The sequence below is a fragment of the Pseudonaja textilis genome, chromosome 2 (assembly GCF_049901715.1).
Source record: "Pseudonaja textilis isolate UNSWEBS1 chromosome 2, rPseTex1.2, whole genome shotgun sequence".
Taxonomy (NCBI): Eukaryota; Metazoa; Chordata; class Lepidosauria; order Squamata; family Elapidae; genus Pseudonaja; species Pseudonaja textilis.
This window is the reverse complement of record NC_141991.1, coordinates 77,084,148-77,156,236: the sequence shown is the minus strand read 5'-3', so window position 1 is coordinate 77,156,236 and position 72,089 is coordinate 77,084,148. Positions and strand designations below refer to the sequence as shown.

Here is a 72,089-nt window from a genome sequence, read left to right as displayed (position 1 = left end):
GAGCAAGCAGGGTGTGGCCCGCTCATATAATCAGAGGCCTGTGCTGTACTCCTAGACACCAGTTTCAAGTAGGGAAAGAGAAAAGGATAAGAAAAACAGGGATCAGAACTAGGGCAGTATGCATTAAATCCTTCCATTGGAGAATTTTATTTAATTACCTTTACATCTCCCAGTGTTTCAGGGCACCGTGCCATAGCAGGGAATATTAAAAACTAAAGATAATGAACCAGCTTGAGATTAAGTAACTCAGCATTTGAAGTGCGTTCACATTTTAAATATGCTCCATGAGTCCACATGGAATGTGACATATAACTAATTTTTATTTTATTTATTTATGAAGGAAATGTATATGGCCATCCAACTCAGTCATGGTGATTCCAGGCAGCTTACAGAAATAAAAACCTCTAAACATAAATCCCTATAAACCTCTAGCCCTCTGGTGACATCAATCCAACCGAACCCCTTGATGGGTTCCTTGTCACCATGAGGGTCTCCAAGCCTCTTGGCTATTTGAAAGAGGGTCAAACGCAAAGAAAGACGCGAGATTCAAAAAGATCCTCAACAACATGAAACCTGGTAATGTCTGTTATTCAGTTCCAAAAACCAAAGACCTAAGAAGACAACAAAGAAACTAGGTTTGGGAACAGATTTTTTTTTTTTATTCATTTATTATATTTCTACACCGCCCAGTCTGGAGAGGCTGTAGGTGCTAAATAATCTCATAAAATAAAACACCAATAAAAAGGAAAAACAAATAAACAAACACAAGAATATATAACAATTAGTCAAAAGTTAAAAACCTAAAATTAAAAATGTGACAAAAGTGTAATGTCTACATATATTACAAGATGAAGATGAACAGGAAGCAGTCAATAGTTACTTACAGTATGAATGCATTTAGGCTGCATTCACTGACATAAGTAAGTAAAGCAGTCACAGGACACCTGTCTATTTACACTCAACCAGTGGTGGAATTCAATTTTTTTTACTACCGGTTCTGTGGGCGTGGCTTATTTGGTGGGCGTAGCTTGTTGTCATGTGACTGGGTGGGTGTGGCTTAGTGGTTATGTGACTGGGTGGGCGTGGCCAACTCAATGCCACTCACATCAAGGGGTGCTTCGCTTGGCCCCTCCTCTCCCAGCCATTCCTTGTCACCCAGCCTCAACTTATCCACAGTTCTGTTTAAATGTTGTTCACCTTTTTTGACTTTATTATCTGCATACTATAGATGTACTTTCATGGACCACTGAAAGGAGGAAATGGCTCACATGTTTAATTCAAGAGTGTGATAGGCAACAGGCTTTTAAGGGGCTGCCACAAAGAAAGGGGGACAAAGAAGAAGCAGAATGCAAACAAGAAGCAATGGATGGAAACTGAACAGAGAGAAGCAACCTAAAACTAAGGAGAAACTCCCTGACAGTGAGAACAATTAACCAGTGGACCTGCTTGTCTCCAGAAGTTCTGGGTGCTCAAACTCACAAGGGGAAAGCGATACTTGCAGCGTCCATGGGGAATCCTCAGAGAAATTTTTAAAACACCTGCTTCCAAAATGCATTTCTTTTATGTTACAAAAGTGCTCCAAGGCTCAATTCACCCCCACCCCCTCTGTCAGACCGCACTCTTTCTCACTCCTGACACTTTAACTCACATGGGGAAAGTGATACTTGTAGTGTCCATGCCTTTCTTCCTTTTCCCCGGGGAGAAAGAGGATGTGGGGAACGGAAAGCTAGGAGAGCGATCGCAAGTGAGCGACCAGGCGACAGGGTTGGGGGCGTGGCCAGCCAGGGATTGCCACCGGTTCGGCGACCCATGCCAAATAACCGGGTTTGCCCGAATAGGTGCGAACTGGTTCAATAGCACCTCTGCACTCAACACTAGTGGTCTGTACTAAAGTATTGTTTTCAGTTGTGGGCAGCACATTTTAAGAGAGACACTGCAAAACTGAAGCATGATTAAAGAGCAATTTGCAGAACAGGACAGAAATTAAGGACTCTTTTCCACAGTAACTATGGGAGGGATTTACAGTAGGTGTCCTAGTGGACCACTATTTAAGTATGAGCCAGCTGTGTGCTGCAGTTGCCAAAAAAGCCAATGCAATCCTAGGCTGCAACAACAGAGGGATCATTAAGATCATGTGAAGTGGGAGATTGGGAGAGAAAGTTACTTTCAGATTTGCAAAATTCTGTTAATGTAACTTTACAATAAAGTAGAACTCGTACTTCTGGGTGTACTTCTTGGCTGGATTACCTCACAAGACTGACATCAGTCTTGTAAGACTGCAAGTATATTTCTCTGCCATCATCATTACAGCCCAGGAAATGAGGAAGGTCCCTTCTGAGACATTTGCTACACCCCTATTCCTTCTCTGGGCTAAGTTGCCATTTTATCTGACTGTTGCCCTAGCTGTGGCTCTTCCTCCTATCTCCCAAAGTCATTCCCACATATTATTATACACACACACACACACACAACAAATATCATACAAATAGTCCTCAATTTACAACAATTCATTTAGTGACCATTCAAAGTTACAAAAGACACTAAAAAAGTAACTTAAGACTATTTTTCATACTTATGATCATTGCAACATCCCCATGGTCATGTGATCAAAATTCAGATGCTTGGCAACTGACTCATATTTATGACAGTCTCAAGGTCTTGTGATCATATTTTGTGAACTTCTTATACGCAGTCAAAGGGGAAGCCAGATTTACTTAACAACCATGTTACTAACTTAACAACTGCAGTGATTCCTTTAACAACTATGGCAAGAAAGGTCATGTAATACTGCAAAATTCACTTAAATGTTTCACTTAACAACAGAAATTTTGGACTCAGTTGTGGTCATAAGTTGAGGACTACTGGAACTGTGCTGATAAGATCATACTTGAAATACTGAGTCCAGTTTTAGTTACCATGATACAACAAAAGATGTTGAGATTCTAGAAAGAGTGCAGAGAAGAGCAATAAAAATGATTAGGGGACTGGAAGCTAAGCCATATGATGAATGTTTGCAGAAACTGGAAATATCTTGTCCAATGAAAAGAAGTGACATGATAGCAATCTTCCTATATTTGAGGGCTGTCACAGAGAGAAAGAGGTCAACCTATTCTCCAAATCACCTGATAGCAAAACAAGAAGTAACAGATGAAAGCTTAACAGATAGAGATCCAATTTAAATTAAGGAGAAATTTCCTATCAATGTGAACAATTAATCAGTAGACTGGTTTAGGGATGCTACAACACTGGAAAATTTCAAGAAGAGATTGAATAGCCATTTGTCTGGAAAGGTATAGTGTCTCCTGCTTGAACAGGGGGTTAGACTAGAAGACCTCCAAGGTTATTCTGTTACGCTGTATTCCTCCTGTCCCTGAGTTGGCTGAAAAGCACATTGATATAAATTGTGCTGTCACTGAGGCCTCTGCTTTAACGGGCCTCAGCAATAAGGCTGATAAGTGGTGTTAGCTGTACAGATTTAATAGTGTGACGGTTCCAGGCCCGTGATGGCAATGTAAACCAAACCTTGGGAATGGAAAAGGGATGAGTAAATTATTAAGGGGGAGGAGGTTCAGAGAAAAAAAATATTACTCAGGCCTGAGAAAAAAATTATAGCACTAGAAAGAAACTCAAAGAAACTTGACTTTGTTTGGGTTCAGTTGGAAGGGAGAGAAGCTGTCAGCTGCTTCGAAACTGACAGGTTTCCAAGGTTCTATTATTATTGTCATGGCAAGCTCAGACTCAGATGAGGAGATTGACAATGGAGCAGCCTGCTCTAGAGTTACCAGATGAACCGCCGCCTGAGGGCCTGGAGGCAGTTGAAGGTGGGGCCATCCAGTAATCAATAGGAGTAGCTACTTTCAGTCTTTCAGATGAGGAGTCTGAGCTGCAGCCTCCACCCAGCAAAAGGGCTCACCAGGCAGAGAAGAGAGAAGATCAAAGGTGCTCTGCAAGGTTCCTCACAAGGAGCCATGCCCTCCTGTAATAAGCAACACCAGCATTGGCTCTAATAGAGCAACAAAAATGTGGAGGAGGAGCTCAACTGTAGCATCAAAGACATTCAGAGCCAGGCACTGCCTGCAGAACAGACCATGAGCTAAAGCTCCAAATTAACCTAGAGAAGAAAGGGACCCCGTTTCCATGCTATGACTCTGAACATCATCTCCTATTTTCAAGGAGTTCATCAGAAATTGCTTTAAATCCTGAATATCATTGGTAGAGAATCAGTGGAATTATGGAATGAATTTAAAGAAATCATTAAGGATGAATCAATGTGAAAAGAGACTTGTCAAAAAAAGAGAGAGACTTTTCTATGGGATTTCTCAATGGTCAATATTCTTCCAGCTCCTGTTTAACATTTAGTAACATCAGTGTGCTGATGATACCCAGATACTTTGGTCTGTGCTGACCCAATGAGTCCTCCAAAGGCTATGGAAGTCTGGATGGAGAATAGGCTTCAACCTAACGAGACTGAGTCATTATGTGTGGGTGGGTGGGGCGAACTTCCTAATACTGGGAATTTTCCATCCTTAGTTGTGGATGGGGTTGCACTGCTATGATGAGAAAATCATTGCACAGCCATATTAATTAATTAATTTTATTGATTTGTTAATTTTACAAGTAACTCAGGGCAGCAGCAGACCTTCTTCCTCCTATTTTCCCTACAACACAAACCCTGTGAGGTGAATTGGACTCAGAGAGCATGGCTGGCCCAAAATCACCCAGTTGGCTTTCATGGCTAAGGTGGGACTTGTACTCATGATCTCCCTCTTGTCTTATGCTGTTGCCCATTGTACCCGCTCCTGACCAAATGGCACTGGTCATTCATGCTTTGGTCTTGTCTTGTCTTGTCCTAATGCAATTCATTCTACATGATTTATCTTTGAAGGACATCTGGAAGCTGCAATTGGTTCAGAATGAAGTAGCATAAGCAATCATGTTTATATCTAACTATGCTCATATTATATCCTATCAAATTCTGTACTTGTCAACAGTGGTATCCCCCAAGGCAGTGTTCTAGGACCAACTCTCTTCATACTCTACATAAATGACCTCTGTGATCATCTTAAGAGCAATTGCATTCTCTTCGCTGATAATGTAAAGCTATTCAACACCACAGAAAATACTGCTAAACTTCAAAAAGACCTCGACTATGTATCAGAATGGTCAAACAAATGGCAACTTCAAATCTCAACAAATAAATGCTCTGTCTTACATATTGGCAAAAAAAATAATCAGAAAATAAAATACAAGCTGAATAGTCAAGACCTTGTTGATGATCCAAACTCTGTCAAGGACCTTGGAGTACTCATCTCTAATGATCTAAGTGCTAGAGCCCACTGTAACTACATAGCCAAAAAGGCATTAAGAGTTGTTAACCTAATCCTACGTAGCTTTTTCTCTGGTAATATCACATTATTAACTAGAGCATACAAAACATTTGCTAGACCAATACTTGAATACAGCTCATCAGTCTGGAACCCGCATTATGTATCTGATATTAAAACTGTTGAGAAAGTCCAGAAATATTTCACAAGAAGAGTTCTCCACTCCTCTACTCATTGCAGAATACCTTATGCCACCAGACTTGAAATTCTAGACCTAGAAAACTTAGAACTACACCGCCTTCAGTCTGATCTAAGTATAGTATATAAAATCATACAATGCAATGTCCTACCTGTCAATGAATACTTCAGCTTCAACCATAACAATACTAGAGCACACAATAGATACAAACTCAAGGTTAACTGCACCAAACTTGATTGCAGGAAATACGACTTCAGCAACAGAGTGGTCAATGTCTCGAATACTCTACCTGACTCTGTGGTTTCTTCCCCAAACCCCAAAAACTTTAACCTTAGACTGTCTATTATTGACCTCATCCCTTTCCTAAGAGGTCTGTAGGGGGCGTGCATAAGCTCATTGACATGCCTACCATCCCTGTCCTATTGTTTCTTTTTATTTTTCTTATATGTATCCATTTCATGTATTCATAACTATGTTTATACTTATACCTATTATCTTGTAAGCGATTGACAAATCAAATCAAATCAAATCAATAAACATTACACCTTTGTTTCACATGCTGCACTGACACCTAGTATGCTTCAAGTAGTTAAGTAGTTAAGTGTCACCCATAAAGCCATTCAGAGCATGGGTCTGGATTATTTGAGGGACCACCTGTTTACAATTGTCTCTGCCCATCCTCCTCCCAGATCTGGCAGGAAAAGGTCAGATCCCATTGTTTCAAGTCCCATCCTTTAGAGAGTGCCATCTTGTGGGATTATTGTGGCCTTTTCTGCTACAGTGCCTGCTTCCTGATATACCGAGCCATTGATATTAGATTACCTCTATCACTGTTAGCCTTTAAGAATGGTTATTCAGGCCTGGCTTATTTTCCCAGCTATGAAAAGACAGTTACATTTAAGTGGTTGTTTGCTAATTTCCTTGATTGCTACAGTATGTGGTTGTTTTTCTTTTTATGTCACTGTCCGTATAGCTTTTACATTTTGTTAGCTACCCAGAATTGTGTTCGTGAGATGGCCATTTTAGAAATCAATTTAAAACCAGACACCCAGAGTCACCTTGCAGGGGAGATGGGTGGTATTTAATCAATAAAATAAATTGAAATAAATACCTGATTGTATGTGACTGTACCAAATTTTCTCAAGAAACAGGTTCCCAAAGATATCTGATGGTTATTCTTATTTTTTTTAAATAGGAACTGGATACAAAAACAAATCTAATTGTGAAGTACAAGTAATTTCTCTTGTTGTTTTCTGTAAATGGGTATTTTAGTATGGATTGGGGCTACTCTGGGAACCATTTTGCCTAGGCCATAATTGGGCTTCACACTAGAGCTTGGTAGTAAATCACTGCTCTCCAGACATTTAATCCAGCTGGGCTTGACTTGGCAGAAAATTCAGACATGACCAACCAGACTAGAATCTTTATTGGAAACAAAACTAAAGCCCTACATGCAACAGTTGATTGCCTACTACGAAGTACAAAGACTGAGACAGCATTACATAATGGTTCTTCCTAGCCCTGGAACCTCTGGGTGCCAGTTTCAATTTTTAGAGCAATCCCCCACCCGTTCCAATGCTATTGTAGCAAATTTGTAAGAATTCCCACTACATGTTTCCGTAACTTAAAATACAATCACTTGCCCAAACTGCTTGCCGATTCTAGCTTAACTTATGTTCTGTGACATTTGTTTTGATTTTTTTTTTACCATCTTTCCCTACATTGTACTTCTGGAGGTTGTAATTTTGAAGTGGAAAATGAGTACAAGGATTAGCTTCTTAAATCTTCTCTTTTATAAAGTTTTTCATGAAAAGCTTTCCCCTCTTTTCTGCTTCTTTTTATCATTCCTAGAGGTATTGCATGCAAGCGATAGTTTAATGCTTTTCATCTCCCTTCTGATTTGACTCTAAAGAGGCTATCCAGACTAAGCTGGATAACTGTTAATTGTAAATTAAGAGGTGGAGATATAGGGATGCTGTTTATACTTATTGTGATAAGGGTGGGAATTTGCTTTCATAGGTTTTTTTTCCTGTTTTTCTTTCTTTTTTGCTTTCTTGAGCTTTTTATTTCATTTTTCTTATTTTTACTTTGCACTTTCTTTTATTTCACTTAAGGCTGTTCATAAACATTTACCGGTATTTTAAAAAGAGCAGAGAATGAAATAAGCCGGGGAATTGGGTTAATAAGCTAGATTCTTCAAGTGAGGCAGACTTGCTTATCAGAGAAATATAAAAAATCTGGAGTTTGGCACTAAAACTACAATGTAGTTCATAATTAGATGGTATTGGCACCCAACCAAAGTCGGGCACATTACATTTGATCATGAAACAAGAGCTATTCAGCTCTTTACCACGCCCTGCACTGATCTCCATGAACATAAACATTAGAAACATTCTTCTGAGGGATTTATGCTTTCTGGAAAATGGAATAGTTATTTCTTACTTCCCTTCTTCTGGAAAGAAGGAATACTTACTTCTAGCTCTCTATTCTGAATTTTCAACATCACCCCCACAATTCAGCTATCTGACCACCCTTTGTGTCTGTGTCTTCCATGTGCAATCAATATCTCTGCTGAACTATTGAAGGTTTTTTTGAACCTTGATCAATTTTCTCAGGCTCTCGTTAAGTAATAAACCTTGAAAGTCTGAGGAACTGTTGTTCCAGAGAAAGTTAATTTCTTGAGTGGACACATAGCCAACCTTTGGCAGGTTTGATGGATTTGCCTGCAGGTCTGTGGTTGCAGGTCTATGGCCACCTTAGTGTAGTTGAATACTACCCCGAGATGTCTTCTATGGTTATTCGGCAGCTGCTGATCCTGGAACTGGACCAGCAGATTTTAGAGCGGGTTGGCTGTCATTCCATTAATGCCTGGGTGTGCATGCTGGCAAAGCTTCACCAGAAGGTGTGTATCTGCTTCACCCTAGCTCCATTCCAAAACTGCATGTCTGGCAAACTGCAGTGTGTAGGAAGACGGGTCTGGAGAAGGAAAGAAACGTTTTGGTTTCAAAATATCTCACAAGAATAATAATTTTTAAAAAAGAAAATGGCAATTCTAATAATCAAATTGCTCATCTTTTTCAAGTGTGGTCATTCTTCCTGATTCTTTATGCCCCATCTTTGAGGAAAGCACAGGCTAGAGGACACTACTCAAAGGAATTCAGAAAATTTAGCTGTTGTTCAGGTCAAAGCTAATGAGGATTGCATAGCAAGATGTATCAATAAAAAGAATCAAATATCACGTTTGTCTGCAAGTATGAACAGCCAAACCCTTACCTGCATTCATTCCAATTTAGAATTGCTGAAGTGGCATGTAGAGTGCTGCTACAATAATTATAGTTTATAACTCTTCTGAATATTAATTTGCTTCTTGGATTTCACCACTTGAAGTTTTGAAAGCTCTATTTTCCACAAGGTGTTTGAAAACAACACAGTTCTCCTAAATGCACTATAGCTTTCTCTTTATTCTTTGGGGGAGGAGCTTTGGAAAAGAGATTGGATAGCCACCTTTCATGGATGGTTTAATTACAGGGAGTTAGGCTGGGTGATCCATGTTCCCTCAACTCTGCACTTCTGTGATTTTTATGATTCTTTCTTGGAATGTTGTACTTATCATTTATTAATTTATTATTTATTTATTTTAATATGTCAGCTTCCCAACTTCTGCATGACATGCCAAATTAGAGGGGAAAAAACTCATGAAAACAGCTAAAACATTAAATCAGATGGACAGCTACACTAAAACAATTTAATTTAAAAATATACCCAAAACTAACAGAATAAAGCAGGGACTTTAAAGAGATAATAAACATCACCCCTCAGAGGTCAGGGTTTTCAAAGCTTTCCAGAAAGAGGATGTCATCCTTATCTTGGTGTGTGTGTTTGTGTGTGGGGTGTGTGTGTGTGTGTGTTGCTGTAATTGCTGAGGTGTAAATTAGTTGTTTTTCTCATTCAACTGCAATCAGCAAATACAGTCAGTCCTTGCTTAACAACCATTTGTTCAATGACCATTCAAAGTTACCACAGTATTGAGCAACTAGTATTTATGACTAGTCCTGGAAGTTAGTCATTGCAGTGCCTGCACAGCCACATGATCAAAATGAAATGTTTGGCAGCCTACTCACATTTATGACCTTGGGAAGTGCTTCAACTCCTTCTCCCACTTATTTCCCCTCTATCTCTGTCATTTTGATTGCTTTGTTTTTTGCCATCCCTGTTGCCTGCCCTGTACTGGGCCTGCCACCCTGCTGCTATGTGGCTCCTTGGAGCCCTCAACTGACCTTTGTTATTTTCTTCCTTTTGGGATTTATTTATGTATGACTTGATTGGATTGGATTTCTATAGCTGCCCATCACAGGTGGCTCACAGTTCAAAACGTATGTTCCAAAGGTGTTTTTTCAAACGGCAACTAGACTTTCTTTGTTTTTGCATGAAGACTTTTCGCTTCTCAGCCAGGAAGCTTCCCCAGTTCTGAATGAACTGCCTTTTGAAAAAGCACCCTTGGGACAACCACGACCTGGGTGACTGAGAATCTCCATAGACATTCAAAATATATATTACAATTAAAATTTAATTTTTTTTTTAAAACAACAAAAAACATTAAAACAGTAAAAAAACATTACAATGTCTAATTTGAGTGCATATAAAAGCAAGATAACTGGCCTATTAATGATAGTGCCAGGAGTCAGAGCCCTTGGTGCATGTAGTGCCCCAGGCTTGGGAGCATAGCCATGTTTTTAGAGCTTCACAAAAGGCTAACAGGTTGGGGCCTGGTCAGCTAAGAACGGTGGGAAGTAGCAGGGGCAGCAAAGTGCAGGCCAGCAGGGTTCAAGGCAGAGTCTTGGTTCGAGTAAAGGGTAGTGGGGGATATTTTGAGGAATACTATATTTCATTCCAAAGAGCAATTGTGGCAAATTTAACAAAGTTACCATGTAATAAAACACCCAGAAAGAGAATTAAATTAAAGATGTTACTGAATCATAAAGCTCATTGGATGATTTTGGCCAGCCATTTTATCTTTCACTTCAAACATTGAACACCATCTGTGTGCCACCTGGAGTTACATTGTTTGAGTTAGGCAACTATATATTTAAATAACAAACACACACAAACAAACAAACCATTTTACAGCTTGCTGTTGGGGAGAAATAAAATGACTTCAGAGGAGTCCTTTACACACACTGCCTGAATTTCTGAACAACAGACATAAAGGTGCTGTAAATATATAAGGAGGCTTCTATTTGCAAAACTTATGATGAACAAAAAAATTGTAGGGCCACCGAAACATATACAATTATACAAATTTGAAGCAGGATCAGCCCAGTACCTCAAAATCCTATTTTTTTTTAAAAAAATGCAAGTATTTTTGCATTCCAAATTTTCTTGCACAAATTGTAAGTGGACTGAATAATTTTAGACACTCATTTTTTTTCAATTTTTCATTTCATAAGAAAATTTCATCTTTTACGTGTATTAAACTCCTGCAATCACACTAAGCAGTATCTTGCTTATTATTTTATTTTGCATGCAAACATATGCACATGGGTAGAATCAGAGCAACCATTTCTCTTGCCCTGTTTCTAGAGAACTGACTTGCAAAATGTGATCAACATCTAAGAATACTGCAGCCTTGTTTCACAAAATGTAGAATTAAATAAATTCTCACTATGAACCAGACTGTTTTTAAAAGTCATGACAAGCTTCCTCTTGGCACAGATTGAGTTGAAGAGAGATGCTTGCTGAAAATTCAAATGCAGAAAGCAGCCTTAAAAAGCCTCTGGACCATAAATCACAAAGCAAATATAAATAAGGCTACTTATTCTCTGGCAAGATAATATAGTACCAGAAGGAAAGGAAGGGAATGGAAATACTTCTTCAGGAGGGGAATAATTCTTTGAGAAGATAAAGGAGCACCTGGAGTCCTCCCATTAAAATAATAGAGGGCTTATGGCTGCCAATACTTGCCTGATTATAAATCAATACAGAATTAATTAGATTGATTTCTAGCAAAGAGAAATACTCCAAAGTTAGCCAATATTTTGAATTGTGTTAGGCTAAAACATGTTAACTCTGCGCAATATTCTTTGTTAATTTTCTGTTTTTAACTATACAGCAGGAGGGATTTTTACGTATACCTACTTAACTACTTACTTGTTTGTCTGAGTTGCAATTTATCAGTTATAGTAGTCTTTCCCTTGAGGGATGATTTGATTTTAAAATTTTATTGCAGCTTTGAAATTTTACATACTGCATTTTATTCTTGTTGATCATTCCAGCAAACTATTCTTAGCCTATGCACATTTTATTTATAAATTTGATATTTCAAAATTTTTCATAAGTATTTTTTCTTTTTATATTTTTTTCTTCTTTTTTCTATATTTAACAATATTTTAAATTTTTTAATTCTAATGTTTTAATCTTTATTTTAAAACGAAAGGCTTTCATGTTACAACCTATTAAAAAATAAAAGAATTATGATGACAGAGAAAGTTAACTAGTGCCAACAAAGAAAAATAGGACACAAGAAATCTAAGCCTTTTAATTTCTCACCCAAAAAAGCATCAGGTTCTATTAAGCAATTAACATATTTACCTTTAATGGGGCTGAATATTTCTGATTCAGATAATAACTAGAGCCTAAAAGGATGTGTGCCTACAGTCTGGAGGGCAGCCATCAATCCCCATCTTGACTGCAGATGTCCCTGAATGGAACAAAATCAGGCATTTTGCTCTGGAGGATTCCAAACAAAATGCAGATGGAATGAAATTCAACTAGCATCCATTGCTTCCTAGCCAAACATTCTTGGTGGGAATAATAAGGGAATTGACTCACATTAGCTGTGATCCACAAGCCCTTTTTAAAATACCAGACTCCCCCCTACATTTTCTGGAAACCTATTGGGACAGGTTTCTTACACTAAATCAGGGATGGGAACTATGGCCCTTTTATGACTTGGCAACTTAACTTCCAGAATTTCATGCTGGCTCAGGAATTCTGGGAGTTGAAGTCTGCAAGTCATAAAAGGGCCATAGTTCCCCAGCCCTCATTAAATGCAAGTCTGATTTTCCCAGGTTGCTCTGGGACAGTTTATTCAACATAAAGATTTATGATTTGCAGTCTTTGGTCCTGATGTCTTTGTTGCCGCTGAAATTTTATATTATTTACTCCAGAGGACATAATGGGGATCGTAAGACAAGTTTAATTTTAGAAGGTGAAGAAAATAAATGAAATTGGCACTGCCAATTTCCTTTAGAATGAAGAATTTGAATGCAAATTTCTACAAACCAGTTATTGTTTTAATAAGTATGAACCTAGTCTTTCTCCCCACCTTTTATAATCACTTAATCCTAAAAAAAATAAATCTTAGAACATCTGAAGCCCAATTTCTATTGCAATGGATATTCTCACAAAATAGTTTGGGGGAGAAGAAGTATGCAGAAGTTAGTGGGGGTGAGGTTTTCCTCATTCTCATGGACAAACCACATCTTGTAGAGTTGAGCTGGCTAGGTACTGGTATTATGGGCTTGATTAATGAGTCAAGACTTTAAATCAAAGAACCAGGATGCAACAGGTTCTGACCATGCAACTCAGGAATCAGGAGGCTCTCAGCTAGGTGCTGATAAGAATTAGAAGGAGCAGCATCTATTGGGAAGATGAGCTTACAGTTCTGGAGCAGTCAGGTGATCAGTCACCTGTTACAGAAGCTGATTCAGAGCCAAAGCTGGAAAGATCCTCAGCCCTTGCATCTGTATAAAGATTAAATGAGTAGAACAAAGTGTTCAATGAGGTCCCTCAGAAGAGGCATGGCTTTGGAAAATAGGCATGCCTGAACCAGTGCTATAAAAGATCTTATGAGTCAGACTTCTGTTGGCAAACAACTTTTCAACCTTGCATCTACTTGAATGTATGAGGGGGGGCTTTTCATACCTGGGTGACCCCTGAATTGGTAAAATTACTCTTAACCACCATTCTTGGATTTGTCTACAAAGAACCTTACCTTTTGAAATAAGCTCGTTTGTTTTCTTTGAACATTTGAACAATGCTTGCATTGTTGTAAGAACCAAGATATTTTACTGAAGTCTAACCTTAATTGTTGGCATTAGGTCAAATTGGTTGCTAGCTACCATGAAATAAGTCCCACCTTACATCAGTAGGGAGTACTGTAGTTGCTAGCTGAAATTGAACAACAAAAAGAACATCTAGTCCAGGGGTGTCATTGTGGGCCGCATCAGGGTTGTGTTTGACCTCGGGGGAAGGGGGCAGCTTGACGTCACTCAAGTCAGGGGCACCTGTGCTGGCCAAATTCCCTCAGACCTGCCCACCCTCCTTCTCTTTATAATCTTCCTTCTGCCCTTCCTTCCCTTTTCATTTTTCTTTCTTCCCCTTTCCTTTTTTCTTCCTTGTTCTCTTCCCAACTTTCCTTCTTTGTCTTTCCTTTGTCTTTCCTTGTCTTTCCTGTCCCTTCTTGGATGCTGGGTGGATCCAAGGTGGCCCAATGGGACAAGTCTAAGCACCCTGTGGGTCGGATTTGGCCCATGAGCCTTGTGTTTGACATGCCTGATCTAGCCAAACTGACAATATAGGCTATGATACCATGTCCTAAATGTCCTGCCTCAATACTGTACTTCAGAAATTTGATTATACTTTTGGCCAGAGTCCTGCTATTTTTTTAAAAAAATAATCAGTGCAATCTATCTATGAGTCTTAACCTTGCAGTCTTCACAGTATGTCCCTGACTTCTCATCAAGAATAGAACTAGCACAGATGGGCTAGTTTCAGGAGGCATGTAGATGGAACTTACTTCTTTCTCTAGTTTCCACATTTTTGAACTGCCCATCTCCCTCAAAAGAGGGACTCTGGTTGGTTGTACAATAAAACATTAAAATATAAAAACAGTATATAAAAGTTAAGGTTTTAAAATTAAAATTTTACAAGGAGGCAAGGATATAATTAAATGTTGTTTAAATTAGTTAAAAGTTGAAGGGAGGCCTCTCAGCGCATCAGCCAGCCCCAAGGTTGTGTGTTTCTCTGCGTTCCACAAGCAAGGCCACAGAGCCATGTTTTAATGCTTTTTCAGAAGTCCAGGGGCGTGGGGGCCTGCCTCAGCTCACGGGGGGGGAGGGGGGGGAGGACAATGGTTCTCTTCCTAGACCCCACACCATTGCTAACCAAGATGGTTGTTAAGTGAGTTGCCCCAGATTTTATGTTCTTTTCTGTCATGGTTACTGCAATTATTAAGTGCATCATGCAGTCTTTCAGTGAATCTGGCTTCTGCCTTGTCTTTGCTTGTCGGAAGCTGGCTAAGAAAGTCACAAAGGGCTATATAATACATGAAGCTCAACTGGGACATCCGTGTAGTATAGGTTTGAAGCTGCTCCCATCATAGAGTCACAATGCTGTTCAGAATCTCGCCCCTTCCCATCTTCTTCTTCTTTCTTGACTGAGGACTGGGGCTTTATGGATGCAGTGGTCGATCCTTCCCCATCACCATCACTGCTGTGCAGTGAGAAGACACTTGAGTCCCTGGACATGCGGTGTTGTGTGGATGAGATGACCTCTGTATTCAATGTTGACTCCAGAGTTTTGCTCTACAGGAGCTGGAATGACATCCTCAGGCTGCAATGATTGTCTGAACAGACATATACATGATTACATAATCTTTAAACACACCAACAAAACTAACATGAAGACCATACAGCACTGTTCACACTAGTTTAAGAAAACTTTGGTTTGAGTTTGCCTATGCATGTCTGGGGCAGAACAGCGGTGATTACTGTTGATTCCAAAGCTCCACACGTGGAAGGAGTATGTTGTGGGTCAAACCGACGTGCCCAGGTTTTTTACATATATAACAATGGTCTGAAATACAGGTAGTCCTTGACTTTCAAGGGTTCACTTAGTGACTGTTCAAAGTTACAACAGCACTGAAAAAAGTGACTTATGAGTGACCATTTTTCACACTTATGACTGCTGTAGCATCCCCATGGATACCTGATTGAAATTCTGATGCTTAGTGACTCACATTTACAATGGTGGCCCTGTCTTGTGATCCGCTTTTGCGACCTTCTGACAAGCAGAAGTCAATGGGAAAACTTGATTCACTTTACAACCATTCTACTAATTTAACTACAGTGATTTACTTAAGAAATATGGCAAGAAAATGTAAATGTAAAATGAGGCAAAACTCACTTAACAAATGTCTCACTTAGCAACATAAATATTGGGTTCAATTGTGGTTGTTGAGGATACCTGTATAGTTTTCTTACCTCAAGTGCAGCACCGTTGAAGTTGGTTTGGGTTCCCCAATGTTTTATAAATCCTTCCAGCCTGACAGCATTACATACTGGGCAGGAATTGTCTGTCCTTCTGAACCCAGGGTCCCTGCTCTTTGATTTCATGTTTGTTTTGTTTTGTTTTGTTTTGTTTTGAAGCTTGACAAACTTGTCTGGTGGTGGCTTCCACTTTTCTTTACGGCTGTCTGGATCTTCCTCCGAAGCTCTTCTAATTTCTCTCCCCGAATTGGCTTTTACGTCCGAGTTTTCGTAGGTTTTTTTTAAGCTCTTACATTGTGAAATTTTGGTATATACCTCCTCACTTCGTTGGCAAGTTTCTTCTCTAGGGAGCAGAAGTATCTGAACCCGAAACACTCCGAGCCGCTAAGCCGCAATGAAATCACGAGGAGGAAGCCGGATAGCCTCCTCGCCGGGCTAGCAGCAAAACGCAAGTTACGCGGCGAACGCAACGCTACACCGGAGCGACCAATACACTCAAGGCCTGCACTCCTCTCCTCTCCTCTCTCCCCCGCCTCCCATCTCTCAGAAGCCTGGAGAGCACGCTCCCGCCTTCCTTCCTTCTTTCTGCAAATCACAGGCTTCGGACGCTTGATTGACGCATAGGCTCAACCAGCCGCGTTTCGCCCGATGGCCTTGTCACGTGAGCCCTGGGTTAGACTCGGGAGCTCTTGTCGGTTCTCCTGGCCGGGGATTGCCGCTTCCCTCTTCGGCCGCCAGCCGCGCGTCGGGCGGTAGGTAAACCAGTTGGAAAAGCTGGAGAGGGGGGCGCCCTTTTCGTGGCTTGCTGGGTGAGGAAGTGGTGGCGGGAATCCTTCTCTGCCCGGCCCGCCCGCCTGCCTTTTGCAAGCTGGGGGTGGGTATAGAAGAAGCGTCCGCATCTCGAGCCAGGCGCTTCTTCGCTTTGCAAGCCAGGGTGGAGGCGGCGGGGGGAGGGGACTCTTCGTAGCAACTTCCCCCCGCCTCACCACCAAACGGCGGCGGGGCAGAGTGGCCGGCGAGACTGGAGCCCGAGGTGCCCCGGTTTGGGCCTGGCCCACGCTTGCGGGCGATCTGATACGGATCGATATTGCATTTAATGCCTTTAAAGTATTAGCATTGCCGGGCCGCGCAACTCGCCTGATTGAGGCCGTCCTCAATTAGCAGCTGATGGGAGGATGTGTGTTTGTGGGATCCTATCCTCCAACTCCAAGCTTGCTCAGCCTCCCGTTCTGGCTGATTTGCCATTAAGCGGAGCGCTTTTAATTCGTTGTTCAGGCATGTTAAGTGTCTGTTTGTATATATACTGTTGTACGTTTCGGACAGAGTATTAACCTGCCTTTTGGAGGAGAACAGCCCTAAATCCTTTATTGCCTCTTGGGCAGAACTAAACTTCTGAATGAGGAAATGCGCTTTGTCAGCTTAACCCTATTATGATAATACAGAGAGTGTACCAAGTCAGCACCTGTGGCATCCTGATAAGTTTCCTAGCAAGAGGACGTAGGGAACATTTGTGATGGCTGTTGTTGGATTGTTCTTTATGTGTTTTTTGTTTTGTTTTGTTTAGCTGTGCAGCCTTTCTTTGCGCCCATCCAGAGAGATGCCGAATGCAGATGGTAAAAAACTGTTGCCTGTCTTTGCTCATGAGGCCTGCCGCTGTCTTCTCTCCATTGAAAAAACAGGTAGCTGGGATTGCCAGGCACATTTTCCTATAAAGTTGTTGAGAAACAGCGTCTTTTGAGAATTAGCAAGGCGAGCAGGCAGCTTTCTGGCCCTTAATGCCTCATGTTTGATGGGCTGAACATACAGCAGGGTGGGCTAGCTGTTTTGACTTGCTGTAGTTTATCAGAAACCCCATAGACAATATTTGGCAGTTTCTGTAGCAGAAACGGAACTGACTTGTTATTGACATCCTTTCTCTTTGTTTAGTGCTGCTTTTTGCCAGCTGCCTATTGTCTATGTCTGTACTTGTTGAGTATTCTTGGGGGATTTTATGAGGTCTTATCAACATGTTGCCACAGCACATTAGTTCCGTTTGTCATCCTTACTCCTTTTTATTTTTTAAAGAGAGTTGCAGATGGACCTTGTTAGTAACAAAAAAAAGGGGCTGTGTGTAACTCAGCATTATATTTTTCTGTTCTTCAGCAAGCCAGATTGACTCTCTTGGGGCCTGAGCAGTGTTCCCCAACAAGGGGCTTCACTGGTTCCTTTGCCAGAGAATGCTCATTTTTGTACTGCTGATTACACCATTGATCATTCACTGCTTCTATTCCTTTAAATGAAATCCACACAGTGGTCTCTTCAAAAGGCATAGATTTTCTTTTATGACCCTGATCACAACACCAAGTTCAGGATAAGTTAAAAGAAAGGAACGGTAGGAGTAAAACCTCAGAAACTATGGTGGCTTCTCAGAACTGCAACTTTATTACAGAATCTCTTGTGTACAGTGTGCCTAATTGCTGTCAGTATCTAGTCACCAGAGGATTTCCAGTGCCTAATTGCTATCATTTAAACAGTTCAGAAATCACCAGAGTATTTCCACAGCTGTCTTAATAGATGCCCATCTTCTCGTAAGATATACTATGCATTTCAGTAACAGTTCAGTTTCAAATTGATTGATGTTTTAAAAAACATTTTCATTTATCTTTTTTAAAAAAATCCAAGCTTTTTTTCCTGTTTAATGAAATGATTGGCCCTTGTGAACGAAAGAAAGAGTTTGGCTCAAAGGACTTCCTTTGTTAATGCCACTGACTGTTTTGTCTTTTAAGTGTTATCCCCATGGCATGAAAATTGGTTCAAATTAAAAGGCTGTTAATAATATGCATCATATGGGATTTAAATATAATGAGGTTTAAAATTATCAAATTATTCTCTGTGTTTGCCTTCATTTCTCTGATAAGCTGGCATCAACTGATGTTCTATAATTTTTCTTATAGGTCTAAGAAAAGTCACTTCCTTGGATTAAAAAGAATTTAACCATTGCTGCAGTTGCGGAGTTATTTTTTTGTCAGAGAATCAGCAGTTTTGTTCTAAAAATTGCTTTAAAACTTGTCAAATGACCTCAATGGCCAGTCTGTTCTCTTTTACTAGCCCAGCTGTAAAGCGCTTGTTGGGCTGGAAACAAGGCGATGAAGAAGAAAAATGGGCAGAAAAAGCAGTTGATGCTTTGGTAAAAAAACTAAAGAAGAAAAAAGGAGCCATGGAGGAACTGGAAAAGGCACTAAGTACTCCTGGACAACCCAGCAAATGTGTTACAATTCCTCGTTCATTAGATGGGCGACTTCAAGTGTCACACCGCAAAGGCCTTCCCCATGTGATTTACTGCCGTGTGTGGCGTTGGCCTGATTTGCAAAGTCATCATGAGTTGAAGCCATTGGACATTTGTGAATTTCCTTTTGGATCTAAACAGAAAGAAGTTTGCATCAATCCATACCATTACAAAAGGGTGGAGAGCCCAGGTGTGTTTCAATGCCTTTACCCACCCAAAATAGTTGACTTGCTGCAAAACAGCAAATTGAAAATGGGAGGGACAAATTGGTACATGGGAATTGCATCTGGGAACATTGATACTTTGTAGAGCAGAATCACACATTATTACATCAACCCTTGGTTTGCTTTTACCATAAATTGTTGAGCGTCCTCTTAATAGCCAGGTCCATAGATGATACATAGTCTACAAACCATGCTGATACAGCCATTGCTTTAAACCAAAACAGAACTCCATAATGGCATAGTGAAGTATATGAACCTTGCTTTTGACTGTTTCCTCCCTGAATTTTATGCTATTTGAAATGATTGGTGATAAACAATATCAATTGATTTGATGATTGTATTGTTAAATAAGGTAAATTTTCATAGCAATCTTTTCATCTTTTTTCAATTATAATTGAAAATCTGGAAAATGTTTCCTGAAATATTTTTTTTCACACTTTCTGTTATTTAACGTCACAGTTGTTCAATCATCTTGTGCAGTTGTCTTAGTTAATGCAGAAAAGCTGTACAATTTTAAATTGCAAATGGATTGGTCACTCATAATCTTCATAGGGTTTGCACTTTTTCAAATTCAAGGCCTTTAGTGGGGAACTTGGATAGAATTTAAGAAAAATGGGGAGAGCCCAGGGCAAAACCTCTTGATTCGATTTAAATATTAGTAGTCATAATTCTCATGCTTTTAATGATTTTTACTCTTGTTACATTAAAAGTTATAATTGAGCAACAATTTCAGGAGGAAATTTGGGGGCCTCAAGACTCTGGAGCAACACCTGGCCTTGTCACTCAAGTTGTACATTTCGGTAGTAACTCTTCCAAGTAGAGAAACAATAAGTTTCTGGCATATGCTTCTTTCTTTGTACTTTTACTCCTCAAGAGTTAATTATGACCTGTGTAAATCTTGAACCCTATTTTAATATGTTTTCTTTTCTTTTGCAGTTTTACCTCCAGTCTTGGTGCCAAGGCACAGTGAATTTAACCCACAGCATAGCCTTTTGGTTCAGTTTAGAAACTTAACTCACAATGAACCACATATGCCACACAATGCTACCTTTCCAGATTCATTCCAACAACCCAATAGCACTCCGTTTCCCATGTCTCCAAATAGTCCATACCCACCATCTCCAGGTGGCAGTACCTATCCAAGTTCTCCAGCTAGTTCTGGACCATCTAGCCCATTTCAACTACCAGGTAAGGGCTATTTGTATGACTAATGTTGAAAAGTAGAACTTGTATTATAAAACCAGAGGAAATTAGAATTACATTTAGTTTATGCTATATTTTTACTCAAGTTGATTAAGTAGACATTGATTGAGGGAGAGTAGCAACCAGAAAGAAGAGGAAGAAAAGGTTGTAGAGCTTCAGAGACTAAATCGAAAGCAGATAATAGTGGCAGCAATAACTATGTAGTAAAATAAGTTTCAAAATGAGAAACCTTTTATAATTAATCCTAAAATCCACTTTGATAAAACTCATTAATATCAAGGAAACAGCTTTTAAGTTAATATATCAGATGGAGAATCTGCTGGTGGTTTCTAATCCCAAGAAAATGAAATAGATGAAGCAAGATAGATTGTGACATAAATGACTGGCAAAGGAAGCGAATGAGGCCCATAGAAACCTCAACTGAGAATAAAAACATTTTCATGATAGAAAATTGTTAGATTCCAACAAAAATAGAAAGAGATAGAAAATGACAGAAAATACAAGTTGTGATTATAGTTGAAAAAAACTGGATAGTTCAAGGTAAATGTACTAATACTGCTCAAGTATTCTTTCTTTTTTTCATTTGTAGCCGATACACCACCGCCTGCATATATGCCTCCTGAAGACCAAATGGGTCAAGATACTTCACAGTCTATGGATACAAGCAATAGTATAATTCCTCAGATCATGCCCAATATTTCGAGCAGAGGTGAGTTAAACTTGTGATTTTATAAACTTGTTAACATTTTGAAACTTTTTGATAATTTGCCACTTATAATATGAAGAAAGAAGATAAATTATTATCACAGCTTTTATTTAGTTTGTGAAGTGCAGCATCTCACACTGTCTTGTCTACATGGGGTGAGATTGTTACATTTAAGAATTTGGTCATTAGAGATACAGAGAATTTGTTGACTAGAAAGAGGAACATAATGTCATCTGATCAGCATTTTATCCTTTCATCTGAATCATGGGTTCAAAAAGAGTGAGGGAAATACAGACCTGAGAGTATTTTGTTTTAAAAGCAAGTTGCAGTTAAATAGAATTTAAGGGATAATTTTGAGGGTTTCACACTGTTAATTCCCATATATAAGAAGTTGAAACTGCATTCCAGGCCATTTGTTTCTGTGTTGCAAACTGCTGATAAGAGAAGGTTCAAGGCTATGCCAAGGAGAATAACTACTTGGAATTTGGAAAAGGATAACATAAAATATCGTTCATTTGCTGTAATAGTAGTAGCATTGGAACTTTCTTTTAATGGATATCATTTATAGGCCTGTTCTTCAAAAGAGTAGCTAACTTCTGTTGAATGTTTCAACATATATTAAGCATGCCAGCTATGCAAAGTAGCATTAATTCTTTATTATTGTTATTTGTAAGTGAAAATCTTTAGAAAAAATATTTCTTTCACAATTTGAATTTTAGCTAAAGAAATAAGTTCTCTTAAAATGTTTCAGAAGATTTGCTGCTGTTCTTTCAATTAATATATTTATACCTCACTAATTAATTCAGGATCCTGGAGTCTAGTCATAGTATATAGTCTATACTGTCTATAGCCTGCTGTTAATGGTGCGACCTGTTAGGAAGATTTCTGCAGGAATATAACTGAAGTTCTTTAACAATAAGAAAAATGCATAAATGCTTAATACTGTAGGCAAGAGACTGTAAATGCTGGAATTATTACAGGTATTTCATGTTTGTTCATAGATGTTCATCCTGTGGCCTATGAAGAACCCAAACACTGGTGTTCCATAGTGTATTACGAACTAAACAATCGTGTTGGGGAGGCTTTTCATGCATCTTCTACCAGTATCTTAGTGGATGGATTTACAGATCCTTCTAACAACAAAAACAGGTTCTGCTTAGGTTTGCTGTCCAATGTTAATCGTAACTCAACAATTGAGAACACTCGGAGACACATTGGAAAAGGTAATCCTGAAGTATGCTTATATAATTGTAAATAGACTGTGTTTGCAGTTTGGATAAATTAAATGCAATTATACAGTTTTGATAATACGACACATGAAAAAATACTGTAAATCTGAACAATTCAGCTTGAAAACAAACAAACTTTGTAAATGAAACATTGAATCAAAACATTTCTATTAAGACTTTTATCACTAAAGATTTAATGGTAAACAAATAGTTAATTATTTTGTAATCTCTTGTACTATTTGTACAGATCTCCTGACTCTCATAACAAGTCATACTGAAAATAAAACAAAAGTTAAGAGCTGAAGGGGACAGTGATAGCTAAACATGACAGGTTATTTTTCTGGTTTGAAAGACATTGCATAGTTCCTAAAATATCCTTGAATATACTTGTGATACAGAGGGTGATTTGGCAGAATGCAGCCCAAATCAAGGTATAGCATCTTCTGAAAAAAATCAGTTTGTAGTCTTTAGATGCTTCTGGATTTAGCTTTGCACATAGAATTTTAGGAGACAGCATCGTTTAATGTCAGTTGGCTTGTTACCTGTATCCGTTCCTGATAAGAGCAGATACACAATATGGATTAATTTTAGATTGGATTTTATTACTACGTATTTTCCTTGGGACTATCTTGGAAAAGCTTTTCAAAACAGCATTGGGTAGCGGTGAGCAATAATGGATGTTAACTGTCCGTTCCTTATAAAGACTTGTTCTACAAGTCATGCAAGTTCTTTCCAGATACAATTCAAAGTGTTGGTGATGACTTAAAATCCTAAAATCCATCTCCCATACCAGCATGCCTGCACACTAAGCCCAATTGATGAGACAAGAAAAAAATACTTTATCATTTATTGAATAATTCTATCATGTATTGAGTGAAGGGAGATGAGGACATCTAGTGGTTAAGATATTTGGTGTTTGAAATGATATACTTGACATATTTAAACAACTGGAAACAATTGGAATCCTTTCAAATAGAAATTTGGCTAGGGTTCCTAACAGCTGAAAGGAAGAGGCTATAATCATTTTTTTCAAGTTAACTCTGTTAAATATTTGGGATTTTTTTCCTTCCCCTAGGCGTTCATCTGTATTATGTTGGTGGGGAAGTCTATGCAGAATGCCTGAGTGACAGCAGCATATTCGTACAAAGTAGGAATTGTAATTATCATCATGGATTTCACCCTACAACTGTATGCAAGATTCCCAGTGGCTGTAGTCTTAAAATTTTTAACAATCAGGAATTTGCTCAGCTTCTAGCTCAATCAGTCAATCATGGATTTGAGGCAGTATATGAGCTCACCAAAATGTGCACAATTCGAATGAGTTTTGTAAAGGTAAGACATGGTATATTCGTTATTTACAATATTGTATCTGCTTGAAATATATCTGGAATATATTACATAGGACTGCAATTTTAACATATAACAGATTTTGGCAATTTTGCTATGTTTAATTAGCAAATCCTCAGAGTTAATTCAGCATTTCATATTTATTATTCTTTGTTGTTGTGAATAAGTTAGAAGGATGTATAGATAGTAGGATAGATGCCTAAATATATACATAACAATGAATGGATAGTTGGCTAGATGTCTTTCCATTTATTCATTTGCAGGATGAAATAAGGATGAAGATTACCCACTTCTTTCTATTGACCTTATAAATAGTATTATTTCCTCCCTCACAGAAAAATGGGGTGGGAATATACCTACTTAGGGGATAATTAATCACAATTCCAGTACAATTTATGAGTGGTCAGTGATGATTGCAGTTTCTGCCAAGTTGTAGTTTTGCATCATATCATCATGTGCCCATCATAAGTAAAAATATTATAAATTGTGTTCCATCAAAACTAGGAGACATTAGGGATTGATGGTTTAAATGACATGTTTTGGTTGAATGGGATGGAGATAAGCATTACATTTTTCAAACCAAATCATTTTTTAAAAATGGAAATTGTTGTATTAATCAGTTGTTCCAGTGTCTAATTCTAATCCAGTTAAATTCATATCATTCTTTATAGGGATGGGGAGCAGAATACCACCGACAAGATGTTACAAGCACCCCGTGTTGGATAGAAATCCATCTTCATGGGCCTCTTCAGTGGCTGGATAAAGTACTTACCCAAATGGGCTCCCCACTTAATCCTATTTCTTCTGTTTCATAGTGCCAAAGTATTTCTTCAGCAACCACAATTTTAGTGACCATTTTCTAATTTTCCAGAAGCTTCCAGTGTGGATTCTGTAGGAATACGTCATAAGTTAGCTTTCTTCTTCTACAAATGACCAATTCCATTGTTTTAACATCGTTTTCCCTTTCATTTCATATTAAGACTGTTCAATTTGCAGGAAAACTGAAAAATGCAGAAACTGTTTTACCTGAGCTATACATATTTGAACAACTTTTGATTCCACTGGAAGTATTTTAACATGTTTTCTGAGGACACATTCTTGAATGACTTTACACAATGAATAACAAACACTATCTCATTTGCTAAATCTATATAGCTCCAATTTACCATCAGTTTTTAATATTACTATATGGTTTTATGGGTGATCTAAACCTACAGAGAGCTAGCTTTAATTTACGTAAGATTGCCTTTAGCTTAAATATGACCTCAATGTGTACATGTTGACAAGCATCTGTTACAGATAGTGATAACAAAATACATTAGAGCAGGCTCTCCTTTAGTTACTTTCATCACAGTTCAGTGTTGCTTTCATAATTTAGTCCTGTACTCAGATCAAAGTCCAGGGAAATTCAGATGAATGTGTGTAGGATTGGTGCTTAACAGATGTTTTATCCAGGGTATGCACTGTTTGAGGCAGTTAACATTTATTTGAATACAAAATACTAAAGTGCTGTATATTACATTGCAAGAATGTGCATTGTGCTTTATATTTTATTTTGCATTTTGGTAGAAAATAGTCTGGAAGCTTCCTAAAAATTTACATTTGCTAATTTTCAATATTTTTTTCTTTAAATATTACTTCTGTTTTGGGGAGATTTAAATTTTATCTAGTAAGTGTTGTAAAACACTTGCTTTTTTTTTTTTTGCTGAGGAAGCTCATTTTCATAATGATTTATGAGAATATTGTCATGTGGGTGACTGGAAGTTGTATGATGTACAATAAACCTTTTTTTTATTGGCAAGGGCTACATTCTTTCAGGAGTAATCTCATGGAGGCTATGCACACTGATTGGTGGTTGACATAGCAAATTGTCTCTTGCTATCAACGCCCCTTTTAACATCTTTATCTTTCTTGTCTTTTCTACCTTCCCTTTACAAATAGGCTAATGATTCCTGCTAAAGGCATATATTGAAAACATGAAGCACATTTTTAAACTTAGGATGTACAGTATACCTTTGTTATGTTGTTCATGAACCTTAATCATTCATACACAATTTCTTGTATAATGTAATGAGCTGGAAATCTTAACATCTGGATCATATTTAGAATTGTTTTGACTAAGCCAATGGAAAGATGATGAATGGTTTGTCAGAGGGATACAGGTGTGTATTATGCATTATTTGTCTCCATTCAGGAATATTTTGATTCTTTGGACTAAAGAAACAATATATTAGAGTCAACAGCCATTACAAGTTAAAGTAAGGTTTAATTTAAATTGAAACGGAGATGAAATTTCCCTAAATTTGTTTGTCTGATGCTCATCTATGCAATCAGTAATTGGTTGAAACTTTGCCTTTAAATATATACTCTTTCCTTGAAATTTCAGTTTTCAATGGTAAATTGTTTAAGGCTTTCCCCCTCTAAAAATACTTACAGTTTTAATTTCTTTCCTTGGACATGGAAGGCAATATGTGTCAGAAGTAGCTCTTGGATATTTTTTTAAAAGTTTTTATTTTGCCCCTTCAATGCTAGGAATTAAAAGGGAACTTCTTACAACAAAGTATGAAATTTTGCATGGATTCCATCGAAGCTATCTGAGCTCAAAAAGAGAATTTTAGTCAGTGTGAGTGTGAGGAGAACCTTCTACACTCTTTATAAGTGGTTGTATCCTTCATTCTTGTGTTAGAATAATCAAGAACATATGCAGATCCATAATAGTATATGTTGGCACAAGGCAGGTATCTTACCCAATTTTGACTGAGAGTTCTTGCCTTACAGCAAGCTTATCTTAATATGATGTTTGGTTAAATTTGGTAATCCTAAAATTCTATATGGAGGAGAATGTCTTACAGAAATAACTTTGTATAAAATGAGGGAGAAGAAGTTAGATTGGGAAGACCCATGCTGGGTCAAATTAAAGGCCTCTTCTGTTTGTGTTTAAAACAACTCAATATTAAAAGGCAAGTTGTCCTTTTGTTTTGTTTTAACTTAAGATATCTAGTCACCACAATTAGTGCCATTGGTGTCCTTTTAGAATTTGTCTAAACTCTAGCTATTTATAGTTGTGAATCTCATAATTTTATCTGCCTTCTTTGTTATACTTGATCTTTTCTGATTCAACTTCAGTTCATGACCTCATATTCTACTAAGAAAAGGTTTGGTACAGTGATCAGAAGTGCTAGACAAAGTGTGGCAATATTAACATGTTGGCAATTTAATTCTGTTCATTTAATAATATACCCAGCATGGAATTTGCTTTTTCAAGGTAATTGTCCTTTTTTGTTTGACATATCCATTGCAATCCCAAGAAACTAATTATTCCCAACTCACATGATACGCTAATTATTTCAAGGCACTTCTTAAGTTGAATGAATGTGTGTTTGGAGTCCCTGAATTGAATACAAGTTCTTCAGTTTTTGAGAAATTAATAGTTAATATGGGAAAATAGAAGATATGAGACTAAAGTTGGCTTGTTTGCAATGTAAATAAACATTCAGCCATGTGGCAAGGAGATTAGTGTACTGTTGCCATTTAAATACTTGTAATCTTGGTTGATAATTTTTGTGGTATTTGAAATATCACATCCTTGTATATTCTGTGCCGATGCCCTTGAAGACTAGCTCTAAATTCTAGGAAAATGTTTTAATAATTTTACCGTTAAAGTTAACAGTTTTAAACTTGAGATTCCTGAACAGAGAAGGTGCAATTTCTAATGCATGGTATTATCTTAAGAATGTAAGAATAGAGCACTGTAAAGTTAAGGCCTATCTTGACCATCATTCTATAGGAATGAACTAGATGATTGCATTAGTCTGTAAGCAGGATAGAGCAATTGCCCTTTGCCATAATTCTCTATTGTCTTATCATTTAGAGCTGTGCTATATAATTAACATGGATAGTAACTGTTAATCTTGTATGTGATCATTTTGTCCGATCCTTTTTAAAGCCATTTAAATTGCTGGATAAAAGGATGTCAATAGATCATGATAGTGTGTTCTATGATAACTCGGGGTGAAAAAATGTACCCTTCATATTTGGCCTTTGATTCAGATATGTTGAGAGAGAAGTAGATGGCAAAGTTTCTCCAAGGATAAAGAATAAAATTGTGTACATGTTGTGAGAAAAGATGTTTTGAAAACAAGTTAAAATTTGAAAATTCACCTTATAAAACTTATGATATAAGTGTTGCTAGTTTCTCCTGAAGGTCTAAAAAGTAACAGCTTACTCCAGAGTTACTTACTTTGAACAGGAGAAGTAGAGATACTATTTTGCTGGCTCTTATTTTAAGAAGCTGTTTTTATTGAATATTCAGTTAGTTAAGGTCAGAATTCCCTAGGTGTTCTGAGCAGTTTCTTCCTAGTTAAATGAATGGGGACTATAAAGAGTGCTAGATAGATTATGCCAGTTGCTCAATCTTTCCCAACCCCACAATGAATTTGTAGAAACCCATGCTGGCTGGGAGTTCTGTAATTTTTTTTTTTTTAAAGGCAGAAGGTTACAACAGTATATGATTGAGAGACAACAATAGAGACATCCTAAATCAGGGCTGTCAAACTCCCGGCCTGTGGGCTGGATGCATCATGTGCTGGCTATGCTCATGCCCGGTTTAGCGAAGGGGGGGAAATTCCTGGTATGCCGTGATGTCGCCGCGACCACGTGGGTTTGACACCCCATCCTAATTTTTTTGGATTGCAATTGATTTTACTATAAATCTAATCCAGGTAATAATATCTAATAACATCTTCTATAGAGTGATAACTCATTTGCAGTTTTTCTAAAATGTTTAGAATCTGGGTAGGAAGCCCTTTTTTAACTGCTCAAGCCATTTATAAATAGTTTATAACACTATAACATTTATAATATTAGGTACCAGGGATAAAAAATGGACTTTTTGATGTATTTTGAATTACGGGCAGCAGAAATTATTATATAATTTTGCATGCAATTTCAACAAATTATTGCCATCAGAATATATGTAGTATTCTTGTAGCAAATGTATATTTTCGGACTGTATTACAGCAATAAGTTAATATCTGATTTTTCCTTATTTCTCTGCTGAGACAAATGTATTAAACACTATTTCAGCTCTCTTGTCTTTTCTGTTATATCTTACAGTTCCCTTCTGGCAATTTGGGGCTTTGTATACACATACGATTTTTTTTCATTTTTTATTTTTTTGTTGGTAGCTTTTGTTTAAACTTTGTGTAGCTATAGTCGGAAGATAATCAGTGCTAAATTTATGCTATAACCAGTAAAAGTAAGTTGCTTTACAATAAACCAGTAATTATTGTCTTTCCATGATAGAATAGAATAGAATAGAATAGAATAGAATAGAATAGAATAGAATAGAATAGAATAGAATACTTTGGCTAAGTGTGATTAGATACACAAGGCATTTGTCTCCGGTGCAGAAGCTCTCAGTGTACATGCAAAGCAACAGAGAAATAATAACCATAATAATAATACAAATAAGAGGGTGTAGTAAAGAAGATAAGAGGATAATGTTAATACTATTAGACACATATAAGGATAAAACTGAATGTATGTTCAGATTTAATCCAAATCACAGTCTTAACTGTTTAAGTTAGTATTTGTTTTGAATAAATGGATATTTTCATTTCTTACTGTGCATTATAGGAATCTCTCTTAGCCATCTTTATAAGAGACTAGCTGATAACCCGGCGCTGCCTGGGTATTAATTTATGCCAATCTTGTATTAGACAGGAAAATTCTGTAGTTGGGACTCACGGTATTGTACTGTCTGTGAGGCTACTGTCTCTCTTATTCTTTAGTCAGGCCTAGTAGCTCACTCTCCCAGCATCATGTCAGTGGGAACCCCCTTGTGGAGTACTTTGAACCCGTTACCATGGCAACTCCATTGTTTTTAAGGCACCAACCCCCACCCCCCACCCCTAAGGGGTGTTAGGAGTGTCTTACCCCCACAGTATTTGTTTCCAAGAGGGTAAGTCATCTGTGTACCAAATTTTGTTGAAGTTGCTCGAGGCGTTCCAGAATTCTGCTGGAACATTACACACACATCTGTTTTTATATAGAGAGGAAGATGAGGAAATTCTCCATTCGCAATTATTTGTGAATTGCACCTGTGCTAAAGAGCTTTTATTTCATGGTTATCAAAAGTGTACTAGGCACTTCCTCTCTAGATATTAGTTTAGTTTCCTGCGAAATTGAATTAACTAAATCGTAGATCAGTCTGGTTATTTCAATCAGAGGCAGCAATATTGAATTACAGGCCTGCTTAAAAGATCATAAATAGTTTTATTTCATTTTCCTAACACATTGTAAGTACCACAATAAGTAAGGCTGAATCAGGAATTGTAATTTAATTACTTTTGTCTCAGAATACTTTTTTTTACTCAATTTACTTTTTTTTAAAGCTCAGTCTAACAATCTGCATAGAATAATACTGGGCAAAACTATGTAACAAGAATTGTTGCTTGGTTTATTTAACTATGGATATGTTCCATAGTGTTAGTGATGATTACTTCTTGTAGGCCTGTTGTAGGCTTTATAACTGGAAAAATATTTTTTCAAAGTCTTGCTTGCTTAAACTATGTTATGGAATAAGAAAAACTATTTGTTGCCTGAATTGTTGCCTGGTAACAATATATTTAATAAAACATTTCAAACTATTGCATGAATAACTAATGTGACTTATTCCTGTGATTTTTGTTAATACTTTTGAGAAAGTGTAGTCTGGATTCATAAAGTAGTTTATATTCTTTAAATTTCCCTTCCTCTGCTATTTAATTCATATATTGTTGCCTGGTAACAATATATTTAATAAAACATTTCAAACTATTGCATGAATAACTAATGTGACTTATTCCTGTGATTTTTGTTAATACTTTTGAGAAAGTGTAGTCTGGATTCATAGAGTAGTTTATATTCTTTAAATTTCCCTTCCTCTGCTATTTAATTCATATTATTCTAATGTATATCAGTGTATATCATGGATGCAACTTCTGTACTGTTTACTTTGTAAGATATGTTATTCCAACAATACATTTTACCTTCATTCTTTGAGCATTTCTGCATTTGATCTTGACTGTGTTAATATGGTTATTATAAATGAAGCAATGTCCTTTCAAAAGGTATTCCCAGTTTTGTGTAGAGTTTTGGAGCTGTCTCAGGTATAGGCTTAAAAAGTATCTTTCTGAAAGTTATTCTTCATCTTAATGGGTTTTTTTTAATTTCTGTTTCTTCTACGCTACAAAGAATTCAACTCTTTATTAATATTTGGGTATATTTGAGAGCATATATTAAAGTGCTTGTGCTGAGACTATGAGACAGATAGCAGAAAACAGGCAAAGATAGGAATTAAGAATCAATTGGTGCTCCAAAGGCTTTAAAGGATTGGTTTTAGTAATAAGCATTAATAGACAGGGAAGAACAAAACATGATCACTGCTGGACCTCTTGGCAAACATGTACATAACTTAGGTGTCATATAACCAGATAGAATGAATGCTATTGCCATTATTTCCTGAGCCAAGCTGTTTCAATTTCCCTGGGAAGAATTGTGGGGGAAGAAAAAATTCAAAAGTTTGGGAGGAACCTAAACCTTTCTTGCTTTACTCTTAGAAATCCTTTTGGCTGGAGCCTGGGTTAAATGCTTTACTGAGCGAGTTTCTGGCAGTCTCTACTTGGAGATCCCATTCTGTCATGCTTGTCGAATGTTGCAGCCAGCCTATTTTCCTCTTTCCATACCTGTGGGAAGCTTAGCTTGTCATGGAGGTAGTTATGATAATGTTCTGCTCTATTCCCTAAGCTGTTCTAGAAAGAACTGAAAATTTTCTGTCAATCTGTCTCATCAAGGGTGCCTAAAGTAAAAAAGCTTATCACTTAATCCTTTTGAGTTCATTTCAAGAAAAGAATTCTCAATTATTTCAACTAACAGCCATAAAATACTAGGGCCGCTATACCTTGTTGCAAGGTTGGTCAGATCACTTCAGTTTGACAGACCAATTGTTTTAAATAAAAGTAGGACAATTGGATACAAAATTGGGTTTCTCTGTACTTAGAACTGAGAATCAGGATACCTGAGACTGTATGGCAATAATATTTTCCCATGTCTGAACTAAATCTACATTCCTTTCACCCTAGGATTCAAATCTCTTTTTTTCTGTGTAGGAGAGGATGGGGTCAGCATTTTGCAACCACTCAGAAGAGTTTAATGTACTACAAATATACTACAAACCCTGAAATTACTTATCGGCAAATCTGTCATCTACACATAGGTTTATGAGTCTTATCGCTTAGGAAGTAAATATCTTGGCATGTCTCAGCCAGTACTCAGGGGGTCAATCTAACTGTAATCTAACTACGTTGACTTCAATGGAGAAATAATGATTACAGCTTTACCTCTTTTCCTTTAAAATTTGGGAAATCACCAGGAGTTTCTGATAGTCTGTATGATTGGATGGATTGGTTGCTTCCATGTTGATCATACATTTGTGTATCGTAAATAACTCAATGCCATGGTTTATATGGATATGTAGCTTAAGGTCAACTCTGCATTATACCCAGAATTGTACCTAATGCATGTTATGGGACTACAACAATTTATAGGCTACTGCATTTTGGACCCCATGCAGTCTGTGAGTTGTTTAGCTCTGAAAAGATCTCTAGCCTTCAAAGAGCAACATCTGCCAGAAAGGGAAATTTTAACTTCTGTTTTGCAAAGGATGGAGGGTGTTAGGGATCTAAAGCTCTCTATGCCTCTGTAGATTACAGTCTCAAAGAGCAGTGCATCAAAGTTGACTCTATCAATATTTACACAAGAGTCTTCTTGCTCTTGTGAGATTCTGAACAAATGATTGGGGGCAATATGTTGACTATGTAAACTGCAAAGCACTGTGAAGTAGTATATAAGTCTAAATGCGATTGCTATTTAAAATCTTATAGGGATACAGGTACAGAGCTAGTGATTTGGCCTGAACATCAATCAGCATTGTGCCCCTTCAGCATACAAAGGGAAAGTAAAATTCAATGCAACTGCTTTCTCCTGTCTCATATATCTTTCAAGTAATATTGTTGATTCTTCTATCACTTCATTTCTTAACACATTGTGCTACATTTGACAACCAAATCATTTTATAAATGAAGACAGGTCTCTTGAAGGAAATATGTTAATATGATCCTATTTTATGTTAGAACAACTAAAAATTAGTTCAAGAATTTAGAAGAGATTCCAGAAACGAGTTCTGTGTTTAAGAAACAACAACAAAAAAAATCCTATTTCGATGTGCCAGCTTTAAAGAAGACTTTAAAAGGGAAGGGAAAGAAAAATAAAAGGTTAGACATTTCACACTTTTACTTGTAAATTAATTCCTACATGTCAGTCATTGTTTCCCATTGCGTTCATCATCATTTTATTTCAAGAAAATATGCTGGTTTCATTTTAGTTCTTGGGAAGATTCCTTAGCTAATCAGCTTGCTTGAAAATCAGAATATTTTTAGTTTTAAAAATAGCATACTTATCTGTAGAACAAAATGTTGGCATATGCTCTTCAGAAACTGCTTGAATGAGTAATGATCAAGCAGTGCTCTACTTATAGCACTGTATTGCTTAAATAAGAAATAAAAAATAATTCAGTCTCCTATTTTGTTCAATGCTAAATAAGGTGCGGTATTTGTTCATTAGCAAAAATAGAATCTTAAAAATCTTCAAACTGTTTAAACTGGAATTTCAGTGCTAATATGAGTGAATGTTATATATTATGTAAGTGCATATTTTGAAATTCACCTACAAAATGAGTAATCAGTCAGATAAAAAACAAAGATTTACAATATAATGTGTCATTCCCTTCAGAGCAGATTTTCTTGGGGGTAGAAAAGTTAATTAAACCTTGTCCTTCCCTTTTTAAGAACTCTGGATCCATTGAGGACTGACAGTTGGAGTTCTGAAATGCACATGATTTATGTAATCTAAAGGAGAATTGCCTTGTTTTGAGCAAGTTAGATAAACAGGTGGGCCTCAACTTATGACCCTTTGCTTAATGACCGTTCAGATGCATGCGCCTCTTCTCGGAGGCTTGGATTTTGGCAGGGACAATTTTAAATTCTTTAGCAGGAAGAAACATTCATGCAATCTGCGCTTTGCCGCCCTCACCCTCTGAGGCACCCTTGTGCTCCACTTAACATTGCTTGATAATCACCACTGGGAGTGCTGGGTTTGTGGTCACTGAACAAATCAGTAATGTGGGTATCTTGTTTAATGACCATTTTGCTCAGTGACCGAGATTTCAGTCCAATTGACATAAATCAAGAACTGCCTGTATTGGTTATGGTATCATGCTTGAAACTGGGAGACCATGATTTCTAGTCCTGCCTTTGGCACAAAGCCACTTGGGTGATCTTAGGCCAGTCATTTTATCTCAGCTTTAGGAAGGAGCCAACAGCCTACTGTTTCTGAAAAATCTTGCAAGAAAACTGCAGGAACATGTCCAGGCAATCTCTAAAAATTGGACACAATTGAACAAAAGATGAAAAAAGCCTCATTCAATTTTTATTCAGTAATTTTCTTCACAGATTGTGGGTATATTGAAAACATATATTGATTCTGATGAAATGCTATATTGCTCTGATAAGCAATCTGATTAGGTGTGGGTAGAATGGCATGATATAAATGGGTGCCTGGCTGGGCTGAAAAATTATACTCAAAGAATGTTCAACAGTGGATCCCCATCAAACCCACAAGATTCGATCTTTTTTTTTAAGAGGTGGAAAGAATGATTATCACATTTGCAAATCATACAAAATCGGGATGTTTTTTAACCACAAGAGAATTTGACTCTAGAATACATTACTTATAGAAATGATGATGCTAAGACCCTTCCCACAGATGTACTGGTATTTAAGCAGAAGCTGGATAGAAATTTATTGTTGATTCCTTAATCTGGGGTTCTGCACTGAGTAGGCATTTAGGTTTGATTACTCACAGGCTCTTTCCAACTCTCATTCCATGCTGAGGAATGTAGGATTGTAATTAAACTTAGGGCTACCGTAGCTGAATGTCAGGGAAATGATGCATTCTGTATATCTTGTATATCTTGACGTTTGGAGCCCGAATATGACATCCCTAATTAAAAGCAGAAAATATGTTTTAGTTTGAAGTATTTTAAGGTTTGCATTCAAAGAAATATATTAATGTGATGTTGAGAAATCAATGAGATAAAGAATGAGGTAACATGCTTTATCACTAATACTTTTCCTGTGCTGTAACAAGAAAGAGACTATTTTAAGAAAGACTTAAAAAAAAAATTGCATAAAAAATGAATCGAGGGGTGGTCTGGAGGAGTTTTATAGCCTGTATCTGGTAGTCCTATTTAATTAAATCCAAAAAATTAATTTAAAAGGTTTCTGATAGTGTATTAATGATGAATAGGAGTAAGATAATAAAATTAGATTATTCAAAAAAAAACGTTTTCGTTCTATAGCAGTAAGAAAGGCTTGGTCAGCAAATAAATTTAATGATCAAGAAGAATTTATATAACCGCAAGTTCACAATGAAAATCAGTTTGGTGTAGTGGTTAAAATATCAGGCTACAAACCAGGAATTCTAGTTCTAGCCGTAGCACAAAGGCAGCTAGGTGATTTGGGCCAGTCATTCTGTTTCAATGTGGGAAGTAGGCAATAGCAAGCCACTTCTGAAATCATGCCTAGAAAACTGAAGAGACATGTCCAGGTAGTCAACAGGAATCAACACTGAATTCCTATTATGATAAGAATAATAATATGCCGATACATTATGACATTCTAGCTTCTTGGGAAGAACTTGATGCATGTGAAAACCCACATCAACTAAGGAACTGGGGTCTGTGATTTCACAATGTTGTGAACATAACAATAATTTCATAATGTAACAAACAACAGCAAATGTTACCTTTGTGCAGAGCAAAGGGTGAAAAAAAATCAACCATTGGATCGGTGGCTACAGTAAAATTTCACAAACTGATTGCAGGAAGTTTTTGACTCAGCTACCATTCAAAATGGCAACATTGCTGAATGAAGGGACTTAGGACCCATGCCCAAAATTAGGAGTTGAACATTCTAATTTTACAAGATGAAATTTTATAAAATCCACCTTGCTTTAGAATGTTTTGTTTTGTTTTGTTTATTTATTTACAGTATTTATTTATTTATGAGCCGTGGTGGTGCAGTGCAACCATTCAAAATGGCAACATTGCTGAATGAAGGGACTTAGGACCCATGCCCAAAATTAGGAGTTGAACATTCTAATTTTACAAGATGGAATTTTATAAAATCCACCTTGCTTTGGAATGTTTTGTTTATTTATTTACAGTATTTATTTATTTATGAGCCATGGTGGTGCAGTGGCTAGAATGCAGTATTGCAGACAGCCAGGGGTTCGATCCTCACTGGCTCAAGGTTGAGTCAATCTTGTATCCTTCCGAGGTTGGTAAAATGAGGACCCAGATTGTTGGGGTCCATAATATACTGACTCTGTAAACCACTTAGAGAGGGCTGCAAAGCACTGTGAAGAGGTATGTAAGTCTAAGTGCTACTGTTAAGTGCTGTTCAATTTCTATGGCCGTCCAACTCAACTGAGCTAAGTGACTCTGAATTGCCTGCATACTTGGGCATTATTTTTATAACTCTTAGGTCCTTAGGACTGAATTACATTTTTACCAGTCTTAGACTGTGAATCTAATTACAAATTATTAATCATAATCATAAATTTGAAATTTACAGAAGTAATTGAGAATTGTAATTGTATTGAAAGTGTAATTTAGCTTATTAAGAATTATTAATTGAATACATTGTAACTGACCGGATAAATAGCTATTAAATAATACTAACTAGTATTATAGACTCCACTGGAAAGATTGCTTTTTATATTTACATGGATTATACTTGCAGTGGTCCTTAAAAACATAAAGCCCTATGCTGCCTAAGCAGAATTGCTTCTTTTTTTTCAGATAACTGTTGTGACAAGACAGCAAAATTATTCCTGTCTGTGAGAGATAAAAATGATACTAAAGAACTTGGTGTAACTAATCAAACGAATTTTATTTCTCCTAAATATATTTCCTAACCTTCTGATGATCAGATATGTTGGATCTTCACTTTCTTGATTCCCAACCAATGTAGCTAAAGTCTCACCTGCTCATTCATGGCTTAAAATACCAAGTGAACAGAAAAATAAACATCCAAAATAATAGAGAGCATAAGAAAAATAAGACAGGTATGAACAATAGTTTTAAGTGGGAATGGGAGGAAATTCAAACAGTATGAAGATCTCATGCCCCAATCAGATATGGCTGAAGAACACAAAGTTCAGAGAGATAATGGAAAAAGCAATCAGGATTTATTTTCACTCCCCAAACCCTTGAAAACAGTTCGAAGGTGATTTGTGATTGCCTCCACTAATGCCAAGAGCAAGAACCAGAGGTGGTTATTTCAAATTTCTGCAGATATTGCAGCAATAAAAATCCCTCACCCACACACTACTCTGAAGAATAAAGAAAGTATAATGGGATGGCATTTTGTACACTGGCAGAAGGGACAACCTATTTGTCAATTTACTCCTTTGTGATATATCTAGGCTATTGTAGGATCTAGCATCTGAAGCTCCAGAGCTGGAAACTTATGAGGCAAGTTTTTCTCCGCATGGGGACAAGAAGTCCTAGTTGCTTTTCAACTGTGGTATCCTTGTGTGAAAATGCTTCACTCAAGAACCCAGTCTAAAACCATATCCAGATCAGGGTTTTTAGGGAACAGGAGACTTGAAACTTCAGTTTCCTTAGTGCTTATAAGACTTATTTCCAGTCTTGCTATGTTTATTTTAAGCATGCAGAAGCAGTTATCTCTAACAGCAGAAAACTCTTCCTAACCTTGGAGAGGATAATCAAATGGCCCATGGGATGCTGCTTTATAGGCAACAATTAGTTGAGGATAACCAGATAATTATGAGTTCAGTATGTAAAGAAGATAAAGGAGGATGTTCCTTTTCAGTGTTCAGCTCCCATTATTAGCTTTTGACAATCATGCTTCTGAATTAACAGGACACACCTTAGTAAATCAGAACTTGCATAGTTTTAACAGATAATCCGAGTTGGAAAGGGCCTTGTAGGTCATCTAGTCCAACCCCCCATCCAGGCAGGAGACCCTACACTATTTCTGACAAATGGCAGTCCAGTCTCTTCTTGAAAGTCTCAAGTGATGGCGCTTCCACAACTTCCGAAGGCAAGCTGTTCCATTGGTTGATTGTTCTCACTGTCAGAAAGTTTCTCCTTATTTCCAGGTTAAATCTCTCCTTGTTCAGTTTCCTTCCTTGTCTGGCCTACAGATGCTTTAGAAAATAGCTTGACCCCTTCCTGTCTGTGACAGCTCCTCAAATATTGGAAGACCGCTATCATGTCTCCCCTGGTTCTTCTCTTCACTAGACTAGCCATGCCCAGTTCCTGTAACCGCTCTTCGTATGTTTTAGTCCTCAGTCCCTTAATCATCCTGGTTGGTCTTCTCTGCACTTTTTCTAGAGTCTCAACATCTTTTTTATAGTGTGGATAGTCATGACGATGGTTATAAATTGTCCAATTCAGTGTTTTGGCAATAGTGAAAATGTTTCAGTTGTGTACGATTTTCACATTGATAGAGACTTCAAACTGAAGTTTCTTGTGATATTTTGTGCTTTGGCTTACTGGTAGCTGCTTATCTTTTTATAGTATGGCTTTTGTGTTTTTTAGTTCAGCCCCAATTCAGACCAGAAAAGAGGACTTTCCTGGAGGTTTTCTTTCATTTATAAAAATCACTGATTCACTGTTCTGTTGTTTTGCTTCTTCCCAAGCATAATGTGAATCAATTGGACTATGAAGTTCTGAAATAGGTATCTGAATCAGTTTTGACTGGATTCTGAATTCAAAACTGAACAGATTTGGAAAGGTTAGAGAAAAGTCCAATTCAAAGTGGGCTCCTTTGAAGTGTACCTCAGTCTAACTTTCTGGCGCTTTGCTACTGCTCTGTTGTTTCAAAGGAGCATATTTATCCACAGAAGTAGATGTATTTCTCTAGAAGTTTCCACAGAAGGAAAATCTCAAGGAAATCAGAGAAAAGGCATTGGGGTGAGTACTTTTCTTTGACTAGTAGGTCCTAGTCTGTTTAAAGCATTGTACTGGACATTTACTAGTAGTTCTTTCTCTGAGAAGCAAAAATCTTCATAAGAGATTTTTATAGAGGCTTTGCAGCTTTGAGTATGTAGCCTTGGCTCATTGTTTGTAAAATGTTTATGCAATTACCTGCCTCTGTCGCAGCACACTTCACTGTCCTTACTTGTCCATTTCCTATTGTATTTTCTGTGTCCTCGGTGCCAGTGGATTATCTTTCAGTATTTTTCATTTAATCTTAACTGCCTAATTCTTGCACATAATCTTCTGAATTTTTGAAGGTTTCTTGCCTAAGGACATGTCTATATGTAGTGCAAAATCAATATAATTTGACAAAAAGAAAATATAGAATACGAGAAGTGGAAGAGATCAAGCAAATCCTTCCATCTCTCAAATTTGAATCCTTCCTTCCCCCTTTCATAAGAATAACAGAATTGGAAGGGACCTTGGAGGGCTTCTAGTCTGACTAGAAGATGATTGAACAAATGATTGTTCAATCTCTCCCTCCCTCTCTTCCTTCCTCCCCTTGCATCAATCCTTCTGCTTATCATTTCTTGCCTTTATGTCAATTTTTCATGTTATCATTTCTTGCCTTGTCAATTTTTCACAAAAGCAAAGATAATTTTGATCGCTGTTTCTAATCATATATGTGGCTTACATATGCTGCCTTACACAAAAATTTCGACCTTGGCTTCTCAAAGTTGGCCTGTAGATTTCAACCAGCTATATCAAGAAATTTAAAAAGTTATCAGGAAAATCTCTTTAAAAAGTCAAAATACAATGTCTGTACATTTACTTGATATTTGGCAAGCTAGTTCTTTTTGAAGGGAACACTAGATTTCTTCCAGTTTTGCCAAACAGAAGAAAAGCAGACCTTTTACTGATTTCCATGAAGATGGCTATGCTAAACCACAGGTTCTTGAAATCAGTTTCAAACTATCTTCTGAATCCTGAACTTATCAAACTATCTTCTGAATCCTATGGGCAGAACATGCCCTTATTTGGAATCCTATTTATCTAGGCTTCAGTTATGTCAATCAATCAGAATAGAGCTGGAAGTGACCTTGGAGGCCTACTCTAGCCCCTCTTCAAGCAGGAGACTTTCTGTCTGCTGGACCTTCAGCAGGTATGAGATCTGAAAATAAGCAGGAGTTCATCTTGTCTCTAAGATTGTTCTTTAGAAATACAGTTAGAATTGCCTTGGGATATGTCTTCTACTGGCTGGATACATACATCATAATTAATCCTCAAGAATGCCAAAGCAACTTATTATTTCTCATGGATTTTTTCCCCCTCTTGCTAAATTTAATGGCAGTTTGTTGAATAGACTGTTTAATGCTGATTTTTGAACATCACTTGTGCTCCTCTTTTCTAAATTATTTATTTATTCTCCAGTGGTCTTTTACGTTCATCAGTGCTTCCGTCTTGTTCATTTTGCAAGCGTTAACTTCTCAAACTCTCCCTATTTCTTTTCTTTTCTATAACACTATTAGAAATGCGTTAGAAAGATGAACAAACTAACCAAAATATTTTCTCTTTATAAAAATGTTTGGGGATTTTAAAGGATGTAACTTGGACTTTATCCTGATTTTAGAAAAAGCTATTGATGTGCAGTGCCAGTATTTGAATATGCACACGACACTTCTGGAAAACATTCCTTTTGTTTCTCTCTCTGTTCATATATGTGTACAGAGTGAGTGTGTGTGTGTGAGCGTGCACAAAGTTTATCTTTGTAGGTGAACAGCTTGTGTTGCTGTGAATAATATATCACAAACTTTGAAGAAGCTCACAGTTGGAAGCAAAGTGTGCTTTAGCACTTAGATCATGACATGATACGTGGAATTCATCTGAAGTGGAAGATGCAGATTTGGTAGCTTGGAACAGTCAAATTTCAATTTGAATATCACCTGAACAACATGTATTAAGGATTTGGCCTTAGATTTCAATTTCAAAATGACAGAACTTTGCCTCAGCTTCAACAACGAATCTTGAACATGTTACCAATGGGTTTTTTTAAAATCTCATTAAAGGCTGACGTCTTTGAGATTTCAAAGCACAAATAACTAGGTATCTAAATAGACTCACTTTTAAAGGGATAATTAAAAGGAAGTCCTTCATCAAAAAAATCTCAGCACCCAACTGAGCAATGCTGGGTTCTGTAATGGAGAATATCTAAACTCTCCCCCTACGTTTCACTGGAGCCACCCACTGCCGTATAAATACCACGTCCCACTGTACAATGTGTCTCTGCAGGAAAGCGGAACTTTGCATCTGGTTCAGTCTCTCCAGCTGTTATTAAGTGAAATTTGCTTCTGAAGAATTTTTGAAGGCTTAGAAACATCTCCCATTTGTTCGTGGTTTTTTTTTTGACAATTTGTATTTAAACATTCATTGCAATATTTAGAAAATTATTTTTCTAAAACCTTTTTTATCTGGCAGTCGATAAAAAAATAAAATTTATATATCAAAGATATGAAGTACCCATGGTTTTCCTTGCATAAGATGGCATTATAGTTCCCAGCATCCAAGAATTACTGCTTTAGTGACTGGATAAAATGGTTCATTGAATCTGGTGAGGACAACCTTCCCAAATCGATGGCCTCCAGATGTGTCCGGATAGCTATTTCTGGACTTCTCAATTAGCATCACCAATAGTGGAGAACTCAATTATAATCCCAAACCAGCTAGAATGCACCAAGTTGGGACATCTAGTGTATCTGCTTTAACCAGCACCTCATTCAAAGGAAAGTGTCTTCCAGTCTTGCTAGCTGATTAACCGATAAGCCAAAGCAGCAAGGTATGTATCCTGCTGTTAGTTTGGAGTCCCAATAATTGCATAGCGGATGACTGAGAAATGAACACATGTGACATACCTACACATCTACAACTGTTTTGTGATTGTATCCCATTCTTTGTGCAATTACAGCATTAAAAAATAAAATAAAATTATATAATTGAATCTAAAAGTAACATAACCACCACCTGGATTTGAAAAACTGAAAATCTGTAGCTCTGATGGAGACTTGGTGTGGAAGACACATAAATTCTATCTCTTAAATCGGGAAAATTATGTTGCGGGATAATATGCTGCATTCCTGATATTACCATCTACCTTCAACTCCTGTTGTGCCCTGCCCTGCCATACATTACCATGTATTGCCTGCTGGTAATTACTTGGACAAAGCTGCAATTTTGCAGCCTTGGCAAGGTTTCAGAAGTGGTTTGCCATTGCCTGGCAAAATGTAGAACACGCAGGCCAACTGTACATTTGAACTTACTCCATCTGCCTTTCTATTGATTCCATCAAACATTACATCTCTGCAGCAACTTGTTCTGATTTATGTTAATTTCAATAGATTCTTGCAATAATTATTTTATAGCATGGTATCTTGATGTGGCTCATCTTCAGTTGGAAAGAGGGCTTTTCAATTCTTTTTTTCTCTCCTTTTGAAGTTTTGTAAAAAAAGAACTATTAAAACAGGTTTTTCATAGATAAATTAGTGATCTCCTTTGGAAAACCAAGGGTTACTATACAGAGGAAAGGATTGATTTATCTCCATTTTTATCTGCAGTCGCTGGCATTTTAAGAGTGTTCTTTTGCATAGCAGGAAATACAGTGTTTGCATCAGAAGCAACAGCAAAATTGGTTATGACTTAAGGCTATTGTAAACTTAAGCAAAAGTATGTTTATAAACATAAAAGTGTGTTTTCATAAAGAATCGGGAGGAAAATAATGAATGATTGGATAATTTAGTTTTAGACTAGTGAATTAACAGTGAGAGAATGTCACCTCCTGATTTACTGTGTGAGTGACATTACATCAGCCATAGCTGGTGGGGAAAGACATACATATGAAAAGGTTTTGTTAAACAATCATAATTAAGTTACATTAAGATTGCCAAAGAAATTATTCCAGCTTTAGTTGGGACTGATTGCAAACTCTGGATTTAGACGTGTAACCAGATGTTGCCAATTTGAGAGAAATTGGATATATATAATTCTATTGTATTTGCAGACCAGTAAAAGGTACTTTTACCATTTCCTTTGCAAGAAACCCTTATTTCTTTTGGATTGTGGAACATTTCGCTTCATTCTCAGCTTGTATGGATTATTACTATCTTTATTTCATTCAGAATAGCTTTCTAAGGATGAAAAACGTTAAAACACTTTTTTTAAATAGTAATATTTCTTACACATGATAAGGTGAGAATGTAACAAAAATGGTTTTGGACAATAGCAATGTTGATTTCAAAAATTTTCATCAAGCACATTATCTTTTAAATGGATTTCCATTCCAAAGAGACTTTCTTTTAGGGAGATGGGCAATTTAGAAATATGAAATAATAAATAAATAATAAATTTCAGCATTAATGTTACGGGTTTTTTTTTAATTTCCCACCGTTTTTCTAGCTCAAAGTTGTATATACACAGAAGTTTTCCTAATTTTGTCTCCACAACACTCTGTGAGAGAAACTAGGATAAGAAACTGACTACCGCAAAGTCTCATCACTCAGTGAACTTGAACATTAATTTTCCGAGCTCCAAGTCCAACAATTATCAGGATAAGTTCTCAATGAGGGGCATGTGTACATTCTGTTTTGTCTACTTATCACATCCTTCATTTCTTTACACTATATACATTGCATGTATTTGAATTTGGCTCTCACAAAAATAATGCAATATATACAACTTGCCTGTTGATGTTATTTATGTACTGATTTCCCAGGTTTATTGGAGAGGTCTGTAGGTAAGATATGAAATGATATTTCTCTCCTTTTACTACCTTCATGGTTTCAAGGATGAAGGGAAACTTCAAAGATGCTGTCAAAATTCTCTGGAATGGTTCACAGCACAAGAAGGAAAGTGGGGAAGAGCATACAAGGGTAGAGAAAGCTGAACAGGTGGGCAAGGAAACTACGTTCTTTTATAAAGGCATGGTAACAAGCTGTCCAGATCTGAAAATAAAATATTTTTAGCATAGCTGTCTCTAGCAATACAGATTATTAATTTGACTTTAAAACGCTACCGAAAAATAATAAACTGAGATTCATAACAGCACCAGTATAAACTAATGTAGAGGTCAGGTGTTATATTGCCTGGTGTGTTTGATCCAGGTTTTAGCAGCCTGAGCCCGAGGGAACTCTTGATTAATGATTTAATTGACTTTCTCTAGAAACAAATACATTGGGTGGTAAACCTATATTAATATAGGTTTAATATTGATGAGAATAGTCCTTCTTTCCTCTGTCCCTTTCCAATATTTGGCCAGATTTTGCGACCACCAATATTTATGTAGCCCAAACATTAACCTATTGCGACTAATATGCATATTTTAATTTTTACCTTTCCTGAATGGAGTCTTCTCCTCACTCCACATATGATTCAGTTGTTGTGTCCAATCAAGTATTTCTTTAATTCATTAATAACCGATCTTCAAGGCAGCTTTCCAGAAAGTTCAACTTATTGATATATCATAGAGTTTCTGCTTAGGGCAATAGCAGAATGAATCTTTTATAGCTATAAACAGCTCTACAGAACTCTGCCTTCCACTGAAGCCTTCCATTTGATCAATACCAAAGCGTGTGACATTTTCAATCAAATGTTACATAGAAACTGAAGTTAATGACCATAGAAGTATGGATTTGGCAAGAAGCTGTATTTAACTGATTTCTACCTTATTTTCTAAATTAAGAAACATGGATCATTGTCTATGGGTATCTCAGTATGGTAGTATCAGTTATACATCTTAATGCACACTTTTGTGGCCTGTTATTTGGGTTAAACCTAGCCTTCACAATTCTGGATGCCACAACATACTCAGTTTCCCTCCAATGAATCAGCCATGCAAAACTATTTTATGTTTGTTATTGCTCAGTGGCACGCATTTCACATTAGTTTTATACACACAGCAATAGCTGAACTGACACCAATGAATACTGTGCTGATGTTCTGAGATAGGCCCCACCATAACTGTGCCTTGCCAAAGAAATGTGACGAGACACTCAAATGCAGAACTGGTCTTAAATTCCTGCAATTGCCATTAGAAACATTGAATATTCAAGCGATTACTTTAAAAGGAAGAATGGACCCTGTTAAAGGGAAGGAATAAAAACACATAATTGGCAAGGGCAATTAAACACCATTCTCAGTAATTGCAGGCAAATCACAATTGATTAAAAGTAGAAATAAGATTAATAAACACAGGTTTTAATTTTGAAAGTTTAAAATAGCTGAATAAAACAGCAAGGTTTGTATATATATATATATATATATATATATATATATATATATATATATATATATATATATATACACACACACACACACACACACACACACACACACACACACACACACACACACATATACATACATACATACATACATACATACATACATATATATATATGAATGAGATTTTTATGGCTCAGCAAGACATTTCAACCTCTCCATATATGCAATGCAATGTATTCTTTAGCTTATTGCAATCCCCCCAATTAATTCACATTTTGCATTCATTAAACTATGTCCACTTGCTGATGTGTACAGCCCACTGAATTCAGGTTCTGAATAAATAGATGTGTATACAAGTGCTCAGATTAGAGAGTAGTATATTTTCTTCCAGTGTAAACTCTTTAATACAATTGAGTTACTGGATTGAGTCATTCTTTATTTCATTTTATAATTAAGTTAGCCTATTAGCCATCCACTGAAATAGACAATAATTCTGATTAATGGCCTTTCTTCAAGATACACTTGGACAATACAGTTTTCTGCAGTACTCCATGCATGGTAGCGATAAAAGAGAATATCTGTAGCTCAGGGTTAAATTATGAGGTCCTTGGTGCTCTGAGCTTGGTGGCTTTCTTGCAGACTAGTGCAAGAAACATGCACTGGTGATGTTTAGTAATAAAACATCTGCAAGAAAACCGTCAAATTCAGAGAGCAACAAGGACCCCACAATCATGCATAATCCCTATTTTGTTTCTATTACTTTGAATTTCTTACTGTATGTAGGTTAGCAGCCTTAAATTATCTTTAGTTATTCTACTATTAAAGTAGAATTTTCCCACTTATTGTGATCCCAACCAAGGTTTTATCCCAACCCAGATTTTATCACCCAAAAGGATGGAAAAAAATTAAGAGGCAGGGGAAGGACCCGCAATTAATAGAAACTTTGATGCCAATTAATTTTCTGCTGATTCAGGGAGAGCAGATAGCATTCCAGTTCAGCAGTGGAGAAAGGAATTAAGCTAGAGTATTGTAAAATTGTTTTCAGAGACTAGAGGATGCTTCGGGAGTTTATGAAACTTTATAGTAGGTTTACAATGCATAAATGTCATTATTTCAGCAGTTCTGGTTCCTGAGTGCAAGCAATCACTTTCAGTATCTTTGGGGATCATAGGCAGACAGCAGTAGTCACAATATAATTTTCTCAAAAGAATCCAATTATAAAACAAGTTTTCATAGTACCTCTTCCAAAGAACTAAAGCAGACACTAAGCCAGACCTTGGATTTTAGAATCTCTCTTTTTTTTTAGCACCTTCCACTAAATTACAATATGTGTATCTTAAGGCAAAAGGCAAAAAATTCAGGAAGGGGGGCAGATCCCAGCTTCATCAGCACAGAGTGCTTCATGGCATTATTTAAATATGTGCAAATAAACCATGCAAAGACTGGCAAGAACGCATCAAAGTTCGACTGCATTTTTTTTTTTAATCAACGCAAGCTTTGCTGTATAGTGAGTTGACCTGCTGAAATGTATACCCGTACTTTTAATATGTAGTCTGAAATCATTTATCATACGCACCCCGATCCACACATGGATGTTGATAAGAATTGACTCGTGGAAATCCATACACATTCTTTTTATTTACATCTTTTTGAAATCATCTTGCACATGCAGAAAAAAAGTATGCACGTGCATGTGAAATAGGTCTCTTTCAGAGCATGTTTCGTATTGATGTTAGTTGTCGAAGAGAAAATCTTAATTTGTACAGAGCTGGCTTTATATCCCCATGACAAATTGCATAAGAGAGTTCACCAGATCCTCCTGGTCAGAACAGAGCTTAGCTTAGACCTTTCCCCGCACCCATTTAGACAGCTTGCGTTTTCCACGGGCTCCTAGCTTCTCGCAGGGATCGATCATAAGGAAGTGTCGCAAAAAAAGAATGTTTCAGCTGGCAGTTAATAAAAAGTACAATGATGGTGACAGCCAAGAGCAGGAGGAAGAACAGGACCACATATGTCACCAAGTCTGGCTTATTGATTTCACCTTCTTTTAACACTCTGGCTGTGGACATGTAAAAACCCGAAGAGCTGATAGGTCTGTGGGTGCTCCCTGGATAGGGAGTGTTGGTCTGAACGATCAGGTGGGGATCGGATGCAGTGGTTGAATTGAGAAGTTCCCCATACATTTTCCTCCTCAAATATTTTCCTTGTGGCTTATCCAGGAACAGGGCTTCGGGTTTGTGCATGCATGCATACATGCATGTAGGTCTGTTATATAGCAAAGGAAAGGTTCTCCTAGGTAAGTGAGAGTTGCATTCAGAATTAAAAAGAAGGTTGGGTCCTTCCCTTAAAAAGTGTTATTCAGGAATGGCATCCATGGCACCAGCGCTCTAGGGATGTTTTTCAGCCCAGAAGAGCTAAAGAGTTTCTGTCCTGGCCCTTTGCCGATGCCCCTTTGTTTTGATCGGATTTCGGCTTGCATGGAGAAGCAGAGGGGTCCTAAAAGTTGAGAACTTTTGGCCGAGCAATTCGGTTTGCTCTGGAAAAGGAACCCCCGGATCCCCTTCCCCACAAAAAAAAAAAGCAAAGAAAGCAAAGAAAGAGGTTGGCGGCGGGGGTGGGGGGTGGGATGGGGTGTCACTCACTTGCTTGGAAGAGAAACCCCCGCGAGGTGCTTGGAAGGAGAGGCGCCCCTGCCTCCAAGGCTTGGGAAATTCACGTCCACCAAAAGGCACCCCGTCTTCCTGGGCGTTTGGCTGAGTCTCCAGAGGCGAGCCCCTTTTTTCTTCTGAAATGACCGCCTCTGCGTCGCATTAGTGGTCTCCTGCTTTCAGATGGCTCTGCTAGAAGGAAGCCCCGCCGCGCTCAAGAGCTGCTTTCTCCCCCGATGGCTGGAGAAGCCAGAGGAGGTCGAGAGAGAGAGAGAGGAGGAGAGGTTCTTCTCGTGGAAGGAGGGAATCGGGCTCCCCAAGGTTGCAGTGTGACACCCCCTTTTTCTCCCCCTCCCCTCCTCAGCAGAAGCCGAAGCTGCAGCGGCGAGGCTTCACCTTCTTGCGCGGCTCAGCAGAGAAGGGCGGCAGGTGGCCGCGTCGCCTCTTTCTGTCGCTCGTGACATCTTGCAGGACGCGGCGGCGAGAGGCAGCGATGGGCAAGATAAATCCCCGAGGGCTGTGGCTTCCAGAGTGGAGCGGGAAGAAGAAAGCAGCCAGCCCCTGCGTCCCAGACACAGACAAACTGCGTCGGAGACTTCGCCTCTCCTCTTGAGACGTGGCTTATGGGCACTGGACCCCCCTGAGGGCAAAGAGGCCAGACCCTCTTTCCCTCTTTCCCACGGGTCCCAGCGCTCTTTGCAGCCTGGCGGTGAAGGAGCTAAATCTCTCATCAGATCACCTCCCTCTCCCTCGCTCTCTTTCCCTCCCTCCCTCTCATTCTCACCCTCTCAGTGTCATTAGGTTGTGTTACACACTGCAGCGAAAGTCCAGACAAATGAAAGCAGTGGGTTGGAGGAAGACAGAAGCCTGGGAAAAGATCCCTTTCCTTGGTGGGGGTGCGGAGGGGAGAACAAAGCCCTTTACCACCTCTTCTCGTGAGGGTAGCCTTCCCCAGGGGATGCTGAAATGGAACCCTTCGGAAAAAAACAGATCAAGGAAGTTTCACACTACGGAATTGAGACTCGGTGCTGTGGAGCTGGCTGCACAATGAACTGGTGGGCAGTGGGCTAAAAGAAGGAAGTAGTAGCTCCTCTTAGACAAAGGACCATACAAGACTGGTATTGCATCAGATGTGTGTGCTTGGGAAGAGTTTCAAGATTTCAAAGGGAAGAAATGAATCTGTAAACTGGAGAGGATGTTTTTGATTTCCTAAAGCCAGCAAACTCTTGTCAAACGCAAATAAAAGCTCTCTCTCTCCCACCCACCCCCAATTCTTCTCCCAGTTTCCTCTGAAAGAAGTTGCCTATTTTATATCCCTGGACCAAATAATTTATCTCTAAGAAGAAAAGGGCAGTCAAAGAAGGAGAAGGAAGGAAAAAAAGGAAGGAAGGAAGGAAGGAAGGAAGGAAGGAAGGAAGGAAGGAAGGAAGGAAGGAAGGAAGGAAGGAAGGAAGGAAGGGCTTCCTCCCTGACTCACAGCCTGATAAATCTCAAATAACTAATTACTAATTCTTGTGCTTCTTTGTCCACGCTGACTCAGTGATCTTAATGAGAATCCCCCAGGGCAGGACAACATGATTGTTCATGAGAAATTTTCATGAGAAATGTTCATGAGAAATTTTCATTGTTCATGAGAACCTTTCTTAAGGCTCTGGAAGGCATGGTTTTCAGACTCATATTAGAAGAAACATGAATTCAAATAAAGTGGAGAAAATAAAAGAAAGATGAATGGAAAGCTGGCATAGCATAAAGAGGTTAGATAACAATGTAGAAATTCTCAATTTGAATCTTAACTGATTGCTTGACTTGCCAGTGGTGGTAGGGAAGACAGAAGAATCAATTTGCTTTCTTATAGCTTTACATGTGATAGACAAGGTGACCACTGACATCACATTATATACCACATTGCCTTTTTTTTCTCCTCTGTTCCCCTCTTACTTCTTTGGCACTTTCCTAGCAGAAGTGATGAAGCATAGTTGTATCTTTGCCAAAAACTCACTACGTAGTATCTTTAAACCCATTACAGTCCAAGCTTCAGCTCCACTTCATATGATTCAACCGCACAGCATCACTTTTAAGAATATAACGTACAAGAGACATACAGTGTTTTGAATATTTCCAAGGGCTTTCTTTGTTGAATAATGCTGGCCTTTATTTATTTAAACTTAATATATCCTGCTCTCCAGCACAAGCCGTTCATGAAGCACAGTTTATAAATGAAGAGGCTCTGTTGTCAGGCTTCCAAATTAAAAGACTTAGCACCAGAGGCATCAAGCAAATTCAGAGCCTTGTGAAGGGGGGAAGCAGGTCAATTTAAGGCAAGTCCAATTTTATTGCTTATAAATTTATATGGCTACCTATCTCACAAGAAGTGATTCAGGGCAATGTACAACAATCAACTAAAATAACAAATATATAATTATAAAAATATACAGATCATTATTAAAAATTAACATTATTAAAACATACAAACCACAAGGTATATGGAGAAAGTGAACTTATCAACTACAATAGCGAAACCATTTAAGAATGTCTGGTTCTCTGTGACTCAGATGTCAGGCGCCAAAAATCAAGAAAGACAGATACTTCAACACAGTTTTCTTTACTGTTCCTCACTGATAGAAATCTTGCCAAAGATACAGCCCCTCCCTCCTGGGAATCCTGACTATATTCCACCATACCCAAAGCCATTGCCAGATTCAAAAGAATAGGAAATTGCTATGTGTGTTCTACATGCATACAATGCCTTTAAATTCAATTTATATTTGAGCCTTATTGCCATGAGGGGTGGATTTTTAATCTTTTTTGCTACTACTGTGCCGGCACCTTCTTAAATGATCTCACAGTACACAATTAGTTTTTACTAGTTGGGATACTATGACCATTTATTTATTAATTTTTCTTTGTTTAATTTGTACCCTGCTTTTTGTACTGGAGGTCATGGTGACATATGTGGTGCTTCCTCCTCCTCCGTTCCCATGCCTCAATGAGCCTGCTGGGTAGATTGGGCTGAGAGAGTGGGATGTCCCAAAGTCACCCAGGGACCTTCTGTGGGTGAGACTGGACTAGAACCTGGGTCTTCCTGCTCCTAGTTGACCATAGAATTGCTACATCACTGCCTCCCCATTTACATTACCTGGGCAGGGGAAATTAATATAAGCTGCATTTCTTCAATGCCTGGAGGGTGGAGGGGAGATAATTTTACAATTGAGGATTTTATTCTCATGATATGAAAAGCAGCCTACAGCAATTCATTTTTAGTTTCCAGGAAGCAGCTGCAGAGAAGTTATTCCAATAAAGATGATTAGATAGATAGATAGATAGATAGATAGATAGATAGATAGATAGATAGACAGACAGACAGACATAGGCATAGGCATAGGCATAAGCATATAGATAGATGATAGATAGATAGATGATAGATAGAAAATAGATTTGAGTAGATATATAAAAATGGATAATGCAGATAAATAGGTAAACAAACAAACATCAACCATACAAACAAGGTAGTTGTGAATTTTTGTACATTTCCCCAAGATTTGCAGATCTCTGACTGAATTAGTATAGGAGGAATGGTTGTACCAGGACCTCCAGTCAGCTGCACTGAATGACAACACCAGGGTTTTAATAGGTGATGAGGTTTTAATGTCTCAACCACCAAAAACTGGCTACCGAAAAGGACATAGGACACATTGTTCAAAATGATTTACCGTAGTTATTTTAGTTAAAATATTTCATATATCTATATTTATATTTAGATATAGATTATCTCTGTCTCTGTGTGTGTGTGTCTCTCTCTCTGTCCCTCTCTGTTTGGATAACTACTACAGATATGGACTTAAAGCAGCATTCGTGGGGGCTATGAGGAGGGGCAGGTGTCAAAAAAGTCAAGACAGCAGACGTGAGTATGCAGTTAAAGCCCATGTGTTGCATATTACAAAGGGTTAAATGTAGTTGTGTGGCTGGCATTTCCCCTTTTTTGATATCCCTCTATGGATGTCTCTGAACTATACGATGCCATGCCATGTTGTGGAACTCTTCTGAGTTAAAAGTTTGTGGGTTGTTTCCCAAGAATAGGAAGGAGAAAAACCTTGTCCATTGTAGTTCTGTAAGGGAAAAGTTGGTCAGCTGCTTCCCCCTAGCTGTTGGAAGACTTGCTTTCAATGTATCTTCCCCCCCAATAAAATTATGTAATGTTGAAATAATGGTGGGCATGCACAATTCAAGAACGTTTCCTTCCTCATCACAGTAGTAAATTGGGTGGATGAAGCATCCATAACCAGCCACTAATTCTGCCATTTGCTGGCCCAGCTTTCTGCTTTTTGTTCCCATGTGCTTCACTTGCCCTGTAGCTATAACAATTTAGACATAATCAGTTTAGAGCAGGAACTGCTAATTGTTGTGCTTTAGCTACTAAATCTTATTTGGGGATAAAAACAGCATTAAATTACAACCATCTTGCCTGTATGCTGTATTATTATAGATGTATTAATCCCTTTCTGGCATATTCTTAGCAGAGACCTATTTGTGCTAAAAAAGAGCTGATAAGAAGTATTCATGTTTGCCAGGCATAATTTGAACCAAAATCAATAAATCCCATCTTAATTTGAGAAATAGTTTTATTTTTGAAAGCCCATCTTTCATTGTCTTTTTATTAATTTAACAGAAGATTGGATACAAGAGTTAAAATCATGCTTAAGTTTTCAGAGGCTCATAGGCCCTATTGTTTTAATGGAGTTCATTTCTTAGCTAATATTGGTCCACAGTGTTGTATCTGGTTGTAGACAAAAGACCTATTCTAAAACCTGCAGAATTTTCTTCCATACAATAGAGCATTTCAGGCGGCTTTAGGAGGAGATTCTAACCCTAGTGGCTATTTGCTGTTTCCAAGATGAGAAACAGATTTTGAGTTCTGATGGGAGCACCTCTTCAACCTGAGTCCTTTGGTCTTTCTGTCTGAGTAATTGAAATGCAACAACTTGCATGCACACTTCAGATGAGAAACATATTTTTGAAGTATTCTAGCCTCCAAGCCAGATGTAAGATTCAAGATAAAACAAAGCAAAAATATATGGTCATCATCTTCTCAGTAGGGACAACCAACTTATATTGGCACTATTATATTTCCAGGAGAACAACAGGCTTCAATTGAACCTTGGCAAGGCTTGGGCTCTGCTGATTGTAGGACTGTGCCATCTTTGGTGCTGGATGGGGTTGCACCGCCTCAGACAAACCCAGCTGTAATCTGACTCACAACTTTTGCTTTAAGAATGGGTGGCAGACATGCCTTGGGAAGGGGCTTCGCATAGCTCCATCTTGTGTGCCAATTATGCCTGCTCCTGGTTTGGGAGGCTCTGTTCAGAGTCACTCATGAGATTGGACTTCTGTAATGCACTGTACACAGGGCCACCATTGACACTTCTGGAAGCTTCAAATGGTACAGAATGCAATGGCATGGACAATAATGTGTGTTCTCAGAATAGCAGGGATGGGATTCTACCAGTTCGCACCCATTCTCTAGAACCAGTTCAGAGAACTGGTTGTTAAAAGAAATTACTGACCTAATCCTGTAAGTAAGGCAGGAAGGAAACATTTTGGTGTTGCTTACTGAAACTGCCTCTTTGTTAACCCTTATTACATTCTTGGCAGGACTAAACTTCCTGTCTCAGGAACTTCTCTGGAGTTTTTTTCCCCTCCTTTGCTGGTACTTTGCTTGTGTGGAGTGACCATTCAAAGTTACAATGGCACTGAAAAAAGTGACTTATGACCATTTTTTACACTTACGACTGTTGCAGCATCCCCACAGTTATGAGAGGCCAGGCGAGGAGATGCGTGTCTCGATGTGAGTGATATTGAATTGGCCACATCCAGCCAATAACATGACCACCAAGCCATGACCACCCAATCACATGACCACCAAGCCAAGCCCACCACCTAAGCCACGCCCACAGAAACAGTTGTTAAAAAATTTGAATCCCACCCCTGCAGAATAGCACATATCAACTGTGCTCCATGAGTTGCATTGGCTGCCAGTTTGCTTACCGGTCCATTTCATCATGGTAGTTTTAATCTTCATAGCATGGGTTTGGATTATCTGAGGGACTGCTCTCCCCAATTATATCAGCCTTTCCCATTACAACTGGAAAAGGAAGCAGGTACCATCTGCTAGGGACTTATATTTGATAAGTCTCAGGAGGTGAGCCTCCTGTGCTGTGGTGTCTGCCTTATTGTAGAGTCTCCTCCCATGCCTGCAAGTCAGATTAGCTCCATCCCTGCTTAATGTTCTGGTAGTTCCACAAGACCTGACTAGATCATGAAATATCAGCTGGTGCTCCATTCAAAATCCAAGAAAGAAATACTTAGACTCCATTAATTAGAGAAAAGCTATCTTTTACTGGAAATCAAGTGGTAGCAACAAAAGAATTCTGAATCTGAGAAAATGGGTGTGTAAACGACATATACAAAGTGATGGCAACGTTCCCACCCCCAATAGTTCAATTGGCTCATCCAATTAAAAGTTGTGTATATCATCATGTGGGCATCTCCAGGTGGTGATGAGGCCTCTATTGACCTTGACATATTTTGATAAAGAGTTGCAGCTGCTCATAGCATAGAATAGAAGCCTAAGCAAGAACCTCTCCCCCCACAACTTATACAGTTCTGTTTTGTAACACCTCCAGCTCACTTCCCATAACCATATCCCCCCTCCTCCCCCTGATACTTATGACAGCTGAAAGATGCAAAGCAAAGGGAGAAAATCTTGAAGGCTGCCAAGAAGCCCAGGAATCCCAGGGAACCAGTGACATTCTAAGATGGCACCACTATTGCAGTTAATTGATTCACTGTCTCTATGTGGTTTGTATTTTTTATTTTTAATAATGACTTTTTTATATCATGATTGTTTCTATAGACTTATTGTTTGACTTGATCGTTCTACCTGGCCCAGCGTCACTTCTTGTAAGATGGGCAGCTGTATAAATCTGATAAATAAATAAATCACTTGATACTTTCAAGAAGAGATTGAATTGCCATTTGTCAGAAATGGTGTAGGGTCTCCTGCTTGGGTGGGGAGTTGGACTAGATGACCTACAAGGCCTCTTCCAACTCTGTTAATCTATAATCTAAATAATCTTAAGGATTTACCCAACTGAATGCAGTTTCTGGATCTATCAGATGGAAAAGAATCAAAAATTTCATAAGCACATGGGACCAGCAGAGAATACTCAATTAATCATTTATTCATTTAGACCTCATTCCAACTCACAGCAGTAAATTATGTTGAACACAGTGAGATTCACTTCTGGGCAGAAATGCATAGGCTAGTAGTTAGTAAGTTAGTTAGTTAACCCTGAAAGGCTGCCTGGGTAGAAAGAGTAGCTATAAATAACAGGCTCTTGAAAAGCATTCATGAAATATCTAGTAGATGTTTTCTCTTTATACCTGCAGCCAAATAACCCAGCCACTCCAGATTTGGAGAAGTATCCAGGGAATTGCCAGGTGAAGTGAGGTGTGGTGGTCATTTACTATTGGATGCAGCTTGAACACAATAACATTATAAAAGCAATTACCATGTTGCAGGGATTCCAGAAAAGTCTACTGGAATCCAACAAAAAACAAACCAAGATTGAGGCCAATTTTTAATTTAACACCTGGGAACATAGAAACTATGTTTACACTATTTTAACTCCTAAAATAAGAAGGAACGTGCTTACGATGGAACAAAATGCTATATCTCTTCTCTATATAGAGCCCTAGTGCCTTCTTTCCTCATACACATACAAATAATCAGCACAGCTGCTCTAGAATCCCTACTGCTCAGGAAAATAGAAAACACAACATAATATACAGCAGTGGCTGAAAATGTGTTTAATATTTAATTGACTCCAGTTTGCTGAACATTTCACTGTTGTTTTACTGTCCTGGTTTTAACCTGGTGCCTTCCTACCTGCCTTTTGCAATTTTAAGATGTTTTGATGTGGGTTTTCGAGACTTTAATAGTTTTTAATTTTATTTCCTATGCCCCCTTGAGATGGTCAGGTTTATAATGGATTTTAATGAAAGGTGGGTAATAGTAAGTCATAATTAATAAAAATGCACTTATTTATCCTTTCCAACATATGCATTCAGTTCAATTGAGATCGCTGGAAAATTGTTTTCAATTCAATGGCACATTATGGTTAAAAGGAGATAAAGCCCTTAGTGGCACAGCCTTCACCTTAAAACCGAGAGCAAAGATAATTTAAGGTGCTAGTTATCGCTTATTAAAGCCCTTCAAGGGCTGGTTATTGGAAGCATTGTGTTCTATAGTTTCTGTCTACCCTATATGAATCAGCAAGGTTGCCATATTCCAGGTCCCATCAATTAACAGTGTCACCTGACCCAGGAATGTGCCTTCTCGATCATAAAGAAACCCTAATGGTTTCAAAAAGTTGCTTCCACTCTGACCTTATTAAAAACTCCCTTTTTACAACACTGTAATCCTTTAATTCAGGGTAGAGTCAGGGTGACTGGCTAGAGCTGAACATTTACTGAACAGATGCCCTTCCTGATGCCAACATGGAGTTATGCAGCAGATATTTTTTCTTTGCACCCCCGGAGAGAAACAACTGTCCCTACCTAAGGTTGAACTCTCACCCTTCCGAGTGGGCAGCAAATGTTTTTACCACTAGGTCACCATGCTACTCATGACCTTGTTCAAATGAGTCATTGAAACCTTGCTGTTCATCCAGGCTGGCCAGCGTGGGTGGTGAACTCTTTGTAGGATACTGTATTTGCTCAAGTAGATGCTACTCTTTTACTCAGGTTGAATTTATGTTTTACCACCACAAAAATAGTTTGTCACAAAAGCGACTGCCTACAAAGGCTTCAGGATTGGGCTGAAAGGTGAAAGTGGAATGCTCCGTCCCATAATTGGACAGACCAGGCTGCCCTGATAAACTGGTCTCACTGGAAAAACACACTTACTCTTTTACTTGTTTATTTTTCTTATTATATATTTTGTATTATTTTATGCTGAGAAGGAATCAGGCAGCCCCTACATTTAACATTCAATCAGTCAGTCAATCAAATAAATTATTGTTTTGTGCTTTACTTCGTAGGGTTAATTTTTCGGTGTAATGTGTATGAAAGTGAGAGAGAAGGCAATGTTGTTGTTAGATATATTTTATTATTTTTTTGCCTTTGAGAGGAAAATGTGTTTATGCTAAATTTGGGCAAATTAACAATTTTAACCAGTGAAATAAGCAATGAAAAAGAAATCTTAAATGGTTTGCTTTGAGTTTTGATTATTTGAGTTGAAAAAAATTAAAAAGAAAGGGAAACACACACACCCTCTATTTATCACAAGGAATTTGTTATGGTTGTCAATGCAAATAACATCTTTTTTTTGTGGGGGGGAAGAAGAGGAAGGAGGAAGATTCTGTAAGATTCTTTCCATCTTCTTGCCATTTTATGGATGTATCTCCACCTTGATGAGATGGCTAATAAGCTGATTGGAGGTCTATGTTTTCCTGCAAATAAATCTGTTGCAAAAACTGGAATGTACCTTTTATTAGAAAACCTTTGCATCTTATTGAATGTGACTGCAAATGGTTTATCCGAAATGGCTTTATCATATACAGCAGGCAGAAGTGGCCATTTGTGTTGCCGCTGTTTCTTAATGGATTGTTATGCCAACCATAAAAAAAAGGTTAGAAAACTTATCTATCCATTTATATGTCATTTGCACCCTTCAAGTACAGTCCATTCAGTGTCTCTGGCTACTAACTCTTGAGAATTGCATTATTAGAGAATTTCTGGATGATAAAAATTGAAACCAGGCTCAAGGAAATTATGATGAACATTGCTAATATTCTGCACTAGCAGCAGAAGGATATAGATCAGAAATTATCTATTCAGAAGGAAAAAAATGGAGAGAATACTGGTAATCCTTGACTTATCGTCAGTCTGGTCAGCAACTGTTTGAAGTTATGATAGACCTCTTCAGAGTACTTATGACTTAGTTTTGGTTTTTGGCCAAATTGGTTCATAGTAAACATAGTGGCATTTGCTTAACAACTGCAGCAGCAATTTTATGACTGCAATGTTCTCCCAATGACCACTACAGGGAAGATTAAAAAATTGGGTTGGCCACATGGGTGACCTGCTTTATGAATGACATGACTTATGACCGTAATGGGCTGACTCCATTATGATTGTAAGTCATGGACTACATTGAAACTTTTGCCAGATGCTTGTGTTTTTTCAGTTTCAATTCCTTCTAAACTGAGCACATTCTTTTCTTATCCCTATCCATTTCAAGACTAACTGAAGGTGTTGGTGCCAAGGAATAGTGGAATTTTCTTTCTCAGCAGATCAAGTCTTTTTAAATTTCTGTTTCATTTTCCAGTCACCTTCTGAAGGATTTAGGACTCTCTCATTCTGCTGATGCTTCAGATGTGTTACGTTTAACTGTTATTGTTGCAATAGTATGAGTATGTTGTGATTTGAGGGCTGCTTTAGGAAAGGAAATATGAATGAGAGAAAGGCAAAAAATGATTAGATAACAGCTTGTTTACTTCCATGGTTTTAAAGGACTCCCTTTAGATTGAGGGAGATGGTTTTGATTTGGATCTTTAAATGAGAAGTAGTGTAGTTCCCATGAAAAGCAGGATGTACAGCAGGTGTGTCAAACTTGCGGCCCATAGGCAGGATGCGTCACATGCTGGCCCCACCCCTGCCTGGTTTAGTGAAGGGGAAAATGTCCCAATACATCATGTGATGCCACCGTGACTATGTGAGTTTGACACCCCTGATGTACAGCAACAAATAAATAGATTATACAAATAATCCATGTTATGGTTGGAAGTAAAAAAGACCCCTAAATGTTCTTGATCTTTGATTCCACATGGAGTTTAACTATGTAAAGTATGTGAATTGTTATGAATGATGTTTGTATTCAAATATTTATTTGGATTTATATAGTATTCAGAAAGCTCTGACACAACTTTAGAGATAACCAACATAGTCCTTCTGTGACGTGTTATCTTCTAGATAATTTTCAGTCAATTTTAACCAACGGCATTACTAGCTAGGAATGATTTCAGAATCATCATTCAATGCATCTGGATTTCAAGAGACAATTAAATGTTGATAGCAACATACAAAATGGATGAGTATAACGTGCAGTGTGTTACATGAAAGGAAATATTTTTTCTGATTTTAGAGAAAGGCTTCTCCCTTTTGCGACGAGAAAGAGAAAGCCTTTTTTTCTTCTGCAAAGGGAACACTGCCTTGCCAATATTAACATTCTATTGTATATATTATTAAAGAATAAACCAACATTGCTGTGAATGGCAACCATGGGGCCTTTTAAATTGAAATTACTGATCAGTGGCTATCTCTTAAACAGTTTGTGCCAATGTTCCTGCTTTGTTTTAAATTGCTTTCCCTGGTGGGCTAAATAAAGTGGTCTGCTAACTACAAATGAACATTAATTCTGAAAGATGCAGAAAATGTTTTTAATTGAATGTTCTAGTAATTATTTCTTTGTCCCTTATTTTGGGAAGGATGGGTACAGCAAGATCGAGTAATCTCTTTTCTAAATGGCTATGTGATTGTCTCTGAAGGAAGTATACACAAACACATGCACATATACACACAACCCTAAGCCTAGTTTCTTTGAACTGGCAATGTGGGAATTTCCTCCATTCAAGTGTATTTGGAGATCTAATTCTTGTGTAATAATAATCATATCTGTGAGGTCCTCTGAACATACAAGCCATCCACACAGACAGTATTAGTAGGGCAGTCCAGCATGACATACTGAGAACAAATGATGGCTGAGTAAAACCAAGAAACAGTGGGTGGCCTAATATTAGTTAATGATGATTAGTTAATGATTAGTTAAGATGCAGGTCCGGTTTCCTGGACCTGCATCTTAACTGTAATTAAGAGATCAAGTGACTAAAGCTGTGATAGAGAACTTGCAATTGTTTAGGTATTATTAGACCTCTCCTTACTTCCATGAGCTTTCTTACTTTTAGGATGCTAGGAATTATTTTTGCCCCTTTCCCTGTTCTATCAGGAACTTGATCCAATCTTCCTGATCTTTTCTTCAAAGTACATTGTCCTTTATACTACATTATTTATAGTAGACTAATACAGAAATACACTTGGTCACCCAACCTCCCTTCTGATGTCATGCTTTAAAGGTGTGACTTGAAAAATGCCTAAGGTCTGAATTCAAGAGATAAGAAGAGGCTAAAAGAGAGTCAGGATGCTTCACCAAGAAGAAATCAGAAATAAGAAATTAGTACAACTCACCAAACAGTGTTATATGACCTATTGTGAAATGCTCAAGATTGTTTGAACCACTTAATTCTGTTTTTTAATTTAATGTTTTATTAGAATTTTATAATATAATAAAACATAAAGAATAAATAAAAGGGAAAAGAAAGGAAATAAAGAGAAACAAAAGGAGGTAAAAAAGATATAGTGTTCATTTTCCCCTTTCTTTCTATTGAGTACTGTAATTTCTATCTTGCACTTTCCCTTCCCTCTTTATCTCTTTATAAATCCAAAATTATCAGTTCAGTTTTTCTTTTGTAAGCAAAAAGTTCAAATAAGGCTTCCAGGCCTTTAAAAAAAATATTAATCATTTTTTCCCCTTTTGCTCACACTACTTCATTCTGGATAAGCTGAAGTTTCAAGGGCAGACCCATGCAAGACAGTCATCAAATCTAAGAAGGAGTTGACCGAAGCACGAATTACTGTGAATAGGGGCTCCAGTAAAAAAAAAAAATGAACACAATGGGACTTGAGATAAACCTTTGCAAAAGCCCACCTAGCCTTGGCTGCTACCTGCTCTTCAAGCATGAGCTGTGAATCTCTGAGGCAATTCTGTAGGATTTGTATAGTTAGAATTCAATTCTAAACAAGCTGAGGGATTGTATCTGACAGATGCATGGAATAGTCTTCATCTTGGGCCTGTAACTGTATTTCTGTACTCCCACCTTATTTGGAAGGGGAATGGGAATCTTAGTTCACTGTTCTTTAACTTGGCCCGCTTGAAAATATATGGATTTCAATTCTCAGACTTCTCTCGCTAGTTGTGAGTTGAAGTCCACAAATCTACAAGTTGCCAAAGTTGAGAAACTGTCTAGACAGAGCTGCCATCTGGCTCTCTATAGATAGGAGAAAGGTGGGGAAATAATTATACTTTACTGCCATTATAGCCATGAAGTTATCCCTAAGAAAGGGTGTTCCCCATGCTGAGTTGGGCTCATTTTTTGTTTTACACCTATGGCATGCTAGGGACCACAAATGAAAAGAAGAAGTGAAAGAGATCTATGAGTGTAGTGCAAACTAGAGACCAGAAGAGAGAAAGAGAGAAAACTGATTCTGTTCTTAGCGATATTAATATTTCCCCACATAAATTTAATGGGTACTGAAATTTAGAGGATGCTAATATTGTGCAGGATGAAAAAGCAAAGTGCTTAAACTAATGGGCACATCTGCAATCCAGAGGGCCATCAAAATTATGTTCTTACAAAATGGTTGCCATGGTAGGCATAATGAGTTGTAGAACATTAATTTCCTAGAAGGCAAATTAGAGAGGTTGTCCTTCCAAACGAATCTCAGTGCATTTCAATATATTTAACGTAAGAGTATAAACAGATAAACAAATATATCAATACAGTCAAGGAATCTAGGTTTATGTTAATGGAGAACAAATGAGTGGAGTTTATAAACATATGGATACCCACAGAAATCAAGTTGATTATTGATGTTCTTGCTTATTATTTCATATCTAGTTTATATAGATATGTAATTAATAATACATCACAATCACAATATTTTGTTTAGATTGTTTCTTTATTCTGCCCTTATACAGAAAAAACAAATTACCCATAACAATAAGGAAGCTTCAATCCAAAAAGAAATCACTTTGGTGGAAAAACAAATCTGGTCATGTTGCTAACTTCAAAAGCCAATACAAAAATTTATGCCACCAGATAAAGACTGAATGCACCAATTATCATATTAAACAAGAGGAAAACCTATGCATCAATTCCACCTGTGCTTTCTACAATTTTGTAAACAACAAACTAAAAGACTCAAGGTCCATCCCACCGCTGAAAGGACCTAATGGTAAAGACTGCAATGAAGACACCATTAAAGTCAACCTCTTTAACACATTCTTTGGCTCAGTATTTATAAACAGCAATGATCATGCCCAGCATTTCCTAGTCAAACCACTGACAACTACAATGATCTAATACATATCGATTTTACAGAAGACAATGTTGAAAAGCATTATGCAATCTAAAACCATCTCTATCTATTGGACCGGATGGAATATGTGCCTACTTCTTAAAAAAGCTATCCACTGCCATAGCTAAGCATAATCTTTGAAAAATCTTTCAGGACCAGCTCCTTGCCAAACCTATGGTCACTGGCCACGGTCATCCCCATCTTCAAAAAGTGAGACCCCAGCCTAGTTGAAAATTACAGACCAATTTCTTTATACTGCATCACCTGTAAAGTCATGGAATCAATTATTAACCAATCCATCATCCTCCACTTAGAGACAAACAACCTATTCTCCAATAAACAATTTGGTTTCAGAAAAAAACTATCCTGTAATCTGAAACTCTTACACTGCAAAAACATATGGACAACACAACTCGATCAGGGCAAAGCAATAGGCTCAATTTACATAGACTTCTGTAAAGGCTTTGATTCAGTGGTACATGACAAACTACTCCTAAAACTAAAATCTTATGGTATCTTTGGACACCTACATAACTGGCTAGAGGCATTCCTGTCAAACAGGCAACAAATGGTGAAAATTGGGAGTGTCCTATCAAATTCTGTACCTGTCAACAGCGGTGTCCCCCAAGGCAGTGTTCTAGGACCAACTCTCTTCATACTCTACATAAATGACCTCTGTGATCATATTAAGAGCAACTGCGTTCTTTTTGCTGATGATGTAAAGCTGTTCAATACCACAAACAATACTGCTACCCTTCAAAAAGATCTTGACTATGTATCAGAATGGTCAAACAAATGGCAAGTTCAAATCTCAACAAATAAATGCTCTGTCTTACATATTGGCAAAAAAAATCAGAAAATAAAATACAAGCTGAATAGTCAAGATCTTGTTGATGATCCAAACTCTGTCAAGGATATTGGAGTACTCATCTCTAATGATCTAAGTGCTAGAGCCCACTGTAGCCAGAAGGGATTAAGCCATAAAGGCATTAAGAGTTGTTAACCTAACCTAATAGCTGTTTCTCTGGAAATATCACACTACTAACTAGAGCATATAAAACATTTGCTAGACCAATACTTGAATACAGCTCATCAGTCTGGAACCCACATTATGTATTTGATATTAACACAGTTGAGAAAGTCCAGAAATATTTCACAAGAAGAGTTCTCCACTCCTACTCGTTGCAGAATACCTTATGCCACTAGACTTGAAATTCTAGAACTAGAAAACCTTGAATTATGCTGTCTTCAGTCTGATTTAAGCATGGTATATAAAATCATACATTGCAATGTCCTACATTGCAATGTCAATGAATACTTCAGCTTCAACCATAACAATACAAGAGTACACAATAGATACAAACTCAAGGTAAATTGCACCAAACTTGATTGCAGGAAATACAACTTCAGTAACAGAGTGGTCAATGTCTGGAATACTCTACCTGACTCTGTGGTTTCTTCCCCAAACCCCCCAAAATTTAACCTTAGATTGTCCACTATTGACCACACCCCTTTCCTAAGAGGTCTGTAGGGGGCGTGCATAAGTGTACCAACATGCCTATGTCCCTGTCCTATTGTTTATTTTTATTTTTCTTATATGTATCCATTTCATGTATTCATAACTATGTTTTTACTTATACCTGTTATCTTATAATCACTTGACAAAATAAAATAAAAAAATAAAAAATAAAAAATGCTGAGTTTTAATCATATTATGGCTATCCTCCATTTATCTTGCATCTGAAAGTAGGATTTAATCTTACATATGCTTAGAAACACTTTAAATTTACAATCCTTGTGAAGATTAAATAATACTTTAAGTATATTAACACTTAACTGCGTAATATTAAAGTGTGCTTTTTAAAATAAAAAATGCAACTGGTTAGTTATTCAAAGGGATAATATTTGAATGAAGTCTGGACACATTCTCAGAGACTGCTTAACATTTTCTGAAAACAGGCAATAATTTTACAGGCAATTTTTTTTCTTCCTGGGCCATTCTCTATCTCCTGTTCCCATTTGCCTCTAAGCTCTGTTTGCTTTATTTTAGCAATAACTGCCTACCCTGCATTGCCAATTATTTCTGTCAATTAGATTCTGAAGTACATTCTTGCTAAACTCAACTTGCTTCTTGCTTGCAAAGATGATTGCAGCTTTCATTTCTAATAGAAATTGGGAGTTGGATTGTTTCAGACATGTTAATATGCAACTCTTGAAGTGACAGTTGAGCTTTCTCTACCCATGCATGAAGGAAAATCTTGAAAACAACCTATGGGGGGAAATGTATATTAGCCACATCAATGAACTTCCTACATCATCATAAGAGATAAATGGAAAGTGATAGTCCAAGGACATGGATAGCCTAGTGGAGTTCTTGAATTCAGTATTAAGCAACATTTCTTACTTAGAAACTTCTACAAAGCACTTTCACACATCCTTGACTTACGATTACAATTGAGCCTAATTTGCTTCTGTTGCTAAGCAAGATAGTTGTTAAGTGAATTTTTGATCGTCATTTCTTGCCACAGTTATTAAATGAAGAACTGTAGTTGTTAAGTTAGTAATGTGGTTGTTAAGTGAATCTGGCTTCCCCATTGACTTTGCTTGCCAAAAAGTCACAAAAGGTGATTATATGATCCCAGGATAGTGCAATAGTCATGTGTCAGTTGCCAAGCTTCTGAATTTTGATCATGTGACCATGGGGATGCTGCAATTATTGTAAAGGTGAAAAATGGTCATACATCCCTTTTTTTAAAGTGCCATTGTAAGTTCGAATGGCCACTAAACAAATGATTATAAGTCAAGAACTATGTCTACGGAATGTTTAATATTTTAGTATCTTTTTTTTCTTGTGATACTAGCACCAGACCTGGTTCAAGACAGATTCTGGTAAAATGCATATCCCCAAATTGTCTTGTCCCATATCTGTATTCTCCTAACAATGGTGATATCAACAGCAGCAATGTTAATATGGATACCAAATTTTCATTTTCATAGTCTAGATCCTAGCTCAGGCTTTCCTAATCTAGACCCATTCCAGATATTTTGATTTCAATTTCTAGGATGTTTAGCAGTTCCTATGATTATTGGGGAATTCTTGGAGTTGAACCTTACATCACTAGATGGCATTCAAATTGGGAAAATCTTCCTGGATAGCGTCTTGCTGCAGGGCACTATCGGAAATTAAACAGTCATCGGAATCCTTGCCAATTGGACAAATATTTTCCAGCAGGGGCCAAAACAGCTATTCCAGTGATGATGATAATAGGCTACCCAAAACAGGAATTAGAATATGCATTGCGGGTTGTGCTTTATGGACTAGGAGAGACTCAATAGTGGTTGACCTAAGAAGGGATTCTGCACAAGGTTTCAGCCAATGGGAAGAGAAGCAAAATCTGAATTCAGGTGCATCTTGTTGCTGACATAATTTTTAGCAGGCAATGCCTAGAGCAGTGGTGGCTAACATTTTTGGGCTCCTGTGCCAAAAATTGTGTGCGTGCTTGTGTGCGCTCGCTCACATGCCAGCATCCAGAAGGCAATGTGTGCGCCCCCACCCCCCTGCACATGTGTGCACAATCTCCCCTGCCCCTTACCTGCACTGCACCTACCAGCTGATTTTAGGCCAGTTTGAGACCTTTTTTGGCCTCCCAGAGGCTTGAGGACAGCTTCTGCAACCTTTGCAGGCTGAAAAATGGGCCCATTTCATCACTTCTGGTATTTCCGGAAATACAGGAAGAGACAAAACGGGTCTATTTTTTCAGCCTGCAAAGGCTTTCCTCAAGCCTCAGGGAGGCCGAAAAGGGCCTCAAACAGGCCAAAAATCAGCTGTGAGGCATGCGTATGCACAGCGAGGTAAGTTTGTCTGCAGCTCGCGTGCCGGCACAAATGGCTCTGCGTGCCACCTGTGGCACAAGTGCCATAGATTCGCCATCACGGGCCTAGAGTAATCAATAATTTGCTGTCTTACATTGTTTTATTCAGGGAGAAATCTCACAATTCATACCAAAGTACTGCTTTATAATCACACCATCCCAGCTGAACAATAAGATGTTTGATCTCTCCTGCCCATTCTAACTCTAAATTGACAGAGCAAATATATCTAACATAAATAACCATACTTCTATTTCAATGAGCTGAATGTTTCAGCTGTTTGCTTTTCTGTTGTTAACTTCTACTGCTTCATCCAACTACTTGCAGTGATAACCTTTCTTTAACCTCCACAGATGGGGAGTTTGTGGCCATTCAGATGTTGCTGAACTGAATCTTCCAGCAGCCTCAGTCTTCACAGTGAATGGAGAAAAATGTTAAACATTTTAGTCTAGTTTAACAACTTTTGGAAAACTACAATTGCATCATTGATACAAGTGCATCCATCATTGATTAATCTACACTGATTTTCTTCAACCTGATGCCTTTCATGTATGTCTTTTTACTTGTAACACTAGGGAGGCAATAGATCTTATAGTCTAAAGCATCTGAAAGTTTGGGAAAGATGGTTGACATAGGATTATAGATACCAAAAATATGCTGTCTTGATGTATTTCCATCTTTTAGTGTCTCTTTAGTGTTCTCCCCAAACATACCCCACCCCCAAATTAAATAATTGCATCTGCTGCCTTTTGTAAGATGTTCTATTGTCCTCTCTTCCCCTCTCATTGATAACTAACTTAAAATAAATTCAGAAGTACTATTCTACTATACCTCTGCAGATGGATTGTTGTGGTTAGTTGCAAAGTCATTTCTGGCCCATCACGACCCCATGAACAATGTTCCTCCAGGCCTTCCTGTCCTCTACCATCCTCCGGAGTCAATTTAAGCTCACGCCTAGTGTTTCAGTGACTCCATCCAGCCACCTCATTCTCTGGCATCCCCTTGTTCTATTGCCCTCAATCTTTCCAAGCATTAAGGCTCTTCTCCAGTGAGTCCTCCCTTCTCATTAAGTGCCCGAAGTATTTGAGTTTCATCTTCAGGATCTGTCCTTCTAAAGAACAGTCAGGGTTGATCTCCTCTAGGACTGACCGGTTTGATCACCTTGCAGTCCAAGGGACTCGCAGGAGTCTTCTCCAGCACCATAGTTCAAAGGCCTCAATTCTTTGGCACTCAGCCTTCCTTATGGTCCAACTTTCACAGCCATACATTGCAACTGGGAAAACCATAGTCTTGACTGTATGCACTTTTGTTGGCAGGTGCTGTCTCTGCTTTTTAGTACGTTGTCTAGATTTGCCATAGCTTTCCTCTCCAGGAGCAAGCATCTTTTAATTTCTTAGCTGCAGTCCCCATCTGCGGTGATCTTGGAGCCCAGGAAAATAAAAACTGTCACTACCTCCATTTTGTCCCCATCTATTTGCCAGGAATTGAGAGAGCTGGATGCCATGATCTTAGTTCTCTTAATGCTGGGTTTCAAGCCAACTTTTGCACTCTCCTTTTTCACTCGCATCAAGAGGATGGATAGATAAACACAAAATAAAACAAAACAAAACCTCCAGCACATTATCCCAACATGTGGTTCTTCCTTATGGTTCAGCAAACAGATTTAGCCGGGTGAACCATAGTGTTTGATTTGAATGCTCAAGCTTTTGGAGGATTTATGATGCATGCTAGTGTTACAGTATAAAGGACAAACTACATGTGATTCTAAGTTACATGCAGTCTTTCTTTCTCCCCAACTTTCTTGAGAGCAAAATGTTCATTGCCAATGCTTTCATCTCTGCTGAAATATGTTCCCTAGTGCACATGCTCTTTCCTCATGGGAGAAAAGATAATATGGAAAGATAAACATAAGCAGCTGGAGTTATTTTCACCAGAAAAAAAATGTACTGTTGAGGACAAGGTTATTCCTCACTGTATGAGCCTTCAAATTCAGGCCATGTATTCCACGTGTGTGCTTGTGTGCACATCTACATGTATGTGCATGTGTATTCCCCAGAGAATCATAGAAATGGGAGTTCAGAGTTCATTCAGCCCAATCCCCTACTTGGGTATTTATTAGTCAAGGAGGAAATGGATATGCACACACATATGCAAATAAAAGATAAATTTAAAAAACAACAAGAAAATGCAAAAAACAAATTAAAGATAAGAAATATATGTCATTTTTAACCTTCTTTTTAACAGATAATTACATATTGTTCCGTTGTCTTCTTAGATGTTATACAAATCCTTCAGCCCATCATTTAAGTCACATCATTCTTAGTCTTCAAATCCATGAATCATTTCATTTCTTCCTTCTTTCAGCAAATGTTTACATAATTTTTCCAATCTTTCAAAAAAAAAAAAAAAAGTTCTTGTTTTGTCATTTCTGTGAATTCTGATATTTTCACAAGCCATTCCTCCACTGAAGTGATTTCATTATTCTTCCATCATTGTCATTTTCTGCAGTTATATAGCTATAACAGTTTATCCTAGGTCTTTTCTAATTCATTATTCATAAGTTCCGGTAAAAAGAATTCTTGTTTTTTGAAATATTAATCTTTAGAATCCTTTGCATCATTGTGTGAATTTGTATCCAACATTTCTTAGCCTTCTCACAAGTCCACCCTACACACAAACTGTTCCCACATGCTTAACACATTTTCAACACTGGCTTGACATACTTGTAGATTACTGGTGCCATATACCAAAGATACATCATTTTATAAATATTTTCTCTTAAATTATGACCCAGTGTAAATTGAAAACCAATTACCCACATTCTCTCTCAAAGGTCAAACCTCCATGTTATATCCAAAATTAGTAGCCCATTTTGTTATGCAATCTTTCTCTGTCAAATCTTACTACCTTTTATATAGTTTTGCTATTGCATGTTCATTCTTTATACATAATTCACATTTGTTTTTATCTATATTAGACTTTTAACTGTACTTATTAGAACCATTGAAAATGATTTCACTTTATCAAACCCTAAAAACTAATGCCAAAAAGAGGAAATGGCTTCTTATTCGGTCTTGCATATAATTGACCCCAAAGACAGCTTTCCCTGACCGTTTGCCCTTGAGTTGTGTGGGTCTGTGACTCTTATAAATCTTGATATTTATTCCAACCAATGAGTGATACTGACTGGGCCCAATGAGTGATATAGTCCTACACATCAGGATCAGGATGACAGGCTGGGAAAGATGGCTCTAAGTTTTAAAAACTGCAAAAACTGTCCCAAGGTTATTTATTTGAAACAACTGCCATTTCTTCAGTCTTGTTCTTTTGAAAGATATGGTAGAATTCCTGATAAGTGGTATGGTTTGCATTTCACCTCAGACCACGGTTTATTGGAGGATTTGTAGAACACAGTTCTTATATTTATGCTACAGTGGCTATATTCACACAACAAGCCTATAATATGTTTGTAAGCTCCCTAGAGCTTTAAAAACATTCTAAAGCAGGGGTGTCAAACTCAAGGCATAACATTGTCATCATGTGACGTATCACAACTTTTTCCACATTTGCTATACTGTGGATGGCGATGACCAGCATATGACGCATCTGTCCCACGGGCCATGAGTATGACACCATGTTCTAAAGCATAGAGAGAGGTCTGAAATTAATCTCCAAGTGGGCAGAGAGAAAGCCAATATAGAGAGACTGTTTTTATAGCTCGTGTTGGCTTCTTATGTATGAACAAATAAAAGGCTATATGGACTGATACTATCCAAGACTTCCAGGTTTATTAGGCTAAGTAAAACATTGTTTGGGCACTCAAGGTTGCAGTTTGAACTATCTCCATCTAATAACTCATGTGGAAGCCTGTGGTGTCAGTCTGGGGAGCTTTTGGGGGAGCAGAGTGTAGCCTAGAGATTATTTCAAGTTTATTCACTGATCCCATGCAAACTATTCTAAACTGCAATTCTTTAGAACTCTTTCACAGAAAGACGAGCTTCCTCCATTGATGCAAATGAAGTAATTATCAGATTTGTGGCTTGTTACAGTTTTCAGATTGTCAATGGCACTTGAACCACAGGACTAGAAAAACCCTGATCCCCCCCCAAAAAAAAACCTGAAGCTGTGAATCAAAGTGTCTCCTCAAAACCTGTGCAATTGCCACAATTATTTAGAACGCCATTTGAAAATTGCTTGCATTCTTAGAAGTGAGTGTTACCATTGCTGCCTGGGTAAATATTGGAATATATTTATCTGAACAATTTTAGTGCCAAGGAAAACAACACTAGGAAGTTTGCTGCAACAAATTGCCTTTTGATCTGAGTTGCAATCCAGGGATTGGGAGCTTTAGCAGATCATCTCAAGTCTGGTTCTGCAGCTAGTTTGATTTTATTTATTTTATTGATTTATTTTATTGATTTATTTGATTTGTCAATTGTTTACAAGATAATAAGTATAAGTGTATACATAGTTATGAATACGTGAAATGGGTACATATAAGAAAAATAAAACAAACAATAGGACAGGGACGGTAGGCACGTTGGTGCGCTTATGCACACCCCCTAGAGACCTCTTAGGAAAGGGGTAAGGTCAATAGTAGACAGTCTAAGGTTAAATTTTGGGGGGTTTGGGGAAGAAACTACAGAGTCAGGTAGAGTATTCCAGACATTGACCACTCTGTTCCTGAAGTCGTATTTCTTGCAATCAAGTTTGGTGCGGTTAACCTTGAGTTTGTATCTATTGTGTGCTCTTGTATTGTTATGGTTGAAGCTGAAGTATTCATTGACAGGTAGGACATTGCAATGTATGATTTTATATACCATGCTTAAATCAGACTGAAGACAGCGTAATTCAAGGTTTTCTAGTTCTAGAATTTCAAGTCTGGTGGCATAAGCTATTCTACAACGAGTAAAGGAGTGGAGAACTCTTCTTGTGAAATATTTCTGGACTTTCTCAATTGTGCTAATATCAGATACGTAATGTGGGTTCCAGACTGATGAGCTGTATTTGAGTATTGGTCTAGCAAATGTTAGTAGTGTGATATTACCAGAGAAAAAGCTACATAGGATTAGGTTAACAACTCTTAATGCCTTTTGGCTATGTAGTTGCAGTGGGCTCTAGCACTTAGATCATTAGAGATGAGTATTCCCAGGTCCTTTACAGAGCTTGGATCATCAACAAGATCTTGACTATTCAGCTTGTATTTTATTTTCTGATTTTTTTTGCCAATATGTAAGACAGAGCATTTATTTGTTGAGATTTGAAGTTGCCATTTGTTTGACCATTCTGATACATAGTCAAGATCTTTTTGAAGGGTAGCAGTATTGTCTGTGGTATTGAACAGCTTTATATCATCAGCGAAAAGAACGCAGTTGCTCTTAATATGATCACAGAGGTCAATTATGTAGAGTATGAAGAGAGTTGGTCCTAGAATACTGCCTTGGGGGACACCACTATTGACAGGTACAGAATTTGATAGGACACTCCCGATTTTGACCATTTGTTGTCTGTTTGACAGGAATGCTTCTATCCAGTTATGCAGTTGTCCAGAGATACCATAGGATTTTATTTTTAGGAGTAGTTTGTCGTGTACCACTGAATCAAAGGCTTTACAAAAGTCTATGTAGATTGCGTCTATTGCTTTGCCCTGATCGAGTTGTCTCGTCCATATGTTTTTGCAGTGTAAGAGTTTCAGATTACAGGATAGTTTTTTTCTGAAACCAAATTGTTTATTGGAGAATAGGTTGTTTGTCTCTAAGTGGAGGATGATGGATTGGTTAATAATTGATTCCATGACTTTACAGGTGACGCAGCATAAGGAGATTGGTCTGTAATTTTCAACTAGGCTGGGGTCTCCCTTTTTGAAGATGGGGATGACCGTGGCTTGTGACCATAGGTTAGGCAAGGAGCTGGTCCTGAAAGATTTTTCAAAGATTATGCTCGGAGGTTTGGCTATGGCAGTGGGTAGATTTTTTAAGAAGTAGGCACATATTCCATCCGGTCCAATAGATAGAGATGGTTTTAGATTGCAAAGTGCTTTTTCAACATTGTCTTCTGTAAAATCGATATGTATTAGATCATTGTAGTTATCTGTGGTTCGGCTAGGAAATACTGGGCATGATCCATTGCTGTTTACAAATACTGAGCCGAAGAATGTGTTAAAGATGTTGGCTT

The 72,089-nt window shown here is 37.8% G+C and overlaps 2 protein-coding genes across 7 annotated transcripts; one reads left to right on the top strand and one right to left on the bottom strand.

Annotated features, from left to right (window-relative positions):
- Positions 1-16,444: 16,444 nt before the first annotated feature.
- Positions 16,445-28,238, top strand: SMAD5 (SMAD family member 5). Of its 6 annotated transcripts, none has more exons than XM_026696519.2 (8): positions 16,445-16,543; positions 17,356-17,470; positions 18,725-19,246; positions 20,217-20,468; positions 21,073-21,192; positions 22,191-22,412; positions 23,494-23,750; positions 24,437-28,238. In XM_026696519.2, the coding sequence occupies exons 3-8, from the start codon at positions 18,844-18,846 to the stop codon at positions 24,578-24,580; spliced, it is 1,398 nt and encodes a 465-aa protein (XP_026552304.1). In that variant the 5' UTR covers positions 16,445-16,543; positions 17,356-17,470; positions 18,725-18,843; the 3' UTR covers positions 24,581-28,238. The 6 variants fall into 6 exon arrangements, with proteins under 6 accessions (XP_026552304.1, XP_087780484.1, XP_087780486.1 ...); XM_087924358.1 differs by having other exon boundaries at positions 17,356-17,540; positions 24,437-25,564; XM_087924360.1 differs by having other exon boundaries at positions 16,451-16,547; positions 17,356-17,540; positions 24,437-25,564.
- An 18,407-nt stretch (positions 28,239-46,645) lies between these two features.
- On the bottom strand, positions 46,646-48,470 carry SMIM32 (small integral membrane protein 32). The gene has a single exon (XM_087923074.1). It carries the CDS (start codon positions 47,397-47,399, stop codon positions 47,007-47,009), a length of 393 nt encoding a protein of 130 aa, XP_087779200.1. The 5' UTR covers positions 47,400-48,470; the 3' UTR covers positions 46,646-47,006.
- Between the last annotated feature and the right edge of the window lie 23,619 nt (positions 48,471-72,089).

What these genes read in the sequence shown, in the direction of transcription:
- SMAD5 (XM_026696519.2), top strand. Translation starts at nt 18,844, where the DNA reads ATGACCTCAATGGCCAGTCTGTTCTCTTTTACTAGCCCAGCTGTAAAG. An exon ending in TAGCCCATTTCAACTACCAG is followed by an intron (nt 20,469 to 21,072) that starts GTAAGGGCTATT and finishes TTTCATTTGTAG; the next exon opens with CCGATACACCACCGCCTGCA. An exon ending in TCGGAGACACATTGGAAAAG is followed by an intron (nt 22,413 to 23,493) that starts GTAATCCTGAAG and finishes TCCTTCCCCTAG; the next exon opens with GCGTTCATCTGTATTATGTT.
- SMIM32 (XM_087923074.1), bottom strand. Translation starts at nt 47,399, where the DNA reads ATGTATGCATGCATGCACAAACCCGAAGCCCTGTTCCTGGATAAGCCA.